Source organism: Chelonoidis abingdonii, chromosome 6, assembly GCF_003597395.2.
Source record: "Chelonoidis abingdonii isolate Lonesome George chromosome 6, CheloAbing_2.0, whole genome shotgun sequence".
NCBI lineage: Eukaryota > Metazoa > Chordata > Testudines > Testudinidae > Chelonoidis > Chelonoidis abingdonii.
Window position 1 is genome coordinate 83142984 of NC_133774.1, and position 72089 is coordinate 83215072.

The window sequence follows — 72089 nt, forward strand, 5'->3', positions numbered from 1 at the left end:
AACTGTACACATGACACTGTATAGTTTATAATTTTTCCTAATACAAGATATTTCCCCAGATATGTCCTGTCCTCTCCTCGACCAGACAAGTTTTTCTTCCCCAATATTCCCCTCTTCCAACTTTTTCCATTTTTGACAACACTCTAATAGTCACCATAACCAAGCACACAATCTCCGTGATTGTGTGTGTGGACCCCTCTCTTGCCATCTCAGCCACATGCAGAAATCCTTTCCCATAACAGTGTTGCCAGTTCGCTCAATTTAATGTGAGTAATGCAATTTTAGTCCCTACTGGAGCAGTTCTTTCTCCCTTTCCTCCAGGCGCAAGAGATGTTGATGGGTGGGGAAGGGATAGGGAAGAGGGAGCAGCCAACACCATTTTCACAAGAGGATGGAGGATGCAAAAACACCCCAGCACCCTGCAACACCAAGTCTTGGAAGGAGAGGGGGTGAAGAACCCATACAGCTGCCTCCCCGACCCAGACGTGGTTAAGAAGAGAAAAGGACCTGGCTGCAGCTGCCCCCTCAGGACTGAGATAGAGGAATTAAGTATCCGTGGAGCTGCAAGAGGAGCAGAGGTACGCTAGAAGGATGGGTTGATGGACTTGCTGATGTTCCCAGTATTCTGTATTATCCAGGGCCTGAAGAATACGGCAGGGTCCTGGTTTACAGCATTACATTTTGGCTTAGTGTTGTGTCCATGGGTTGCCTCTGCATCTCCCTGTCTATTTTTCCAATACTCTCTTCTGTCATGGAAATGCTTTTCTTAGAAATTGCCATGCTGTCCTTGGCCGCTGCTACAGTCTCCTGAGAGAGCTCTCTGACTTCTTCCTTCTCCACCTACAAAAACTGCCTCCCACCTCTTTGCCATTTTGTTTTTTCTTTGGGAAACTGTCATAAGATTTGAACATTTCATCCTGAGTTTTCTGTTTTTGGCCTTCTTGTGTTGTCCAGCCGCTTGCCCATTGATACAGGCCCTATCCTTGAGGGTCTGGCTGTTGTAGGTACCCTGACTGTGGGAGTATGAAAAAACACAAGTATCAGAGGGGTAGCCGTGTTAGTCTGGATCTGTAAAAGCAGCGCTAATATCGAACTAACCTTGTTATCTCTAGCCTGATTCTTGCTTGCATATTTATGCCTGCCTCTGGAAATTTCCAGTACATGCGTTGGAAGAAGTGGGTATTCACCCACGAAAGCTCATGCTCCAATACGTCTTTTAGTCTATAAGGTGCCACAGGACTCTTTGCTGCTTTTACAGATCCAGACTAACAGGGCTACCCCTCTGATTATTAAATAGTACACTTTTGAGGTGCTTTTTATTTACCTTCTCATTTTCTAAACTTCAGGGTGCACTTGGGTCATATTTTCAAGTTTCTCTTCACAACCAGGATGACCAGAAACTTGATTGTCACATATTCCATTTCCATTGGCTCCAAGATCTGTTGTTTTGGGGGCGGGGGAATATTATGTTGTGAGATACCTTTCCCAACAACCCAGTACTGATGGTGATTTATAGTGTATCTGGGGGGATCACTGGTTCGGGGGTTAAGATATGTGTAGCTGGGTTCTAGGATTGTGGGCTTGGGAGAGGAAGGGAGCACTAGGCTGAAGCAGATAGAGGGCCAGCACTATGACCACATGTCCCAGGAAAGAGCTAAAGCCAGAAGGTTCCTGGTAAAGTGGGACATATGGTAACACTAGTCACCGCTGTCTCACTTGAGTGAGAGCTGTAGGCAGCCTATCCCCGCTGTTCACCCCGGGTCCAGACTCCCAGTTCTACTCACTAGCTCCAGCAATGGCTTTCGCCAGGGCCAAGTAGCGTGCCCAGCTAGCCAGCACGCTCCTGAGCCGGGGGCGGAAGAGGGCGGCTCCCTTTCCTTTGTAATATACAAGAGCCGGCCCCCAGCGCTGGTCCCCGCTGAGCTGAGGGGTGGAGTGAAGCAGCAGAGGCTTTAGCTGCGACTTGTGCAAGGAGCTAGGAGCGCAGCAGGAACCGCAGCACCGAGAGTCCCCACCCCGCAAGTGCCTGTCTGACTTTAGCCCCAGACAGGAGGTCGCGCTAGTCAGTGAGTCCCGGGGGTGCTGGGAAGAAGCTTGTTCCACTCGGTGGGTCTTGGGGCCGCACTTACCTTGCTCTGCCTGGGGAACGCAGGGGACCCTCCCTAGTCTCGCTCCGCTCCCTGGGTGTCCACAGGCCGTGGGCTCATTGTGCTCGCTGGGTGCCGTAGGCGCGGCGCGGCGCGCTCCCCTCCCTTTGCTCGGAGGACAGGGGGCTTTTGCCACCTCCGCTCGCCCAGGCTTCGGAGTGCAACGCAGCGAACTTGCCTCGCTCTGCATGGAGACTGACAGGGAGTCTTGGCTCACTCCGCTCAGTGGGACCCCGGGGGCAGCGGGAGCTCTTGGCTTGCGCTGGTCAGTGGGGCCGGCTGTAGGGCTGCCCATCTTCCACCTGTTGCCTTGTTCTGAGCTTCTTTGAGGTGCTGGTGCTCGTGCGCGTCTCTTCCCGCCCCGGGTTCCCCCAGCTTGCTCTTTGCGGGACAGCTGCCAGAGCCCCCGAGTGTCCTTTCGGGCTCTGACCCTTCTCCCCAGACTCAGAGACCCCAGTATTGCTGGGTGAGGCGCTTGCAACAATTGCTATTGCTTGTTGTCCGCAGCTTGTTTGCTCCGGTTGTTCCCATGTTACCCTTTTGGGTAACGGGCGCCGCAGCTGGGATTGTCTCCCTGCATCTCATCCAGAAACTCCTCTTCCCCTACTTCTGGCACGACCTGAAATACCTGCTTAAAGTGATAAAGTATGGGCTGACCTTGGAGATCTACAGGCTGCGAGGGAAGATTTTCACGGTGCTCGACAGGTTTGTGAAACAAGCTGAAAGGCAGCCCAACAAGCCATTCATCCTATATGATGGGGATGTTCACACCTACCAGGATGTGGATAGAAGGAGTAACAGGGTAGCTCAGGTCTTCCTGCAACAGGGAGCTCTGAAAAAGGGGGATACGGTGGCCCTACTGATGAGTAATGAACCCGACTTCATCCATGTGTGGTTTGGAGTGGCCAAACTGGGCTGTGTGGTGGCTTTCCTCAACTTCAACATCCGATCCATGTCTCTTCTGCATTGTATTAGCAGCTGTGAGTCCAAGATACTCATTGTGGGAGAAGGTCAGTGTATATTTGTTTTGTATGCTTATGCTTTTAACCTCATACACTGCATTTCCCCCCCCCCCACCCCTTTCTTTGGAGACCACGTTTAGACTGATGATATATTGAAGTAGCACCAAGAGGCCTCCAAATCGTGAGCAGGTCCCTTTTGTGTGGTAGGCTGATGAAGATATTGTTTCTAACCCAAGCAGCTTGCAGTCTAAAAAAAGTTGTGGTGTTTGTGTGGCATAGAGGAGATGAGACCCCTGCAACAGACAACTAGCATTTAGGAGAGGGATATAATAATCAGGGGTAGCTCGCTTTGTGTTTCCAAATTATTTTGTTGAGTGTTCAGAGAGAGAACTCCTTTTTTGACCTGCATGTACTGTACAATGTAATTAGTAAAAGCGGCAATGTAATTAGAGTTTGAGAGAGGACCTCAAACCAAAACCACATATCCAAAATCAGAGCTTGATTGGTAAAGAGCTTCAGCATCCAAATCCAGGTGCTAATTTTGCAAATGGCTCTTTATCTTTATAAAAGAACTAAGCAAAATCTCAGACTGGAATACTCCTGATCTTTGGGGTTGGAGCATGTGTTTCAAAATTTACATTCTAAATATGCAGCTTTGTCCCATCTCTAAAATTATTATCTGCTTGCACTCTGTGCCTTGTTTCATAGGGTTTTCTACATATTGCCATGCCTTTACTAGGCGAAGACAGGGATTTTGCACCCTTTTCACCTGTTTGGTGGAATGTCCTTCTACATACTGTTTACGGTGGTGATTTTCTGTTTTTAAAAGTAATCTTAAAACTTCCACCTGATTATTTTTAGTTCCGGTGGATGTTTTGTACTACAGTTTGTATTACTGTTAGTACAAGTGTTTGAAAAATATGAGTGGAGAAAAGTGTGTACACAAGCTACTGAAATTAGAACCAGCACTGCAATGCAAATTCAGCAGGATCACAAAACCCATAATGACTACAACGGTTGGGAGATGGTTTTCCTATCCCATTCAAAACATTTCCTGTTCCTCCTCATGATGAAACTAAATCTTTTCAAAGTTTTGAGAGTGAGACCCCAGAATAGCCAAAAGCTTAGTGATTAAGATGCTCATCTGTGATGACGAAGACCCTGCAAATGAGGCCAAGTAGAAGCTTAATCTTCCACATCCCAAGTGAGGGCCGTAACCACTTATTGACTATTCTAAGGTGAGGGCTTTTTCAATCTCTCCTGTTGGGGCTGTTCCACTTTGTATAAATAACTAAGCAAGCCAGATGGGGGGAGAGAGACTGACTGCATAACCTGGTAGAAGACTCTCACCTGGAAGGTGGGAGAAAATGGGTCAGTTTCAATCAGTTAGCAGTTTCTGGCAAAGGGGGGGGAAAAAAAAAAGTTTGGTTGAAAAATTCCCAATCATCTCTAATAATGACCTATTGAGTTAACATTTTTCTCTTTCATCTATCTTATTCAAAATGTATATAATATTTCAATGTAATAGTTTAAAACAGTTAATCCTGATGGACTGAGGCTCTTTAGTGTTAGAGTGGAAGGGGGAGATTCATGTCTGTGAAACTTCTGCTCACTTACAACCAGATCCTGCCACCCTTACTACTCAGTCCATATAGTTTCAATATAGGTAACATACTACTTAAGATGAGTAAGGGCAGTGAAATCTAATCCTTAAAAGAGACAAATCATGCAGTCCTACCTAGGCTAAATGAGAATTTTTGATGAATTGTAACTGCAAATGGTATGCCTTACTGCAGAAAGCTGTACAGAAACAGTAAGTGTTAACAGCATAGGGGTAGTAGCAGAGTCACCCTAACTAACACAGGAAAGTGCACATTGAAATTTCTGGCAGCTGAACCCTTCCAAGGGTTTAACTCTTGACAGCACATGCAGTATTTCCAGCTCTGGCATTGCTTAGGCCTTTCCACTGAGAGAGAGTTGCTTTGTCAGTGGCCTCTGACAACACAGGCTGCTTAGGGGGATGTGCAGAATTATATCCCCCTAGCTGTTCTGATTATGGCCCCTCTTTGGCCAGCATTTTCCACATTTTCTCCCCGGCTTCACTGACTGCCTAGGAGCCCCCTGGCAGACAAGAAATTGCCGTTGCTTTCTGCCACTGCTGTGTGCCCCTTGTGGAAGTTCTGTTGCTGTGTATGGCTCCTGAACCTTGGTTTACACTGGCAGAAGTCAAGATAAACTAGGAATGAATTTAGATGGTATACTGTGAATGCCCTGGAGAAGGGGAGTGAATGAGATATTTTCAGGTGCTTGTGAATTCAGAACAGCTATTGTGACATACCTTAATCAGGTTTTAAAAGGGAAATTGTTTTCTTGTTAAAATAGATATTTGATAATTGACATTTAACTTGATTATTTAAACAAAATTATAAAAATAAGTATGAGACATCCAGAGCAGCACAGAGTTAAAGACATGCTGGGTGGATGCTGATGGACTGTTCCAAGATGGGATTTGGCTCCTGATTTTGCTTGCTTGCTTCTCCCTTTCCTGGAAACTCACTGGGTCCCCTATCTGAATCAGTGCCTCCTTCAGATACATCCCAGCATTTGATCAGTAATATACACTTAAGTATTTGTAGTTCCTAAACACATTCTAGAATCTTTTGCATAGTCTTAAGTGGCACTTCAAGGGAGCAATGGCAGGCAACATAGATTCTTAGTTACATCTGATGACACCTGCAAGCTTTTGTTGTAGGTTCTAGAACAATTTTTATAGTGGGGGTGCTGAAAGCTATTGAACCAAACTGTAAACCCTGTATATAATGGAAATCACTTCAAACCAGGGGGTGCTGCCCGTACCTCCAGCACCCCTAGTTCCAGCACCTCTGGCTTTTGCTGAACACAATTCATCAGGAGCAGAGAGCCTTTTTGACAGGGAACTAAATATAGGGAGGGAATGAATCTAAAAATGGGGAGTTTGGGACTGGCCTTTTATTAAAAAGATCATTGGTGGCTAGCTGGGTTGTCACAGCTTATTTAGCATAGGCATCAGAGTGCCCTTCAAATATTTTGTCAGCAGTATTTCATAAAACTTTTTGAATGAACCAAGTAAGATTTTGCTCAGTACAAGGTGATCTCATAATCTGATTTCTATCAGTTGTTACTGTGGGTTTATATCTGCCTGCCAATAAATACTTGCATTATTTCTTTGTTCGGAAAAATAAAGAGAACCTTTTGTATGGCTAGCAATGCAGGACGGTAGTTTAGAGCCAAAAGGTATTTTGTCTATTATTCTAAGGTCACAATTAACAATTATTTATGTATTCAAGTTGTTCACATCATGTCACAAACCTGCTCAATTGTTCATAGGGAAGCAGGAGAGGGAAAAACAGAGAAAAGGGCGTGGGGAGAGCTGAATTTTCCCAGGAAAGCTAAGTAGTTAATGTTTGTCTATTCAGAATGTATTATGTAAATAACATACAGGACTGCTATTTATTATAGTTAAAAGATTGGAGCTAAGAATAACTCACCGCAAAACAAATCCTAAAGTTTAATAGTACATTACTAAGAAAAAAAAATAAACAAAATAGAGATCTTAATTTCACAACCTATGGCTTGCTTTACTATCTGCTTATGTACATGTACCAGGCACCACCAGAAATGCTGTATTGCGTTTCTTCCAAGAGAGCTGTTTGTTCCAGAAACATTGGTAATACAAGTGTAAAATGAGCAGCAGGCTCTTTAAAAACATCTGGTGGAGAAATTCAGTGTGCGTTAAACAATACATCAACATTGGACATGATCTTGGACCTTTTTACATTTGTATAAGTGCTCTTTGGAAATATGTTGGTACAATGGAGAGTTTATCTTCAGCTCACATTGTTCATACATTATCCAGAATTAATCTAAGGCTTCTGGCTCTTTTAATATTAGGAAAATATTTAGCTATTTCCGATTGCCTTTTTTTCCTTTAGGAAATTGCTTATGGTTTTTGCTGTGGTGTCCTATCTAACCTGGAATCTCTTTCAAGATAACAAATGATTGCAAACTGTTCAGATACTGTTTCAAGTTGTTAATACCAGAGTGCAACTGAAGTCTTTTGTAGACTCACAGTATTAACATTCAGTAGTAGGTGAACAAACAAACAAACCTGTACACGGAAACAGAAACCTTAGATTAACTGAGTAATTTTAAAAGTGGAAGCAGTAAATCAAGGATATTTTCAGTCTGAGGCATGATCTTAATTAGAATAACATAAGGAAGATGTGTTTGAGTCTAGGAAGTGGGAACTGCTGCCTTTCTGTCATTCTTGAATCCTAAAGATAGTTTAAATTGGACTGTAACTGTGATATTTTTCCCCTTAGAAAGGATTGCCCGATTAGACAATAGAGTAATCTTATGACCACAGCCCTCTTCTTTCTTGACTTGTCTGCAATTTAAATATAATTGATATTTCTCAAATACATTAAGAACTCAGTGTAAATTTGTCTGACAACTGCACTGAAAAATAAAAGATCAGAATTATACCTGAAATTATGAGCGACCATAAAATCAGTGACTAATTTCTTAATGTTCTTTATGCTCAGTAGTCATAAACACAGGAAAAATAGTTTTCTGTAACTAAGCCAATGCTGCTTTGGCACCAGTTACATAAAATTGCAAACATTTCTAGATGTGAAACACAAGAGACAATAAATCATGATAGCTGCTCATTTTTTCACTTGTAGCCTATGTATGTTTGGATAATGGTGACATCTGTTGCTGTTTTCTGCCATGCCATTTGAAAGGGGATAATTTTCGATTAAGCAGACCACTAGAAACACTGCAGTTTCATCACTAGTGTAGACACTTACTTCAGCGACAAAAGGGATTCTTCTGTTGCTGTAGTAAATCCACCTTTCCAAGAGGCAGTAGCAGTATGGAAGATTCTTCCATAGACCTCACTATGTCTACACCAGAGCTTAGGTCTACCTAAGTCCATTGCACAGGGTGTGACATTTTTAAGTCCCGAGCAATATAGTTAAGCCAGCCTAGATTTGCAATGTAGTCCAGCCCAAGTATCCATAACTAAACTGCAGTGCATGAAAGCAGATGATCTTGCCAGAAGAAATCTGGAGAGAAACCTTAACTGCACTTCTCATCTGAAACGTGACTTGGTCATACCCAATCTTGGGTAGTTTACAGAGATGGTAGTCGTTTCTAGTGAGTTTTTTATGGAGTTCTGGCTGAATTTTAAAGCAACTGTATGCACCGTTGCTTGTCCTTTTCTACATGAAGTCCACTCCACCCCCAGGGCATCAGCACCTGATTATATTCCTTTACTTTCACAGAGGTGAATCTGTCTCCTTGTATTTTGCTAACACAACTCTAAAACATTGAAAAACTTGTTTTAAGTTTAGCTTTCTGTAAATACGTTATAAAATAGGTAACACAATGTTGTTGTTTTTAAGATATGCTTGGGACATTAGAGGAAATTCTTCCCAACCTCAAAAAAGATATTGGTGTTTGGGTAATGACAAGAGACTGCACTCTGCCACGGGTTAATACTCTTTTAGACAAACTGGAAGCTGCATCTGAAGACTGTGTACCAGTTAATCTCCGCTCTGCAAACAACCTCAAGTCCTCCGTACTCTACATTTTTACCTCAGGAACAACAGGTACAGCTCTCTTGTGTTTCCATCACTTCCTGAAACTGTGTATGAAACCATCAGTTAATTTGTCTGTATCAGACACTCTAAAAGTCTCCCCTCAGTCTTTAGGAGAAGGTATAAGGAGCTCAAGAAAGGCATTGGTCATTTCCAAGGCTGTTGGCATAGAGGATCCCTCTGACTCCGCATCCCACAAAGGTAGCACCTTTTTCCCTGCCGAGCTGAATTTCTTAAATTCTGGGGAAGGGCATTATGCCCTTTTATTAAATGTCTGCTATTATTGGTGCCTGCTAATCAACACTGCAAACATAATACTAATATTTTGTGATTCTATAACACAGCCATAGAACTAATGTGTACATCTAGAACTTTACAACATCCTTTCAAAACAAGTTACTATGCACTTATGAAATGGGTCTTCATTAAGCTGCTTTGAATGCAGGTCACCAAAGAGACAGAAAATAGGATTAAGTTACTAGCCTTTTAGTTTAGAAACAGATGGCTGGGTTCATTATCATTGCTCCAGTGGCTAAGAAGTTAAGACTTTTAAAAAAAAATTCTGATCACTGATATAAAAAGCAGCATGTTGTTAGGATAAACAGATTGATGTTTCTTATTCAACTGAAAACTAACTTGTGGTTTCAGTCATGAGATGTTTTAAAAAGTAACATGCATCTTACAACTTGTTTCTCCTGCCCAAGCATAATTATTTTATTTTATTTATTTGCCTCCATGGAACCATTCATTAAAAATAAATAGAATTTAGTTCTAAAATAAAGTAATTAAAAAAACAGAACCATTGCAAACATTATTCAGAGATCAATTATATTTGAAACGGTGGTGAAAAAATATAGCAGGGCTTGCTACTGTGGATAGAAATTTTGTTCTGAATACTCTTAGCTAAATCATGTTATAGACTGCACTAGGTAGTCTATAACATAGTTTCTACAATGTCATTTAAGGCCTCCATGCGAAGCTGAAGTGGAAAGATGCAATGCACAGAATTAATATAATATGGTTTAGTTACTTACAGAGGTAAGAAAATTTTAAGTGATTGTATGTAGACCATGCATACTGGAACTTTATCTCTTTTAAGTATAGTGTGATTGCAAAAAGAGCAGTTATTTAGCATGGAAAAAAGTTTAGAGGGAATTGAATCATTATGTTGAAAATCATTCACATGCAGTCTGATTCATCTAGGGCAGAGGTAGGCAACCTATGGCATGGGTGCCGAAGGCAGCACACGAGCTGACTTTCAGTGGCACTCACACTGCCCAGGTCCTGACCACTGGTCTGAGGGGCTCTGCATTTTAATTTAATTTTAAATGAGGCTTCTTAAACATTTTAAATGCCTTATTTACTTTACATACAACAAAAGTTTAGTTATATATTATAGACTTATAGAAAGAGACCTTCTAAAAATATCACTGTCACACAAATCCTTAAATTAAAGTGAATAAATGAAGATTTGGCACACCACTTCTGAAAGGTTGCTGATCCCTGATTTAGGGCAAACAAATCCATCCATTCTTTTCATGTTTTCCGATAATACAAGAACACATGATTGCTGATATAATTAATAGTCTAGATTTACTGGCCAAGTTAAAAGGAAATAAAATGTTGTTGTGCAGCCTTTAGTTATCTTATGGAATATAGATCCAGGGGGAATCAAAAGCAAAAACCGTGGATGGATTTTTCGAAGTGCTAGATTATTTTGTTCAATAAAATAATTTTGTGATTATGCATGCTAAAGTAAGAGTGAAGGCTGATTCCTAAAGGAAGGAATCTTTCTCTTACATAAAGCAATGCACAACTAGCTATTGGTAGGTACGATATGGTGGGACCTGAGTGCACCGGTTTGTCTTCTACTTGACATTCCAGAGGAGGCCACAGTCAGAGCCAGACAGGAGGAAATACTCAATGAACCATTGATCTGATCAGTATGGAAAGTCTTTTGTCCTGCAGTGTATAATTTATTTGTCATCCTTGGAAATGATATGCACTTAAGAGTGGCTCTCACTCCAAATTCAGCTTTATAAACTTGTTAAGCTTTCTTAATATAAACTCTTAACTGGTTTTTAATTTTGTATGTTTAAGATTATCAATTTTGCAGTCCTTGCTTATTTTTCGGAGTTTAAACAGTGACTGCTGATGGTGCTCCAATGTGAGAACTGCATTCATCCAGGAGCACAAGAAAGACAAACAAGTTCCTCTAGAACCCTTTTTCAGAAGACAAATATCTTACTGCATCCCACATCATCTTCTAAGGAGCCAGCATTTGGGATTGGAGGTGGGAAGCAGAGGCAGGGAAGCCCTTGAATCTTACTGGAGAGGGATGCCATAAAATCAGTGTCGTGATGTAGTAAAGAATCACAGATAGAGCCGATTTCTTCTAACACTGAACAAGAATTAGAAATAAGGAAAATATTGTTTTTAAAGCTTCTGCTTCACTGTAGTGCTTGTGCCTAGAACCTTCCCCAGTCTCCCTCCTGCCAGGATCCCTGGTATAATTTTAAAGAAACTGTACACATCCACACATGGGTTGCTGTGTGTGAAATAACAAAATGAAATGGAGTGAAGACATGACGGCTGTGATTTCATAAATTTCCACCACAACTTCAACCATCTGTTCATCCATGAAACTCTCTAGAGTACTACCACACCAGCATCAAATTCCTGGACACCATGATCAGCTTCAGCAGTGAAACCTATAGACAACTATACATAGGAAATCCATGGATCACCACTCTTATCTTCACACGTCACCAAGAAATCTGTTATCTACCAGGCACTCAGATATCCTAGAGAGAGTCCAGGAACAAACCATAACACACTTAAAATCACCTTCACCACACAAGGAAACTCCACCAGAAAAGTAGATCAAATCATGGAACGAGCCATCCAAATACCCTGACAGAACCTGCTTTAAAAAGGGGGGGAAAACAAACCTCCCACTATATAACCCTAGTTGTCATCTAATACCCCACACTGAAACCCATACAGGGTATCATTAAACTTGCACCCTATGCTTGATGGGAACCATATCCTGAAAAAAAATCTTTCCCAAACTCCCTATTCTGGCCTTCAAACAGCCCCCTAGCCTCGCCACGCTCATCATCAGAAGCGTGCTTCCTATACAGCAGGACATACCAACTCAAAGCAGTGCCATCCCCCCACTATAACATCAGATGCAAAACCTGCAGATATGTCTTCACTGTTATGATGATCAATACCCCCCACAACACACCTTTCAATATCCATGGGTCCTACACATGCCTATCACACCAATGTGGTTTACCTCATCCAGTGCACTAACTGCCCTAATAACTATGTGGGAGAAACCAGATAATCTACACTCTTGAAGGAACTCACACAGAAAAATAATAAAAGATAAAAACATAGGTGAACACTTTTCACAAAATGATCACTGCATATCTGACCTCTCAGTCCTCGTTCTCTAAGGAAAGGGAACTTTATTTCATAACTCTGCTAGACACCAAAAATCATGACTTAGTAAAGACACTGATCTGTTCTACCCTTTGTATTTAGCTGTGACACTCTGGGCATGTCTACACCTAAAACGCTGCATCGATGCAGCTGTGCCACTGAAGTGCTTTAATGAAGATGCTCTTAGTCAATGAAAGAGAGCTCTCTTCTTCGTTAATTCACTTCCCCGAGAGGCAGTAGCTATGTTGATGGGAGAAGTTCTCCCGCCGACCTAGTGCTGTCTACACATGGGGCTAGGTTGGTGTAACTCCATCGCTCAGGGATGTGGATTTTTCACACCACCGAGCAATGTAGTTATTCCAATATAGGTCTGTAGATAGACCAGAACTCTGGTTACCTTTCCAAGACCTGAAGCAGAGCTCTGCATAAACTTGAAAATTTGTCTCTTTCACCAACAGAAGTTGGTCCAATAAAAGATATTACCTCACCTCCTTGTCTATTTTGACTGTACATCAGGCCTGGAGTTCCTTCATATTTCTTCACATCGTGGACATCTGTTGTTCAATCAGATGACCCAGTATGCAGTGAGTTTATGCACCTATGACCTGCTTGCATATCTCTTACTTCTATAGGTAGATAAAGTGACACATTAAACTTGCAAACAAGTTCTTAGATGTCTGTTTAGTTAAGTGGCTAGCTGAAAAATTGGCTCTAGAATATAGAAAGGTATTAGTGTTATTGAAGTTCTTAACAGACTGGATACTCATGTACTCAACAAAAGTGAATTTTGACCTCTCTGTAATGTACTTTTTTTTTTTTCCCCCCACTTTAGGGCTACCAAAAGCTGCAGTCATCAGTCATCTGCAGATTCTAAAAGGAGCTGCTGGATTATGGGCATTTGGTGCTACTGCAGATGATACTGTTTATATAACTCTCCCTCTTTACCACAGTGCAGCTTCTCTCCTTGGCATCGGTGGATGTATTGAATTGGGTATGCTCACTTTATTTTATAGCATTGTTGATTGAAGAGGATTGATTTGAATTTGGAACTACATTAAAACACAGTGCAGAATCATTGCTATCAGTGGGATTAATTAAACTTGTCTTTTATCTGCCTTTCTAAGCCAAAAAAGAAATGAATCTGGAAATAATTTTAACCAGTTTTGTGACTTTAGTTGATTAGTGTTTTTGGAAACTGCAGAAAGGTCCATATTATCCACTTTTATTTTAGAAAATTGGGTAAAACTCTGTTCATTCACTTTTTTTCTTTTTTTGACATTAGGGTAACAGGGTAGCAGACCCTTAAATGAAATTGGGCTCAGTGCCCTTGTTGCAGTCCAGGTGTACCTGCGTTTAGTGTAATGAGGAGAGTGGGGCTGCCCCTGGGAATTATAAATGAGAGTTCAGAGGTTTGAGAAGGGAATTCAGAACTCAGAACACTGAGAGGAAGCTTAGAAGGAGAGTTCAGAGCCCAGAATTTAAAAGGGGAAAGTGTCTACAGTCCTGAAAGTAAAGCGCTCAGAGAGGAAGAACAGAGCTGGGCTGAGAGCTTCGGGGAGGAGATGCCCCTGAAGGATGAAACAGTGTGAGTTCCCGGTTTAAGCAGTGAACCCAGAAGATCAGGCTGGTGAAAGTTTAAGGCAGGAAGGCAGTTGAAGTCACCTACATACTTCTCCAGGCTAGAGAGCTGTAACTAGAGAGGGCTGAAGGCTGTGAGCGATGGAAAGAGATGCTGAGCTGGACAGCTGAAGCCAGAGGGCTGAAGGCTGGGGAATAAGGGAGAGGCAACCCTGCTGATATCTCTAGGCAACAGCTGGAACCCTATCTGAGAAGAAAATAGGGTAGATAAACATCCAGGCTGAGGTGAGGTGCGGTGAGAGATGCCAGAGCTGTACCTGGGAGCTGGGCTGAAGCATGATGAAGAATGTCGGAGCTACACTTAGTGTTGGACATAATCTACTGTTTGGACTGTACTGAGGGATTCTGGTTTATGATAGTGGGACTCTTGGTCTTAAAGTACCCCCTCCCCTCCCCCAGCTATTCATACATTGCAAAGGCTGTATTGAGTTTATCTGAGCAATCAAGAGGAGAAAGTGAGGCAATGGGCCACTTGCAGGGCTTCCTTGGGGCCAAGAGGAGGAGGCCACACATTTACAGGGTAACAACCCCCAAAACAGGCTTCTCTTTTTAGAGTCTTAAATTTGCTATAGGCTTAGAGTTAAGCAGACCCATAACTTTGTAGAATGGTACTATTTTCATGTGTAAAGTTAGACACGTGTTTAACTGTCTGCAGGCTGTGTAAACACACCAGCATGAGTGCTGCTGGAGCTCTGTGACTGGTATTGATTAAAAGATTTATTTTTTTTTCAGATTTAAAATATTTGAAAATTTACAGCGCTGAAAATTGTTGGACTTTATGTGACTCTGTTTGACCTAGACACAGGAAACCCATGGATCACCACACTTATCTTCACACATCTAGTAACCATCCCCAAACATACTAAGAAATCTGTTATCTACCAGGCACTCAGATATCCTAGAATGTGCTCTGAGGACAGAATCCAGGTACAAACCTTAACACACTTAAAATCAGCTTCACCACACAAGGAAAAGTAGATCACATCATGGAATGTCCACCCAAATACCCTGACAGAAACCACTTTAAATGCGGGGTGGGAGAAACAAACCTCCCACTGTACAACTCTAATTGTCACCTAATACACCACATTGAAACCCATACAGGGTATCATTAAATTAATGTGGATGGTCAGGGGAAAGATTTGCCATATGGTGAAGTGTCAAGTGTAGCTTAGAGGTAGACAGGAGATTATATTCAGTGGACTATGGATCTGATTTAGTATGGGGAATCCTTTGTTCTTTCTGCGTATAATTCTACATGTATCTTGGCGATATGATATCTTGTCCTGTTGTCTACTGATCTTCATGTTCGAAATGTTCTACCCAAAATTTCAGAACTTTGATTTGCCTTGTGCAAAATATTGCGAAGGTCGTGCATCTATTTTAGAAAACCTACATCTAATTTCATGAAATTAGAATGAATAATATTTAGCATTTGTGTGATACTATATAGTAGATATTCTAATGCCTTCCTCAACTTTATTCCTCAGTTTTCCCATTTGTTAGTTAAAGTGCACAGAGGGGATCAATGTTGAATCAGGATTAAAACTGATGAAGTTGGGTCACTGGTAATACTTGTGCTTTTGTCTTTATATATTGTTTAGGACTTCAGTGCTCGTCCAGGGCATTACTGCAGTGTGTAGATAAAAGGCAAAACGTAGTTTTTCTATAAAGCAATCTGTGTAAACAAAATTATATTCCTCTGCCTCAGAGGAAAAAGAAACATCTTTTGTTCTGGGCTTTTGTGCTCCTTAATTTTGTATTGCACTTAAATGCCATGTGTTAGGTACTTGTTTAAAAAAAAAATAAAACAAAAAAACCTGAATACTGACACATTCCACTGTAATGAACAAGTTTGATGAATTTAGACCCATCAGTAAAACACCTGAGATTGACTCATTTGTATTTGAATCAAAGTTCTTACCTTTACATGACTCTGGTATCTATACCAGCATTCTCATCAAGTTCACATCCAGTGTTTCCTGTTTTTATTTTCTTAATAAGGTGCAACTTGTGTCTTAAGAAAGAAATTTTCATCTAGTCAGTTCTGGAGTGACTGCAAAAAGTACAATGTGACTGTTATCCAGTATATTGGAGAACTTTGTCGTTATCTTTGCAATCAACCTGTGGTAAGCGGAATTAAAATACTGGTTATCCTAGCTTTTGGTTATTCGCTAAACTTTACTTGCATGCTAACTGTTCTAGCTGGTATTTACATTAAAAGGGAAATGTGAACAGTAACTTAAAAGAAAAAAATGTCCCCTCCACCCCTCTTTCTGTGCAAGGTTGCTGATGCATCCTTGGCTGCCAATAGATTGGTGCTGGGAATACTGAACTGACACCAAGGAATTTAATACCATGCTTAAAGACGTAAGGGAAAAATGTTCAGTGAGACAAAACTGAATCAGTTTTATTTTATTTTGAAAAGAAAATGTTCATGCTAACCCTTTAGCAAAGAGTAAGTCTAGAGTACCTACATTAGCATTAATGCATTTTCAAAATCTTGGTTCTTGTGATCATCTTAAATAGACACTATCAAGTTTTGTAGATCTACTTTTGGCCATATTAGCTTTATTTCGGCTTGCAGAACATGTATGCACATAGGCCATCCTTCTGCTCTGTTCTTGAAGGTTTTATAGGGGTCAATACTGTTCAAAGGCTCAAGAGAAAATTAATTTAATAGGAACTTTAAACAGTTTCTCCTCAGACTTTTCAGCCTTCTCAGTGTAGGCCAATGTATCTACCCCTTCTAGAGGTACACATAGAGGAAAGAGGGAGCCTCTCCCACCTCCTGTCCTTATGCCGCAGTTGGGCAAAATGGAAGTTCTTGATCTCCGTTACTGCAAGGTCCCTACAGGGAGGTCTTACCATCTGCACTAACCTCCACCAAAGGGAAGACCCATGAATTGGCTAGCAGAGTGAACACACCACTCCGAAGTCTTCAAGGTGGCATATCTGAGCTCCAAGTGAGGCAGAATAGTGACTGTCCACGATCCAGACCTGTATCTTTAGCACATTGGTCACTAACCAAAACTTCCAGCTGTGTAGAAACTGAAAACCTTTGCATAATTAAGTCCTCAGCTGTGTCTCCACTATAAGGAATATATAAATATTATGTCCAAAAATTCAAGTACACTCGACATAATATAGGAAACAATTTATCATCCACTAGAGATATTAGGTTTGCGCTCTATTGTGTACATAACTCCTATTAGCTCTCATGAATTACATATGTAGGTTAAAAGCTGATGTAGCATTTTAGCTGGAAGCCACATTCAGTGGTTGTATTAAAACCAGGGCATTACATTAGGCATGTCTAAAAAGAACTTGCTTATTTGCTTAAACAGAGAGCAAAAGAAGGAAGAACTAAACATTTAAAATAAAAATGCATATTCAAGTCATGCATTTTGACTGAGATGTACACAAAAGTGCATGTGTACTCCTGAAAATATGGGCCTGCGTCTTTAATTCAGTGTGTAAAAGCAATTTGAGCAATAATTGAAAAATTTTGCTACATAGGGAGTTGGGACAGCTCTGGTGTAAGTGGTCTCAAGCATTTCGTGGGATTGCACTGGTTGTAAAGCAGCCCAGAATCTGACCCTTTACTTTAAAGAATAGAGCCTATGTTTTAGGTTTTTATAAAATTGTATCTAGCATATGACATAGTTGAGAGTTCTGTAAATACACATCTATATAATAGATCTGGGTTCATTATTTGATGTCTAGATAATAAAGTTGGGGATGGATTATTTCTTCTTTGTACCTGTAAAATACTATCTCAGCATAACAGCAGTATTTTATATTCATTTACACCTGTGGAAAGAGGATATATAAGGTGTCTGGCAATGGGGGCAGGGGAGGTGAAAGAGCTTCAGGGTACCCTACAGAGAGGAATTCCCAAGTGCTCCTTCCTGGATCCAAAAGGGCTTTTTTGCATTTGGATGGTGGCAGCATTTACCAAGCCAAGGTCAGAGAAAAACTGTAACCTTGAGAGTTTAATGCAAGCCTGGAGTGGCAAGTATTAATTTTTAAAATCCTTGCTGGCCCCCACCTTCAGCATTGAAACTGACAGAGTGGGGATTCAGCCTTGACAGCCTTTTGTGCCCTTGAAAATCTCCTCCTTGTCATGCAAGAGTTATTTTAATTGTTCTTGAGACTCCAAAAATATATATACAATTAGTAAATTTCCTGTCACTTTGTGGATTTTGTTTAGCAACTTAAATTTTAAGAAAATATGGTGAGATATTTATTAATAGTAACTCCTCCAAACTGACATGAAAACTCCTTTCTAACCCAATCATCTGTCAGTGCTCTTCCAAACTAATCAGCACTGACTTCAACAGTGGTTTCTGTTAACAGGAGAAGAATGTGAGCCAAGATTATTTTTCAGCACTATTAACAATTTTCTTTTAGAACTCAATCCAGTGCCCACTGAAGTTACTGGAAAGACTCTCCTTTACTTCAATGGGCATTGGATCAGACACTTTAGTTTTCACTTAGCTTTGCTACAATCAGTAGTAAAGGCTATAGTAACTCTCAAAATAGAAACCTTTGGGGTCTGATGTAACCTCTGAATAGTACAGGAGTGTTGGCCTATAAATTGATGTTGTTGTTTCACTTTGGAAAGTCAAAATCTGAAGAAATGTCTACACTGTGTTTTGAAAACCTGTGGTAGCAAGTCTGAGAGCCTGGTTCTACAGACTCAGGCTTGTGCTGTGGTGCTAAAAACAGCTGTGTAGACATTCAGTCTTGGGCTCTGAAGCCCAGGGAGGGGGCTGGTCTTCAGAGCCCAAGCCACAATGTTTACACTAATGTTGTTAGCACCTGTAGACTCGTCTCTGACACTTGCGGCCCAAGGTTTTAAAATGCAATGTGCACATACTATGAGAGCCAGATTTTGGTTCATGCTCTGACTTCACTTCAGTGGTGCAAAGCATCCCTAAAGCTAGTGGAGCCAACCTCCTGAAAATTCCCCCTTGCACATGTGAATCTTTGAGTGGTGTAGATTATATTGGAATTGGAAAAAGTTCAGAAAAGGGCAACAAAAATGATTAGGGGTATGGAATGGCTGCCATATGAGGAGAGATTAATAAGGGTGGGACTCTTCATCTTGGAAAAGTTATGTGGGGATATGATACAGGTCTATAAAATCATGACTGGTGTGGAGAAAGTAAATAAGTGTTGTTTATTCTTTCTCATGACACAAGAGCTAGGAGTCACCCAATGAAATTAATTGGCAGTAGGTTTAAAACAAAAGGAAGTAGTTTTTTTCACACAATGCACAGTCAGCCTGTGGAACTCCTTGCCAGAGGATGTTGTGAAGGCCAAGACTATAAAAAGGTTCAAAACAGAACTAAATAAGTCCATGCAGGATAGGTCCATCAGTGGCTATTAGCCAGGATGGGCAGGGATGGTGTCCCTGGCCTCTGTTGGATCACTTGATGATTATCTGTTCTGTTCATTCCCTTTGGGGCACCTGGCATTGGCTGCTCTTTGGAAGACAGGATACTGGGCTAGATTAGACCTTTGGTTTGACCCAGTATGGCCATTCTTATGTTAGAACCACTGTTTCAGCTCCTACTCCACTCCTCCCTCCTGTATGCCAGCACAGAGAATGTTCCTGAGGAAAAGGCAGCATGGTCTGGGAGTCCTCTGGCCAGCACTTCCCCAGCCGCCAGAATGGTATCAGATGGAAATGGTAGTGTCTTGTATCCACTTCATACAAATGCAAATGATTACACAGGATGCAGTATGCTGGACAATTGGCCACAAGACTATACTGGAAGTCAAACCTACCAAGAAGATCACCATGTATAAGCTGGTTCCTCTTTACTGCATGCTCTTCTGTTTCTCCCTCACCCCCCTCCTTACTTGGTTTACAAGTTCAGCAACTATTCTCTCAGCCAGTTAAGTTTCCCTCTCTCCATCCCTCAGTTGCTTGACTTTGCTGAAGAGTGCTGCTTGATTTTATTTCATTCTACTTTACATCTCCTGTGTCATAAATAGACAGTGGTAGATTTATTTTCATAGACGAAAACAGGCACAGCCAAGTCTTTTCTTATTCTGTAAATCATCTATGCTCATTACAAGCTCCATGGATCCTTAGTTTTTTAAAATTAATTTTAATTGTAAAGTTTCTTTCCTCGTGTGGAATTTGACACCACAAAATAACTACACTGAGGAGAGACTACACCTTCTAGGACTGCATTTCCTCTCTCTGAATCAATATGAACTCACACTTCCATTAAATAGCTCCTACCAACATATGGGCATACATGTCTAATTCCTTGGCACTGGCACATCCTAAACTTTTTCTTACCAATGTACTTAATTTGTAGGTCAGATAAAGAAAATCCTAACACTTATCTTCAAAGAGTTAACCTTATAAACTGAATCAGTTCTAAAGTTTATTAGACTGTAGTTGGAAGAAAACCTGTAACAGTTTACCATGTTAGAACTGGAGGAGAAACATGTTCATACAAATAAATAGTATGAGTAAAAACCTGTTACTCCATGTAGAGATACGTTCATTAATATTTTCCAAGTAAGTGAAATTGTTTACCGTGTCATCTGAGTTTCACTAACAAGTACTATTTTTTTAAAAAAAATCTTAGCAATGATAGAAATCTGGCTTGAATAAGGAAAAAATTCTGTGCTGGTATCATGTGGGTTAAAGGAACAAGGTTGTCATGTCTGTACATGAAAGACCTCCTAATTAACATCTATCACATCTGGTAGTACAGTATTCTTTAAAAGCAATACTAAATTAAAAATAACCACAGCGGGGTGAAAATCTTTGAAATTTACAGTTACAGGAGATGGCCTATAGGCACCAATGGGACCCGTAGTAAACTAGGAGCTTTTCCTCTTCACTTGCTCATAGGTATAACCTGGAAGCCCAAGAATCCAATCTTGAGGACTCACTGTCTGTCCTGTCTTCTGAGGCTGCTGAAAGCATTTTGGTTTGAGTACTGGTAGGGACCCCTGTGACTGAGATGTGAACAGGCAGGACTCCTTGATGATCTCCATCCTGTGAAGCTGTTATGCTGTTTTTCACTAAATATTTGAAGAATTTTTTCTTGGTGTCTCTTCTCAGCTCCAACCTTTTGACTTGCTACCACCTTCTCACACATCTGCAACATCTCTTGCGGTGAGAGCTTTCCTGTGCCCTAGTCTGCATGCAGTGCTTTAGCAACCTGCAGACCTGTGCAAGGCCACCTGTTACCAGAATGCCTCAGTCACTAGCGCTGTCTTCTCCACTCAAGGGAGCTTGAAATGTGCAGCTTTTCCTAGAGTTCCTAATCAGTTATTGTCTACACCACTGTGTTGTTCCAAGCTCCCCTCTCAGCCTCTTCATCTCCTCAGTAGAAGTGTACTTTACTAAATGCAGAAGAGAGTGGTATCCATATTAGTACATTAATACAGATATTTTAATGAAAAAGGTCAGTCATAAAACTAAGAAGTGTTCTTCCTGTCAGACTCCACTGAAAGCCTCTTTGTTGAAAGGGCTAAGTGCTTTGACACGTCTCAGAAGGGAGTATGGTATAGGTCAGCTACTGCCTCCCATTTCCCCTGTAGGTTCTGAGATTACTTTTACAGACTATGTTGATATTCCTTCCCTAGAGAATTCTCCCCATTCCCGAGGCTTAAAGAGTATGCAAAGCTTATATAACGAATGTTCAGGTTTTTTCTCAGCCTTGATGTTATGAGTTATTTAAATGATATACTGACTTGTGGTGCTCTTGTACTGTTGGTAGGTAAAAGAGGTCATTCCATTATCCACTGGCACTTCTCCTGGGTTAAATCCCTACCTTACAAGAAATCTAAATTAATAAATGTTGGGTTTTAAGTATTTTCAGTACTTAACCAATATCTACAGGTCTCATTTTTAAGTTTTCATCTAGATCTCTACTTCACAACAATCTGACTAGAAGAAATGTATGGCTAATGACTCTGGACACTGACAGTATGTCTACATGTCTAACAGCAGTGAGTCTTGGAGCCTGGATCTACAGAGTTGGGCTTGCACTACAGTGCAGATGTTCAGTCTCTAGCTGAAATTTGGGCTCTGAAGCTTGGAGTGTTTCAGAGCCTGAGCTTGAGCCCACACCCAAATGTCTACACAGTGATTTTTAGCATTTTAGGTCAAGTCTGAGCTGTAGACCCAGCCTCTGAGATTTGGTGCTCTAGGTGTTGCTTTTTTTTTTTTTTTTTTTCTTTTCTTTCTGTGTAGACATATCCGGGCTGGACTTTAAGATCCAGTTTGACCCAGGCTCCTTTCAATGGGATTAAATTCTTTCTAATCCTTTTAGAAAAGATGCTCAAGGATTAATTTTTTATAAGGATTAAAACTATTCTGGTTCAGAACAATGAGTCAGAAGGGAAAGGCAAGTAAGTTAATGCTGACAGGATCAGCATTCATTTCCCTGCTGAAAATCCAAATGTTGAAGTAGAGAAGAACATAAAGTGGATAGACATCTTTAAGCTAACGCTCCTTGTCACGGCATGGAGACTGATCCCCATAAAAGAGCGGAGCTTCACAGACTCATAAGAAGAAAGAATGAATGGGTAGACAGCGCTTCCTCATTCTGTGCAAATCCACTTGCTATGAAGGTGTGACAGGGACCTATGTTAGACAAGGTAATAACACAAGAACAGGAATGAACGTGTCACTTTCATCCAGTAGTGTTGGAACAGTTTTTATAGTGAGGGTGCTCAAGGTGGAAACCATGTATCTGGGTTAGTAATTTAAGTTAGGGGGTGCAATAGCACCCCTACTTCCAGTACCTATGCTCTAACCTGCAAATTTAGTAGAGGTTTGGCAAGTATCTTGCAGTTAAAAGTTTTGAGGGTTGTTGTGTTTTATACATAAAATGTGTGTGATTATAACATAGCATGGCCTTGAACATAGGCGAGTATCACACAAGGCTTGCTGCATCTCTTACCTTTCTGGTCTCTGTGTACACTCCCTCAGATCATAGGTAAAGGCAGGAGGCCTATCTCAGGGGTCTTTTACAATCTGTTTTCAACACTCAAGATGACTTTCCTATTTTTATCCCTCTGTGTGTGTGACTCTAAATACAAAGCCCTTTTTAGTGGGATATAGACAACCCTTGCAGATATCTCCTTGTGGCTCCCTGGCTCTGTTCTCTCCCACCTGAAACCCAGCAGAAGAGGTGGGAATGGGAGTGGTTGATTATAGATGACAGTCTCGTTTATCAGTTACCTATCCGCTTACTTAGAATTAAAAAGACATCATCATAGAAAGAATGTCTGAGGAAGATTCCAGTTGTCTGGGTATCTAGCAATAATAAAACAGATGTAGACTTGTTAACTAATTACTACAAAAATGTAACAAATATTCATAAAGGAGAAACATGTTTCCAGAATTTCAGTTACATTAAATACCAGCAAATATCATATGACTAAAGGAACTTTGCCAAAGGCTCTAAAGAAACATCCAGCTATTTGGTATATATGCATGCTTTCTTGTGTATTGCTACTTTAAAAAAATAGATTAAGGCCAGAATGGACCATTATGATCTAGTCTGCGGTCCTGTATAACACAGGCCATAGAACTCATTTGTTGCATTTTTGCCTTGAATTACATTGTAGGCTTTCTGCTGCAAGGACTACATCTATTTGTGTCTTTATTAGAGGCCACAGTCTGGATCTAGGTGCTGCCCATAATACTATTAATTTAATAACTTTAGGAATTCAGCCTCACACAATACCCTATGAAATGAGTAATATTACCACATTTTATAGGTGAAGAAATAGAGGTATGGACTGGTACAAAATACCTTGTCCTATGGTCAAAAGTCAATGGCTGACCCAGGAACAGAAGCCAGAACACTCAACTTCTAGTTCTGTTCTTTTACCTCTAGAGTATACCCCCTCTAACAATTTAATTTGAACAGAATATATAATTTGAACAGGTACTTGTGTACTAATTGTAGTTCTGTATCTTTGTATCATAGTGAAGAGTAAATGATTATAGATTAAAGTCTTTTTAGAAGGAATACAAATATTAAAAGTAACTTTACAGATTGCTGGGAGATAATTTTCCAAACCATGGGCCCATTTCTACAAGCCTTACTCATCAGAAGAGGCCTATTAAAGCCAGGCTTGAGACTGAGTTTTAAGTTACTATGGAAAAATATCAGATTTAAGAGCACAGTTGGAGAACAAAATCTTTTAAGGCAATAGCTCTATACATCGAATATACTCAGCAGACAGTAACATCTGGTGGTGTAGCACAGAATTTAAAACATTAACACATATTGTGTGGATATGCATGATTTCTGTAAAGCTATCTTGTAAATACAAGAATGTAAATCTCATGTGATCTATCCTTCACATTTTAGGATTCACTTACATCCTTTTTTTAGCAAGTACAAGGGATGATGATTAACTCCTGACCCTATTAGTGATGCTACCATTAATCAAATGGTGGTAGTTTACAACGTTTTTGACCTAAATGACTTGTCATGAAAGCAAAAGTGATCAACTTGCATTAACTCTCCTTTTGAGTTAAACTAACAAAAAACTTCCCCATATTTTAATTGAAAATATTTGGATGAAATTGAAGAGGCCAAATAAACTGATTTATTGCATTTGAAGATCCGGATTGACTTCAGTCTAGATTTTTGGAACTATGATAGTTTACACCAGTTGAAGATTAGTCCCAGGGGTTGGTGTATGTTTCTGTATGTGGTGGAATTCTGGAAACTCCCATAAAATTCTGGAAACCTGTACATGAGTTCAGGGGCAGATTTAGGGTCAGGCAACCCAGGTCACTGCCTGGGGTACCAGGTTCAGGGTATTGTAAGGTATTCAGAAGTTTAACAAATGGAGGAGGTGCTATTTAGTCTGGCCCTCCATGGGTTGATGAAAGAGAGGTGGAAAGAAAAACACTCTTGTGCTGGAGCATATTGTGGGATTGTAGCACAAACCATCTGTGGCCAGCTATTTCCTTCTGCAAACAGGACTAATACCTTTTGCACCTCCACTCTCTCTGATCAGGAGCTCCCACCCATTGGATCTGTGAGTGTGGATTCAGTGGCCTATGCCTACCCCAATCCAGCATTTCCTGCTACACTGGCCCATTCAGTGCTGACATGAAGTCAACTTGTTAGCTTGCAGGAGTGCTCCAGTTGCTCCACCTGCATTCCATGCCCACAGAATGTCTCCAGGAAGCTTTTGTGGCATAGAGAGTCCTCCCTTAATGGGTTATTGTCACCATCATGCACTTGACTAAATTACAAGCCTTGTAACTTCAACAATGAAATCTAATTGAAGTGTGTGGAGCTAGACTGCAGGGATGGTTGAATGGATTGCTTTTAGGAAAGGTCATTGTCCAGCACTGGGCTTTGGTACTTCATGTGACTCCTTTGTGCCTTTGCAGAAATTGCTAGATACGACAGAAAAACATTTCCTGAAATCTAGTAGCCTTGTCTTGTACTATTGATGGTATTAAAGTTGCAGCCACAACGGGCTGGTCTACACTACTGCGGTAAATCGATTTAACTTATGCAACTTCAGTTATGTGAATAATGTAACTGAAGTTGACGTCATTAGATCCACTTACCGTGGTGGCTACGCTGTGCTGTGTCAATGGGAGAGCATCTCCCATCAACTTCCTTCATGATTCTCAGGGAGATGGAGTAAACAAATTGATGGGAGAGTGCTCTCCCATCAATTTAGCGTGTCAGACCTGCTAAATCAATACTCATTGCAGCAGTGCCAGTCTACTGGTAAGTGTAGACTTGGCCAAAGAGACATTGGACCAGATCCCCAGCAGCATCTGTGTTTCTTCTCCTTCTGAGAATCTGCCTGTACAGGAGAGATCCTCTGGGGCCTAGATGCACTGAGTTTACGGCTACTTCATATTGGAGCAATGCAGAGCAGCCATAATGAGGCTGAGGATCGAGACCACTGATTCTATTACTGATACTGGATTTGCCTAGTGGAAATAAGAACAGAGCCTGCTCCCTTGTGTGGAATTGTTCTTCAGCATACCATCAACAAATTTGTCTTTCCATTTATACTTTTCAGGGACAAACAGTTACCTGTATGTAACTTGATCTCTAAAGAGCTTCAATTTCCCTTGGCTTATGAATGAGCCATTCAATCTATGTATACTTTTTTTTTTCTCTCTCTCTCTCTTCTGTTCATTGTTGAAAATGATCTCAGTGAAAGGAGTTCTTTGTTTTTTCAGTGGGGTGTTACCAGAATTCTTTACATTGGAATGACAGAAATCAATGACCTCAGCAAGGGGTAACTGTAGTTCAGCAACTGACACATTAATTTCAGTGTATAAATGATACTGAAAGAAAAATAACTAATTCTAAAATAGTTGCTATTTTAAATCAAATTGACTTGTCTACTTCAATTTTATAGCATTCAGAGGGTGAATAGTTTTCTAGAAGCAAAATTAATCACAAAGCTTTTCTACTGAAGTTCAAGATGGCATTTAAACACTTTTCCCCCCAAGGTATATTGGTAGTCACAAGCTCTTCAGTATTTGGTAAATTTAAAATGCATGTAAAACCTCATTGCATCTCTAAAATGTATGAAAGTCTATGCTATGTGATATGACATCCAAATTTGACAAAGTTAGGCACTCATTGCATCACTGCTGTATTTAGACACTGTTGTTGCAGGTAACACCCTCCATCAGCGCCATCTTGCTCAATAATGCATCACATGTTGAAACAAGATCACAGAGCTGCAGGGGTATGAAAAGAGCAAAGTTGTATCTGACTTTATAGAAATGGTGGTTACATAATTCTTACAGCAACGAGGTCACAGAGCAGTAGGGGAAAGTAAAAACATGGATGCGGTAAAACCAAACTAAAACAGATTAATGGAACAGGGATTGTAACAGGATGATGGATGCTTTAGATACTTGCATGGTAAGAGATGGCAACGTACAAAATGTGGATTCATTTCTGGTTCATTGAAGTGGGGTTCCCAAAACTAATGAAACATTGCTCTTCCTTCATAGTGAGTTATCCATTCTTAAGGGGGGGGCAGGGAAGAGAAGAAAAATGTGCACTTTTGACACACATAGTGGAATATAATTTGCACAGTTCAAAAAGGAATTCAGAGTTTACTTGAAATGTGTACTGAAATACTCATTTTCTCCACCAAAGTGTTCTGAGGTCTAACAATGGAACTCCATATAACATGCATGGCAAGAGCTTGAAATTGCCTCCCTGTTTCCTAAAGCAGTCAAGGTTAGTAGCGTTGTCAGACCCCAGTTCATCACTTATTGAGAAATGCAGCAATGCGTTAGATTTTGATTTATTTGTCTATAAATTGTATTAGAGGTGAGGCTGGTATGATTAAGGCGATCTTACGCTTCCCATTATAAGATCTTATTTTCAATTGCTTATAACATGGCCAAACTTCAACAGTGTGGGCTGAAATTTTACATGCCATATGTCTGCCTCAGCCTGACTTTAATTTCAGCCAAAATACTCCAGCCATTTTCAAGATCAAGCTTGGGAGGGAATACATTGTTTGATCCATGTTTTAAAAAAAAAATTCTAGTCACCTTTTCTTTGAACAGTGGTAGGGTTCTCATGCTTTGAAGCAATGAGTTGAAATTTAGGTGGAGTCTGACCTTTTGCTCTACCCATGAAAATGTGCCTAAATTTGATGAATTTATAAGTCTTTGGAAAAAAACCTGCAGTTTGCACATGCTTAGAGACTACTTTGGTTTAGCAGTTAAAATCTAAGAACATGCTCAAGCCTCTTACAGCTTCTAGTGCTGACCAGACTCCCTTGCTGGCACCCAGCAGTGTGGATGAGGGATTTGCTGCTTCCAAAAAAAAAAAAAATACATCACAGTTTACTAGATCTACCAGGATCTACCAGGGATCACTGCTCCATGTAACATAGAGCACTTAGATATGTTTATAGTGAAATCAAGTAAAAGTTTGTTTAATGATAAACAAAGAGGAGAGGGTCCCAAAGCCCAGGCTCCAGCCCAAGCCTGAATGTCTACGCAGCAGGATTTAGCTCTGTAGCCTGAGCTCCCAACCCTGAGACAGCTGACCCAAGCCAGTCACAGCCATGCCACAGGTCTTTTATTCCAGGGTAGATATACCCCAAGTCTCCAATACATTCTTTGTATGACTATAATTGTTGCAATTTCACTCTAGACTTATTAGCAGATACAGTACTATGTATTTGATAGCTGTCTTTCATAAAATCCTATATTTAATTCATGCTCTCACCTCACTTATGAAGATTCAGTATTGCCAAGCCCAAGCATTCTGAAAATAAGTTCAGCTTTAAAATTATGAGATTTTCAAAAATAAAACAAGTTGGGTTCTTTTTTTAATTGCCTTCTATTGTTGTGCCTTTGGAATACAGTTGGATTACATTTCCTAGCTTTTCCCTGCAACCATAATCACTTGAAATTTTTTTTCTAAGGGAAATCTGAGATTCTCATGTAATCAGCTGAATCCAGGATCTGGTGCTTTAGAGAAATGCCTATTAGTGTGATTTTTCAGGATAAAATCACAAGAGCTAGCAGTACTAGAGATTGTAGTGAACAAGGAGGCTAAAGTAATCCAAGTAACATTGAACAAAATGTTGAGATTTAAAAAATAAAAAAAGGTTGCAAGCAGGGCTGTCAAACAATTAAAAAAAATCATGATTAATTGTGTGATTAAACAATAATAGAATACTATTTAAATATTTTTTGATGCCTTCTACACTTTCAAATATATTGATTTCAGTTACAACACAATACAAAGTGTACAGTGCTCTATTTATTTTTTATTTGTATTTTTTACTTGCACTGTAAAAAAAAAAAAAAAAAAAAAAACTCCCAAAAGAAATAGTATTTATCAATTCACCTAATACAAGTAATGTAGTGCACTGTCTTTATCGTGAAAGTTGAACTTACAAATGTAGAATTATGTACAAAAATCCCTGCATTCAAAACTAAAACACTCTAAAATTTTAGAGCCTGCAAGTCCACTTCTTCCTACTTCTTGTTCAGTAAATCAATCAGACAAACAAGTTTGTTTAACTTACTGGAGATAATGCTGCCCGCTTCTTGTTTACAGTGTCACCTGAAAATGAGAACAGGCATTTGTATGGCACTGTTGTAGCCAGACTTGCAAGATATTTACATGCCCGATGTAGTAAACATTCATGTTCCTTTATGCTTCAACCACTATTCCAGAGGACATGCATCCCTGCTGATGATGGGTTCTGCTTGATAACAGTCCAAAGCAGTGTAGACTATGCATGTTCATTTTCATTATCTGAGTCAGATGCCACCACCAGAAGGTTGATTTTCTCTTTTGGTAGTTTGGGTTCTGTATTTTCCACATTGGAGTGTTGCTCTTTAAGACTTCCGAAAGCATGTTCCATACCTTGTCCCTCTCAGATTTTGAAAGGCACTTCAGATTCTTAAACCTTGGGTTGAGTGCTGTAGCTATCCTTAGAAATCTCATATTGGTACCTTCTTTGTGTGTTGTGAAATCTTCAGTGAAAACATTCTTAAAATGAACAACCTGGTGGGTTATCATCCAAGATTGCTATAACATGAAATATATGGCATAATGTGGGTAAAACAGAACAGTGGACAATTCTCTCCCAAGGAGTTAAGTCACAAATTTAATTAATGCATTCTTTTTTTAATGAGCATCATCAGCATGGAAGCATGTCTTCTGGTATGGTGGCTGAAGCATGAAGTGGATTATGGATGATTAGCACATCTGGCATGTAAATACCTGGCAATGTCAGCTACAAAAGTGGAAAGCAAATGCCTGTTCTCACTTTCAGGTGACATTGTAAATAAGAAAAGGGCAGCATTATTTCCTGTAAATGTAAACAAACTTGTTTTCTTAGTGATTAGCTGAACAAGAAGTAGGACTCAGTGTACTTGAAGAACATAAGAATGGCCATACTGGGTCAGACCCAAAGGTCCATCTGGCCCAGTATCATGTCTTCCAACAGTGGCCAATGCTAGGTGCCCCAGAGGGAATGAACAGAACAGGTAATCATCAAGTGATCCATTCCCTGTCGCCCATTCCCAGCTTCTGGCAAAAAGAGGCTAGGGACATCACCCCTGCCCATCCTGGCTAATAGCCTAGGCGCTGAAGTTTTAAATTATTATGTTTTTGAGTGCAGTTATGTAACAAAATAAAATCTACATTTGTAAGTTGCACGTTCTTGGCAAAGATTGCACTACAGTACTTGTATGAGGTGAATTGAAAAACATTATTTTTTGTTTATCATTTTTACAGTGTGAATATTTGTAATCAAATAATATACACTGATTTCAGTTACAACACAATACAATATATATGAAAATGTAGAAAAACATTCAAAATATTTAATACATTTCAATTGGTATTCTATTGTTGAACAGTGTGATTAAACTGCGATTAATCACGATTCATTTCTTTTAGTTAATTGTGTGAGTTAACTGCGAATAATCAACAGCCCTACTTGCAAGTCTTAATATTGATGGTACTATAGGAGATGGATCAGATGCTCTAATCAGGATAGGAATGCTCATAATTTGTACAGTAACTCCTCACTTAAAGTCGTCCCTGTTACCATTATTTCGTCGTTACGTTGCTGATCAATTAGGGAACATGCTTGTTTAAAGTTGTGCAGTGCTCCCTTCTAATAGTGTTTGGCAGCTGCCTGCTTTGTTCACTGCTTGCAGGAAGAGCAGCCCGTTGAAGCTACCTGGTGGGGGCTTGGAACCAGGGTGGACCAACAGCACCCCCTATCAGCTGCCTGCTCCGCTAAGTGCCCTGTGCAGCAGCTACCCAGCAGGCTAGCAATTGCAGCTGTCCCTCCCCTCCTGCCATGTGCTGCTCCTGCCCTCTGCCTTGGAGCTGCTCCAGGAGACTCCTGCTTATTGTGTGGGTCGGGGGAGGATGAAGCGGGGGGCTAATATCAGGATGTCCCCTTCCTCCCTGCTCCTGCATCCTGCTTACCCTATCTTCTATAGAGCAGGGGGGACACACGACAGGGTTTTGCTGGCAGCAGTTGTGGCCTCAGCAAGCTGATCTAATTAACAAGGCAATGTACTTAAAGGGGAAATGCACATCTCTTTCTCTCTCTTCCCTCCCTCCATTCCTGCTGCTTTGTAGACTGTGAGAGTTAACCCTTGAGGGCTCAGCCAATTGCTAGTTCATTTAGAAGTAAGGCATTCCCTGGGAAATATCCCACCTTCTGACTCCTCCACCTCAACCAAGCTTCACAATCATCATCACTATGTACAAGTATTAAATTGTTTGTTTAAAACTTGTGTGTGTGTGTGTGTGTGTATCTATCTATTTATCTATATGTATTTAAAAAATATAGTCTTTCGTCTGGTGAAAAAAAAAATTCCCTGGAACTGAACCCCCTCATTTACATTAATTCTTATGGGGAAATTGGATTCGCTTAACATTGTTTTGCTTAAAGTCACATTTTTCAGGAACATAACTACAATGTTAAGTGAAGAGTTACTGTAATTGCTTGAGATGCAAGCAAGACTTCATGAAAGTTATAGTGCATTTGAAAGGACCAGGAGGTAACTGATAACCTCTCCTGAGATAAATCTGTTACAGAAACAATTCCAGCTTTTCCTTATTCATTTTACTAACCTCTCCCCAACATCAATTTTTAATTTAAAGTTATTCTAGAGAGAAGAATGATAGGTTAATTTTTCTAAAACCTGCATATATTCATATTCTCTAACCCAAGCATCCTTTCTTTAATATTCATTTAAGCAACATTTTAACTGTTGCTATCAATTTACGTGCATATATTTATAACACTGGTTCAGTGTTTGCTGAACTACAGCCATAGCTTAGATACAGTTCATAACATTAGAAATGCACTGTAATTTACTTTAACTTCTTATTAGTTTCTCTTGTGCTTTCTGTTGGATGTCTGTAAGCTTGTACATTTTTTCTGTAGTATCTGCTACAGTCAAACACACCCATTACAATATTTTATTCTTTAAAATGTTCTTTAATTTCTCTTTTAATAGAAGGAAGGAGAAAAAGATCACCAAGTTCGCTTGGCAGTTGGAAATGGAGTAAGGAGTGATGTATGGAGAGAATTTTTAGGCCGATTTGGTGACATAAAGATGTGTGAGTTTTATGGGGCTACTGAAGGAAACATTTGTTTCATGAACCATACCGGGAAAATTGGATCTGTGGGACGTACTAATTTCTTTTATAAGGTAAGTATTCAATATTTTATTTGGGAAGGAGCACTGGGGATAAATGTGATTCTTAATTCAGTAACTAGATCAGAAGAAGTGAGGCCTAAAATCAGTGGGAGTTGAGGATGCAGAATCAAGTTCTAAGTCTTTTGATCTAGTTACTGCAGGTTTAACTGACAGTGTTCAATGCTGCCAAAATCATCTGTATATAGTGCTCCCACCTGTGCTAATGGCAGCGCCAGTGGGATTTTTTCCCCTTAATATTTCCTAGAATAGAAAAGATCTAAATGAGTGAAACTCCACCATCCTGAAAGTTTCAAGAAAGTTCTGTTCAGTTCTGCATTCCAAATCTTTGTTACTAGGCAAGAGACTAGATTAGAATTATTTAATGTGTCACTGATTTATAAGCAGAAATATATGTTATAAGATCAGGGGTTGGGGGGCTGATTTAATGATAAATATATATTACAGGCTTCTTGCCTTTTTTAAGGATTTGGTTTAAAAAACTAGACTCTAGGAAATGAGCAGGGGAGCAAATCAGAGCAGATGACCTCAAAACTGAGAAATGGGGAACCACTGGCTTTCCTGCATGTTCTTTCTGCTCATCAGGAGTCTGTAGACACTCGTATGCCTCTAGTCCATCTACTTCCCAGTCTTCAAACTTTTGTTTTCTGGGGCAGAGCTGGAGATCAAGTACTCACCACTCCATGTTATCCTCTCTAGACCTAGGGATATTCTGCCAGGAACTCCTTTCTGCTGTATCCCACTGTATGGCTTCAACTACTCAAAAACAGAAGAACAATATCTGTGGGCAGCATGGCTTCCTGGGGGTGCCTGCAGTACTGCCAACCCCAAGCTTTCAAAAATCATGAGATTAGCTTAAAAATCCAGAGATTATTTTTAAAAACAATACATTTCTATTTTCTGAGACTTTACGATACACTTGCTTCATGTTTTTGAAGCTTTCCACAACCATGAGGACTCAACTTTTTTTGTAATGAAAGCTGGAATTTTCATGCAATCTGATTCTAACACGTGGGGCACTACGAAAAACACTGAAGATCATCAGACTTGATAAAATCATAAAAGATGGCAACACTGGATCAGGGCCGCCCAGAGGATTCCGGGGACCTGGGGTCTTCGGCGGTGGGGAGCCTCCGCTTCCGTGGTAAGTCAGTGGCGGAGGGTCTTTCCACTCCGGGACCCGCCACTGAAGTGCCCCAAAAACCCGCGATGGGGGCTCTCTTCCGCCGAATTACCGCTGAAGAGGACCCACCGCCGAGGAGCAGCCCGGTCTTTGGCGGTAATTCGGCTGCTGCAGGTCTTCGGGGCACTTTGGCGGCGGGTCCCGGAACGGAAGGGCCCCCCACCACTGAATTACTGCCGAAGACCCGGCTGCACTTTGGCGACGGGTCCTGCTTCTGCGGTAATTAGGCGGCGGGGGGTCCTTCTGCCAGGAGCAGAAGAAGCTCTGGGAGCCTGGGCCCCACGAGAGTTTTCCGGGGACCCCGGAGCGAGTGAAGGACCCCGCTCCAGGGATCCCGAAACACTCTCCGCTGCCCCACTTGCTTCCCCCTCCCCCCCCCGGGCGGCCCTGCACTGGAATAGTCCATAGGAAGAAGCCCTTGGTTTAGAGACTGCACGATTAAGAGTACAGTTCTCCATGGAGTTAGTAGGATAGTAATGTTCAGGGCTAGGGTTTCAAAGAATACACTTATCATACGCTAATGTGCAAATATTCATCTTAAAATAATAAATCAGAGTAATAATAAAGATTAACTACTATATCATCTAAAATATATTGATTATGGGTAACGTGATAGTGCAATGAAATTTTCAGTAATGCATGACTAAATCAGTGTGACCATTTTACGTCGTTTGTTTTCCATACTTCTAAATTTAAAAGATAAAAAGGACACTACTATACTAGCTTGACTGGAACAAGGGTATGATATACAGCAGGGGTAGCAATCTATGGCACACATTCCAAAGGTGCCATATGAGTTGATTTTCAGTGGTACTCACGCTACCCGGGTCCTGGCCACCAGTCCGGGGGGGCCTGCATTTTAATTTAATTTTAAATGATGCTTCTTAAACATTTTAAAAACCGTATTTACTTTACATACAATAATAGTTTAGTTTATATATTACAGACCTATAGAAAGGGACCTTCTAAAAATATTAAAATGTATTACTGGCATGCGAAACCTTAAATTAGAGTGAATAAATGAAGACTCTGCACACCACTTCTGAAAGGTTGCCCACTCCGATATATAGGAATGCTAAGAAATATTTCCTGCCCCCAGTCACATGACCAAGTCAAAGTTACGAAAATTTAATACCCCATCACATGGCAAAGGTCAAAATCCACTGAGTCTGTAACATTTATTTTGTTACTTTAGGTTAAAACTGGAAAGATAAATCTAATTGACTTTTTTCACTGTTTACTGCATGGTACATGTGTTGGCATTTCATTCAGCTTAGATAGTAAAATGTGTGGTTGGGACGAAGGAGGGTCACTCACGTCACCTGTATCATCCCTTCCCCACAAAATAGGAGGTGAGAAGGAGCTATGGAAGTAGGTGGAGAGTGCCTTTACAGTAGTATGCTGAGGTCAGTGTAGAACTTGATCATCCAAGCCCACACACAGGGCTTCCCAACCCCATTTTAAAAGGACCCTGAAAACTTCAGTTTCGGTGGATCTCTTGAACTCTACACTATGTTCACAGGCCTAGTGGCACACAGCCATTCTGTACTAAGCTTAGCATTGTTAAAACCAGTGGAGCTTAACCAGGCTTGGTGATGGTGGGATATTTTGATAAAAACATCTCTAGTATAGGCAGGCCTGGAAGGTGAACTTCTGGGTGACTTTTATAGAAGAACCTAAAACTGCTTCTGCAGAAGGATATTGCAACAAAGGTGAGATGGCAGAATTCATTAGGCTTTAAAGATTTGTTAAAATCCATGGGCCATAAGGTAATGGCCCAGTGCAACAAATTTTCTACACACTGTATGTAATCAATAGCTATGGTATATGGAGAGAAACTGCCAAAAAAAGTTATCCATGTAAATAGTTCAGATAATTTTTTAAAAAGAGTTCATCTAAGTGAATGGATGAAACTATTATGAATTTGTTTGGAACCTAAGTGTAGCTCCTGAGACAGTCTGCTGCTGATCATGTTGGTAGCACATTAAACGTTTTGGCTGACCTGGGCTCCTGGAGTACTATCAGCGTGATTCTGAGGGTACGTCTACACTACAGGACAACTCCGATTTTACATAAACCAGTTTTGTAAAACAGATTGTATAAAGTCGAGTGCACGCGGCCACACTAAGCACATTAATTCGGTGGCGTGCGTCCATGATCCGAGGCTAGCGTCGATTTCTGGAGCGTTGCACTGTGGGTAGCTATTCCATAGCTATCCCATAGTTCCTGCAGTCTCCCCGGCCCCTTGGAATTCTGGGTTGAGATCCCAGTGCCTGATGGGGCAAAAATCATTGTCGCGGGTGGTTCTGGGTAAATGTCGTCACTCATTCCTTCCTCCGAGAAAGCAACAGCAGACAATCATTTCGCGCCCTTTTTCCCTGGATTGCCCTGGCAGACACCATAGCATGGCAACCATGGAGCCCGTTTTGCTTTTTTTTTTTTTTTTTTGTCACCGTATGTGTACTGGATGCCGCTGACAGAGGCGATACTGCAGCGCTACACAGCAGCATTCATTTGCCTTTGCATGATAGCAGAGACGGTTATCAGTCGTTCTGTACCGTCTGCTGCCCATTGTAAATTGCATGAGATGACGGTTATCTGTCGTTCTGTACTGTCTGCTGCTGTCATGGGTGCCCCTGGCTGAGGTCGGCCGGGGGGCAAAGACAAAAATGGGAATGACTCCCCGAGTCATTCCCTCCTTTATGGTATCTAAAAATAGAGTCAGTCCTGCCTAGAATATGGGGCAAGTGTACTAGAGAACCAGTGTATCAGAGAGAACCAGAGAGCACAGCCGCTCCGTGTCAGATCCCACAGAAATGATGAGCTGCATGCCATTCTAGGGGGTGCCCCTGCAACAACCCCACCCGTTGCTTCCCTCCTCCCCAAACCTTCCTGGGCTACCGTGGCAGTGTCCCCCCCATTTGTGTGATGAAAGTAATAAAGAATGCAGGAATAAGAAACACTGACTTGTTACTGAGATAAAATGAGGGGAGGCAGCCTCCAGCTGCTATGATAGTCCAGGCAGGACATTAAGCGGTGCGGGGAGAGAGAGCCCAGCATCCCGCTGCTATGATAGTCCAGGCAGTACAGAATCTTTTCTTTACACATGAAAGGGAGGGGGCTGATGGAGCTCAGCCCCCAGTTGCTATGATGAGGACGGTTACCAGCCGTTCTGTACCATCTACTGGGAATGACCGGGATCATTCCTATTTTTACCCAGGCGCCCCCGGCCAGCCTCACCTGAGGCCAGCCAGGAGCACTCACGGGCTGATGATGACGAGGGGCTAGCAGTCATATTGTACCATCTGCCACCGGGAGGGGAGAGGGAGAGGATACTGCTCTTCACTGCCGCAGCATCGCGTCTACCAGCAGCATTCAGTAGACATAGGGTGACATTGAAAAAAGTCAAGAAACGATTTTTTCCCCTTTTCTTTCACGGGGGGGGGGGGGGTAAATTGACGAGCTATACCCTGACCACCCCGGACAATGTGTTTGACCCTACAGGCATTGGAGCTCAGCCAAGAATGCAAATACTTTTCGGAGACTGCTGGGGACTGTGGTGTTTACCTGGCCAGTGCATCCGAGTTCGGATTGCTGTCCAGAGCGGTCACAATGGTGTACTGTGGGATACCACCCGGAGGCCAATACCGTCGACTTGCGGCCACACTAACCCTAATCTGATATGGTAAATACCGATTTTAGTGCTACTCCTCTCGTTGGGGAGGAGTACAGAAACTGATTTACAGAGCCCTTTATATCGATATAAAGGGCTTCGTTGTGTGGACGGGTACAGTGTTAAATCGGTTTAATGCTGCTAAAATCGGTTTAAACACATAGTGTAGACCAGGCCTTACGCATTTTACTTTCAATGAATGGGAACAGACCCCACACGAGTGTTTTTGTGTGGTGACAAGCAGTGAAGTTATAAAAGAGTGTAGTCATCTCAGTTTGAAAGTTGTATGCAAACAGCTTAACAAGTGTCTTTTGTGAGGCTAAGTGACATTTGAGAGAGCTTCTGAATCTGGACAGACCTGTTTATTGCTATTACTACCTCTTTAAAGTCTGAATAAATTCATCTGAAGCTAAGGTCAACTGAGTGAAGTTGTATCAATTACACTGTAATTTACACCGTGGCTGTAATTTAATATTTAATATTTAACTTTTTGATTGTTAAAGTCAATACATTTTAAAGCAGACTTGAGTAATGAAAACAAGTAAAAACTGCAAGATGTGTACTGAAGGGTTAGTCTTCCTGTTTCCCTTTATTCACTGTTAGGACTTTTGTATAGAGATGAAACCCATAGGATTTTATACAATTTACTTTAAACCCCTACAGATTTTAATAGAAAATGAGATCATTTGTATCTAGTTTTTTTTAACCATCCTGGATAGATATTCTATAGAAGGGATAAAATGTTCTGTTAAATTCCATCGCTAAATAACTCTACAGAAAGATTGTCCTTTTTATAATAAATTCCGTTAGACTTTCCCATACGGTTCAGTAGGGGAAAAGTGGAGCGGTTCTTTTTTTATATTGCATGAGGGATTCTTCCACTCTCATTGAGTTCTTGTTTTTAGTTTTAGGTTTTGTAAACCCCTTCCTTCACCATCCCTTAAGACCTAGTGTCACAACAGCCATCTTAGAGTTAGAAAACTATAGTAGATGGATCTTCCTGTGGATCCTATTAACACCATTCCTTTAAATGGCTGGAGAGGTTTGTCTCTAAGAAACGTGCATCCAAGGGTTTAGATAATTAAGTAATAGGTGTCTTCTTCAGAATTTCTACCTCACTAGACAGCCAATTTAACCTTGTGCTATTATTGAGGCCCAATCCTGCTGTTCTTGAAATCAAGAGCAGCACACCCATAGTATGGGATTTTAAAAAGCAACTAAATATTTAGCAGCATAAATCCCATTGATTTAGAATGAGATTTGTGTTCCTAAGTCACTTTGGTGCATTTAAAAATTCCATCTATAATCTTTGGTAGGTTCAGGATCAGGCCCAGAGTTGTTATATCTCCCTCTGTGGCCTTCCACCCCGCCTTCCCCCTATGTCTTTAAACCATGGAAGGTGTGGAATGTTGTTTTATTTTAAATGGTACTGTTTATATACCCAGAAAGGAAGATTGATACTTTTTTCATTAATATAAAATAAAGGTGCTATTTGTTCTCCTCCGTGGTTTAGTCATATGACTTGAGTTAGCAACTGTAGACTAGAAGTTTTAAAAATTCTTTTAATTTGATTTATTTATTTTTGTAACTGGATAGTGAAGGTCTACAGACATTTCTGCTGTAAATTCTAACCAGTTAGCATTACTGTGCCCTATCAAAATACCAATCTCATTTGATAACATAACTGTGAAATCTTCTTCCCTCACCGTTCCCCAAAAATGAATATGTAAAGAATATAAGACCTCTCATGAACAGGAAATGGCCACTCTGCAATTAGTCTAAATTAGTTTATAATGTCTTTTTAAAATACTGCTCCAGCTCTTTCTTCTCCAGAAAATAAACCTGCATTAAGGGCTAGATTCACAAAGAAACGTGGGTGTGGTGAGACTGAATGTTGATGGATAAATAATTAAAAAAATTCAAAGTACAACAGCTTCAACAGGAGAAAATGAGGGAGCCCCACATCAGAATATCCCATAGCCTGGTGGCTAGGGCATTCACCTGAAAGGTGGCAGATCCCTATTCAACCCTTGCATCTTCTTCTGATGCAGCTGGTACTGGCCAACATCAGGCAGTATACAGAACTACTGTATAGGGTTCACCAGTCTGATTCAGTATGGCAGTTCCTATATTTGTACATTGAGGTTACGAGTGTGGAACAGAATCTAAAGATACTAAAGCTGATAAGACTGGTTCAGGCTCCGAAGATGAAAGCAATTTTTTTGTCACTAACTGCCGTCTCCTAAAGCAAGGAGCCAAAGACTAATGTGTGATTGATGTTCCATTTGCCAAATTATAGGTAATGTGACAGATACAATGCCAGGAACCAGAAAATGATCTTCTGTCAGCCAAATTGTACTTTATTATATTTTCAGTTGTGTGAAGAAAAAGGAGAATGCTGTAGTAGTGTGCCATGCATCCGAAGAGCCACTGAATGTGAGATGCTAACTGGAAATTGGTGCTCATGTCTAGGAATAATTTAGTTTATTTGCACTGTGTAATCTCTAGGTACAATGGATCCTGTTGACATGTTTGAAGGTACAGTTACTCAGTCCATCTGCATGAACAGCTTTTTCAAAAAACAAGATGTCTATATGCCTCATGTGAATAGAATTAATGCAATAGAAAATGGGAGCCTACATCTGCTAAGGAAACAAAATTTGCAGAGGCCTCTGAACAGGAATGCACAGAGCAGCTTCAGACCTTTTATGCATATATTATTTGTGTGATGCATAAGAAGTTAGGCATGAGACTCCCATTAATACTGATCAAAGATGCATGGAAAAGACACTCCATATTACCCTTAAAATATACCCTGTGCTACAAGAGAGAAAATGCAACAGGAGTGTGGGGAAAGGGAACTCATATGTTGCAAAAAGTGGTAACGGAGTACAAATTACTACCTACTTAAAAATCAGCTTCTAAAAACTTGTATTCAGAACTTTGCATGTAACATTTTTTGCCAGTATTTTAGTTAAAAAAAAAAATAAAAAATTGTAAGGGCCTGAATCTTTCTCCAGTACTCATGCTGTGTAATACCTTGTTCTGTTGTTCTGTAGAAATCAGTGGAACTTTGACTCTACATAAGAATGGATGACAGAATCAGGTGCTATTTTAACCTTTTTATCTGATGGAAAGCTTGACTGTGGCAATCAATCAAAAACATTTTAGCATTTTTGTTGAGGTTTATTACCTTTCTTTCACAGAACAAAGAATCTCAGGACTGACCCAGTTCTAGAGGAGTTTGGTTTTTGTTCGTAATCTTAAATTTTAAAATAACAGAACAGGTACTTTTTAACATGAAAACGAAACTTCATGTAAAGTTTTAGCTAAAGCAGATATAAGCTTCTGGAAATTAAGAATTTGTGTGTTAATATTAATGTGTTTATCAACAGTGTTACTAGCAACTCCTATATTTTTGCCTGTTCAGCAAAGATTAAAACATGTCTGAAAATTAATAACACTGCTACTCTTTTGATAATGAGGTTATTCACATAGCTTTTGACAAGCATGCTCTAATACTGCCACTATATTCCAAGATAGTTTACTGTACCAGTATTTTCTGGGGTTAGTACCAGCTGTTTTTTTGCAAGGCTCTTTTTTTTTTTTTTTTTTTTTTTTAAATAGTTGGTCCTGTTACTGGCTAGCCAAATTATGAAGGGAAACAATTTAGCCAAAACAGGGTTAAATAGTGTCCAAACTCTGTTTTCATACATGGTTCAGAGTTCATCATAGGTAAGACCTTGTACTTATGAAACATAGTTAATGTATGAAGCTGTTGTGCTAGGAAAGGAAATTATTTAAGTCTTTGAATTTGTTTGGATGGTAGATCCTGAATCTTAGGGCTTGTATACAAGGAAAGCTATTGCAAAATAAAATTAGGGTGTGAATTAAAAATACAATAGCTATTCTGCACTAGTTCCTCATGTGGACACACTTACTCCACACAAAGAGGGTCTTTCTGCAGATTAGCTCAATCTACTTCCAAAGTGGATTAACCTAAACCACATGAAAGCACAATTTCGACTATGTCTACACTGTGAGATAGAGGTGTGATTCTCAACTTATGTACACACATTCATCAAGCTAGCATCTATATAAATAATAGTCGAGCCATGGTAGCACAGGCAGCAATGGTACAGTTTCAGGTGAGACTGTACTTGGCATGGCTAAACTGTGCCTCTGGTGATGCTCCCTATGCTATCGTGGCTACAAGTACTATTTATATTCGCACTAACTCTCATCGACCTAGCACGAGTATGTGTAAGTGAGCTGGGAATCACACCCCTAGCTCATGGTGGTGATGCAGCCTTACGGAGGAACAAGTGTTCACACTGGGAACTTGTGTGGAATAGCTATTCTTGTCTATTTTCCTGTGTAGACAAGTGTATACATGTATCAGTTTGTTTTATAAACATCTGTCATTCAGCAGTAGATTACCTGTAAAATTTCCGGCTGACAGCATCAGGCAGTGATGTACATCTTTTTACAGGTCCATTGTGAGTTTAAAATATAATAATTTTAAAACAATTTTTAAAACATATTTGAATTGAAATATTGTATTTGAAAAGAGCCGCGGTGTGACACTATGATGATACTGTTCGCTAGAAAAAAAGATGGTCCTGTAGTTAAGGTATTAGCACAGCACCTAGAAGACCCAGGTTCAATTTCTTGCTCAGCCCCAGGCTGTCTGTGTGACTGTGGGACAGTCACTTGGCGTCTCTGTGCCTCAGATCACCATTTTATAGATGGGGATAATAGCACTTCTCTACCTCACAGGAGCATTGTGAAGATAAATGCATTAAAGATTGTGAGGTGCTCAGATACTATAGTAATTTGGCCATTTAAGTACTTTTAAGTAGATAAATAACATTAGAGCAACATAATCACAGGGCAGTGGTGATACAGAGTATGGTCAGATTGCAATTTAGCTGGTTGAAAGGTTCATGTGTTGTATAATTGTTTATTTATCCAGTAAAAAAGTTAAAATTAGATGAACGATCCACTGCATTACACTGTGTAGAATAATACAGTGATGTTTGTCTACATCTCTTCCTTCCCCATAATTTGGAATAGTCAAGATGAAACAGATTTAGGTCTGTAACTGCAGCAGTATGATGCAACACCACCTGCTATGCCAAGGTGATTCCAATTCACAAACTTTAATGCAGAAGGAAAGCAGCTTGCACGTAGACAGATTTATGGTATTACAGATGCTGATAAGTAGGTTTAGTAAATCTCAGTTCACGTGTCCAGTCTTTAGATCATTGGACTGATACACAGCAGTGTACTATTAGAGGTACTCTTTGTTAGACCAGGTGTTTAAACAAAGGTTCTTTTGCTTCATGCTCTGGGTCGCAGTGAGATCCAAAGATGCATCTTTGGTCAGGGAAATCAGGTAATCTCAACATTTCCTCTGTCAATGAAACAGATTATGCAAATAAGGTTGTACTTGAGTGCCTAATGACAATTGAATTATCATATGCAGTCAGTTGCTTTGCTACCAAAATCTAGCCTTTACATTATAAAGCATTTTCAATATATCTAATACAAAAAGTACTGTTTATAACTGTTACAGTATCATTCAATTTCATGTTACAAAAGGTGTGCACAGTGTGCAGCTGCATTCACTAATCCAGCATCCAACCACCACAGACTTGATTCTTTCTAAATTGTCCCCTGTGCTAATTAGTGGTTGCTATAAAAATTCAGGCATCAGTGACAGCAAAATGAATAGTGGTGTGATCAGGTTAATGGACGAACCAATTAGAAATACATTATACTATTCAGCCAAATTAATTGAAGGCAAATAAGCATTTTATGTTTTAGCATCTTATCCATTACATGAGACATTTTCCTAATCCCAGTCCCTAATTACATTGTATTTCTTGCTGGTGAAAAAAGGTGCTGTGTGATTAAAATATATATTTATAATTGTTTTCTCCCACACTGGTCCTGTCAATACTTCTCCTGCAAAGATTTCCAGAAATCGTTTTAGTCCTACTTTTACAAGAACTACTGGTGCACTTCTTTAGGAGAAAGAAGATGAGAAGAGTCAGGAAGCAGGCTAGCTGAATGCACAGAAGGATAAGTGAATATCTGATAAGAAGTGCACCCTGCCCATACGATGACAAAGACTCTGGTTCTAGTTATCATTTACATGAAAACTGCTTTACACCACTTGCAAAGGGCTCTTAGGCCAGGTCTAGACAACAGATCTATATTGGTATATCTGTTGTTCAGGGGTATGAAAAATTCACGCCCCTGAGTGACATAGCTATACCAATCTAACTCCCCATGTAGACAGTGCTGTACTGATGAGAGAGCTTCTCCTGCCGACTTAGTTACAGCCTTTGGGGAGGTGGATTAATCATCGGCAAAGGAGCATCTTTACTAAAGTGCTACACTGGTGCAGTCATAGCATAATATGTGAAAACAAGCCCTTAGTGTAAATGAGAATCAGGTCCTGAGTATTCAGTGAGAAAAAGTACCTGGCTTTTTAATGTTTTAATGGGGCCCAGTCCTGCAGCCAGGGCCAGATTCTGTCTAGTCCTATGCAAGAGGGTGCAAGAAGCCTTTCAGCCTAGCTTCAACTCTGGTGTGCAGCCGCTATAGGAGTCAGTCGGAATAGCAATGTCTGTGACTGGGGGAGTATAGAAACTTCTGTCCCTATGCTCTCAGCAGTGAACAGTACCCAAAAGGAGGACGTGAGGCCCACTGAGCAGGACTGGTACCCAGCAGGGAGAAGTCTGCAGTCCAAAAAAAAGTGTAGTAGTGGGAATGCTCCCCTGCTTGTTGTTTAGGGAAGTAGAATGCGCCCAGTCTTCTTGTTCAGGTAGTGCAGCTGTACAGCTTTACCAAAATGCGGCTTTTCCTAAGAGCCATACTGTAGTGCTGAGTGAGCGTGAAAGTTGTTAGCATCCCAAGGAGTGCTGCTTTTGGTTCATCTACAGTCCTTTTCTGACAGTTTAATCTGCTCTTCACGATACTTCCACAATCTACAACTTCAAGCATTCTCACTAGTAAGCAATGCTAAAAACTGTGGGCCAGATCCTCATCTGGAATAAATTGGCATAACTCTATTGAAATAAATGGAGCTACACTGATTTACACCAGTTAAGGATCTGGTCCCAAGAGTAGTTTTTGTAGCAGGCTCTCCTAACAAATACTATAGCTAAAGTTGCAGATCTGATTCTATTATTATGACATCCTGGTGCAGATTCTGGTACACTGCTCCAATGGTATATACGGGCCACAGTTTTGCCACAAGGTGCTGTATGAAAACGTGAGATTACATATGTGTCCAGAGATATTTTTAATGTTACAGGGTTATTAAAATCAGATGTTGCTTTTCTTCAGTGAATAGTATAAGTTTATCTTGTGCATTTTGTATTTACATAAAACTAGATTCTACATGTAGGTAAAAAAGATTTGAATGCTGTACATAAAATTGTTTCGTTGCTTGCTTTTGCTGCCACCAGATGTCGCTGTGTTTATAAATAACTGATGGTCCATCTGTTCTCTTCTCCTTTCAGCTTTTTTCCCCTTTTGACTTAATCAAGTATGATTTTAAAAAAGATGAACCAATTAGAAATAGGCATGGTTGGTGTGAGAAGGTTAAGAAAGGTAAGCATTCATTATAACAGGATACATCCAGCCTATAAAAAACTTAAAGGTTTTTTTTAAAAAATGAACTGTTATTGTGTTAGAAGTGATAAAGCGCCAACATCAGCTAATAATAACGTGTAACAATGTGTGCCTACAAAATCAGTAGGTTTAATGACATTTTTAAGCATGTAAGGCTTTAGAAGCACAATCTTTTAATGGTAGACTGCCTAAGGACAAAAACACAAATAGAGAAAAGATAGACTTTCTTTTCTGCTTGAAATTTCAAAATTTATCAGAATGAAAACCTTTCTAAGTGTCAGAGTTTTTCAGACAATGAAATTCTGAGTTTTGACAAGTTCTAACTGTATCCTTGAAAGTAGTAGCTCTGAGAAGATTTTTAGATTCACTGTGGACAAGCAACTCCATGTGAGCTCTCAGTGCGATGCTGTGGCAAAAATGGCTAATGCAATCCTTGGCTATATAAATAGGGGAGCAGTGAGTAGGATTAGGGACATGATTTTACCTCTGTATAAGTGATTGATAAGACATACTGTATACAGTTCAGGTTTCCATATTTTAAAAAGCATATTGTAAAATTGGAGAAGGTACAAAAAATAATTAGAGGGCTGGGAAAAAATGCCTTACTGTGAAAAACTAAAAGAGCTCATTCTGTTTAGCTTATCAGAAAGATTGAGAGACTACGTGGTACATGTATTAGGAGAATGCTTTCTGGATGTTATGCATTAACCAAACAAAAGTTATAGGACTCAATACAGGGGTAACTGGGTAAAATTAATGGTCTATGATATAAAAGAGGTTAGACTAAATGTTCTAGTAGTCCCTTCTGACCTTAAACTTTATGAATCTAAGAAAAGCAGGGCAAAACCCTGTTATATAGTCTTTTTATGCCTTCTCCAGGATTTGGCCCTAAACTCCTTGTAATGCTTGCCATCCCCTTTTGTGTACATTTTTTATTGGAGTACTTTTCTCTGCTAGAACAATGTAACCCTCTAGTTTTACTGTTCAGAAAATGCTTAAATAAAGCATAAATGAGACCCTACAATTAAAGCTTGTGTGGGGGGGTAACCCCAGAATGCTCGGAGACACAAGCAACTATTCCAAGAATGCGCTGTATACTTTGTGTTTTGAACTAGTAGTCCATAGAAGTATTCCACCCATGCATTCTATGCGCAACAAGCAGACTTATTTCCTCCTCTCCTAACTTGTTTGGTATTTTTGAAAATAGATTTGGTTAACTTTCATAAGTTAACTGGCAAGGAAAGAAAACTGATTCTGTATAAATATAATCCATTTTACTATTCTGGCTTCAGTGAAAACTGCTGGAGAGCTCAGTACTCTTCAAAATCAGGCTATTTAAATATGGATTTAATACCTAGCTTTAGACACACACTTTTTTCAAATCTTGGGTATTTTATTTTGAGTATTAAAAGGAAACTAATGCTGACAATTACAATTCACTAAGATATGTGAAGTCTAATCTTTCTTGGCGGGTGCACTGTGGTAAGTGATATCCCTAAAAAAGAGCAGAGCCTGATCCTCCACTGCTTTGCATCTTGTGTAGTGGTATTCATCCTGTAAACAGTTAATTGGGATACGAGGGAAGGTCCTCGCCTGGATCAGTAACTCATTAAAATATACAAAACAAAGGGTAGGAATAAATGGTCAGTTTTCAGAATGGACAGAGGTAAATAGTGGTGTCCCCTAGGGAGCTGTACTGGTGCCAGTGCTGTTCAACATATCCATAAATGATCTGGAAAAGGGGGCAAACAGTGAGGTGGCAAAATTCGCAGATGATAGAAAACTACTCAAGATAGTTAAGTCCAAAGCACACTGCGAAGAGTTACAAATGGATCTCACAAAACTGTGATTCAGCAACAAAATGGCAAATTAAATTAAATGTTGATAAATGCAGAGTAATGCATATTGGAAAACATAATCCCAACTATAGATATTAAATGATGGGGTATAAATTAACTGTTATCACTCAAGAAAGAAATCTTGGAGTCATTGTGGATAGTTCTCTGAAAACATCCACTCTGTGTCCAGCAGCAGTCAGAAAAGCAAACAGAACTTGGGGAATCATTAGGAAAGGGGATAACGATAACAGAAAATATGATATTGCCTCTATATAAATCCATGGCTTGCCCATACCTTGAATTCTGTGCGCAGATCTGGTTGCCCCATGTCAAAAAAGATATATTGGAATTGGAAAAGGTACAGAGAAAAATGATTAGGGCTGTGGAAAAGCTTCTGAATGAGGAGAGAGAAAGAAGATGGGACTTTTCAGCTTGGAAAAGAGATGACTAGAGGTCTATAAAAAAAATAATAATATATGGAGATATACCTATCTCATAGAACTGGAAGGGACCTGGAAAGGTCATTGAGTCCAGCCCCTGCCTTCACTAGCAGGACCAAGTACTGATTTTGCCCCAGATCCCTAAGTGACCCCCTCAAGGATTGAACTTACAAGCTGGGGTTTAGCAGGCCAATGCTCAAACCACTGAGCTATCCCTCCCCCCAAAATCATGATTGCTGTGGAGAAAGTAAAAAAAGGAAGTATTATTTACTTCTCCTTATAACACAAGATCTAGAGGTGGTCACCAAATGTAGTTAACAGGAAGAAGGTTTAAAATGAACAAAAGGAAGTATTTCTTCCACAGGTTGACTGTGCGTTGTGTGAACTCTACATCAGAGGATGTTGTGAAGGCCAAAACTATAAAAGGGTTCAAAAAAGAACTAGATAAGTCCGTGGAGGATAGTTCTATCAATGGCTATTATCCAGGATGGACAGTGGGGCAAAATCATGCTCGGAACTGTACCTAGCCTCTGTTTGCCAGAAGCTGGGAATGGACAACAGGGGATGGATCACCTGGTTGTCTGTTCTATTCATTCCCTCTAAAGCACCTGGCATTGGCCACTGTTGGAAGGATACTGGGCTAGATGGACCATTGTTCTGATCCAGTATTGCCATTCTTATGATCTTATGTAATGTAAAACACTCTCTTTCCTATTTGGCAGCAGTTTATACATACTTTGGACAACTGCAAAGGACTACAGAAGGTGCAAGGCAGTAGAGCATAAGACACACTATTGTTTGTTGGTCTCATAGACCAATTCCACCATGTTGAATTGGGTATATAATATCTTAATATTGTAAGTGGAGGATATGTAGTCAATTAACATTAATGTAAACATTAACTATCCTGTGATATCTTACATCACTGTTCACCTTAACTTTTCTCTGTAGGTGAGGCTGGTCTTCTCATTTCCAAAGTGAATGCAAAGAATCCCTTCTTTGGCTATGCTGGGAGTAAGAAACATACGGAAAAGAAGTTACTCTGCGAGGTGTTTAAGAAGGGAGACATTTATTTTAATACAGGGGATCTGATGGTTCAAGACCAAGATAATTTTCTTTACTTTTGGGACAGGATCGGGGATACTTACAGGTATTATCACTATGTCCTTGGTGCATGGTATAGGATAATATTGCTTGACCTATTTTCCTCCTCTCCTCTCTCCCAAGAGTCTCTAGTTCATATCCATTCTTGAAGTATATAGCAGTACTAGTGTTTAATTTTGTGAGCAGCATGCAACCATACCTAACTTCATTTTGTGGCAGGTTTTCATTCAAAGTCCCTCGTGATCCTTCTCAGGAGCATTCTAGCAAATGGTGTCTTTGATGCAGGGCAAGGAGACTTGGCACACTGAAGTGGAGAAATGTATCAAACACAGTAGATGTCTATATTTGGTAGATTTCGCTGAATATATATTCTGAAAACACTTTATTTCAGATTAGGATAGGATTTATTTGTTTTCATTTATTTATTTTTAAATGCAGCTGTTTTTACAAAGCTTACTCTTATGGTGATCAGAGCATCACACTAACTGGACATGCTAGAACAAATGTAGGGTATATTTAATCCAATGTACTCATAATTCCTATTAAAGATAATATTACTATTATTAATTTGTATTATTATAGTGTCTAGGAGCCCCAGTCTTGGATCATGACCCCATTGTGCTAGGTCCTGTACAAACACAATGGAGTCAAGGCCCATGACTGGGGCTCCTAGGCACAATAAAAAGACAAATTATTAATTATTATTATTATTTTATTATTAATAATAACGTTACCTTCCCCCAAAGAGCTTACATCATCCATCAGGAGTACAATATGCCCATATGTTTTCATTTGGGTACAGTGTGTTTTCTCCACTCCCTACTCCATTTAGATGGAAAGGAGAGAATGTTGCAACCACTGAAGTTTCTGATGTCATTGGTATGTTGGACTTCATACAGGAAGCCAATGTATATGGTGTTCCTGTGCCAGGTAAGAACCTTTTATCTCTGGAGGTTTTTCCGTAAAGTCATGCTGCTGTTCCTCATAACTCTTATATTTTGCTTTAAAAGTTATATAATCACTTTTAATTAACTTGGCTATTTAATATTCAGCTCTCTAAAAAGCTCTTAAGAATAGCTGAGATAACAAAAGATTGTGGATTAGCCATTTAACCCTGTACTTTGATGTATGTAAAATATGAGAGAGACAATATGATGTATTGTTATAAAGGTTATTTTGCCATAAATTTGGGACTACTGCATAACTTGCCAAATTAATGATGCTCAGAGGATTAATTCATCTGGGAAACCCAAACATCTGTATGGAAAAACAGAAACATTTCAGCAGAGTAAGGAAGCAAAAAACATTTAACCACTTAAATTAAAATATATATATTTTACAGCGACTGGATAGCATAGTGGTTAAGAGCACCGCCCTTTGATACGGGAGACCGCCCTTTGATACGAGAGACTGGGGTTCAAATCCCGGTTGGTACCCAATTTTCCAGTAGGGGTCCTTGGGCAAAAGACCCCCTAACGCTTCACCTGCCTACCTCAAATATGAGAGTGACACGAACTAGGAGAGTCATGCCCGCTCGGACGTCGCCCGGATTAACAAGGTCCGCGCCAGATGTGAGGAACCAGGACAATCTGACGATAAGTGGGCTACTGGAACAAACCATTCATGGACGAGACAAGAGAACCTGGAATTGATGGAATGCTACTACAACGATAGACCTAATGAGAGGGGATATATGAAACGTATGAGGGGACTGTGGATGAACAAAAGACCTACACATCACACTTACTGAGAGAACACGCTTACCCAACGCTTCACATAGTAAGAGAGCTGCTTTCACAGCTTGAGATAGAACCACTCCACATTACATCCCAGATCCAGAAGACCTGGAAGAACAAATGGATGTGCAGCCCACACCTGAAGCTGAAACTTCACTCCACCCTCCATTGCAGAGCACAGCAGCTGATATGAGGCATAAGATCATGGAGAAACTAGCTACAGTCAATCCTCGAGACTGATTACCAGGCTCAGTGGAGAAGTACCATCAGATAGTATGTTAGAAGATGCCAATAGAGCCCTCATGACAATCCCTACTACCACCATACTCAAACCAATGAACTGGTATACGCTACAGCCTCTGTAATCCTGGAGATGCTTGGCCTCACGATCAAGAACAACAACAGTATGTACCCACCCTGGAAAATGAGGTTGGAGGATAAGATCAAGGCGACTCGGAGAGAAGTTAGTCAGCTGGTGGAACTACAGAAGGGTGTAGAGATTAAGGATGACTCGGCTATTGAAAAAATACAAGGACCTGACTCCATCTGAAGCCCTAGAGACTGCTAAAACAAAGGCTCACAGAGACTAGCTACCAGGCTAGGAGAAACACTAAGAAAGCAGAGGCCAAAAGTAAATGCCTGTTCTCCAAAGAACCATCCAAGGTGTACCCAACTGCAGTGCAACACAACAATAAGCAGAGAGCACAAGCAGCAGAAACTGAACAGTACTGGAAGACAATTGGAGAAAGAGAAGACTCATCACCAGTGCAAAGTGGCTGCAGGACGCTAGAAAACAGAGTACAGCAATCTCCCAGAACAGAAACCAGTCACATCACAGTAGAAGACATCCAGCAGCGGGTCAAGAACATGAAGAGCTGGACAGCACCTGGCTGGACATGATCCACACCTACTGGCTAAAGAAACTAACAGCAGTGCATGAACGCCTAGCAGACAGATAACCAGCTGCTAGCAGCAGGCTCCCACCCAAACTGCACACAAGGAAGGAGCAGTGTGATCATGAAAGACCCTGCAAGGGGACAGACCGTCCAACTACCAGCAATAATCTGCCCCCCACAACTGGAAAGTCCTATCAGGCATCATAGCTGCCAAGCTACAGGACCACGTGGGCCAGTACATGGGCACAGCTCAGGGCTATGGAACAACACCAGAGGCTCACAAACACCAGTTGCTCATAGATAGAGCAGTCGCCCAAGACTCAAGGTCTAGACAGACCATCTGAGCACAGCCTGGATTGACTACAGGAAAGCCTACGACTCAATGCCGCACACGTGATCTGTGAATGTCTGGCGCTATACAAAGTCAACAGGACACTAAGACCTTCCTCAAGAACTCAATGGGACTATGGAAGATAACACTAGAAGTCAACTCAAGGCAGCTTCCACAAGTGGCCATCAAGTGCGGCATATATCAAGGTGATGCACTGGCCCCGCTGCTGTTCTGCATAGGCTTAAACCCCTCAGCCAGATAATCACAAGGACTGGATACGGGTAAAGGTTCAGGAACTACCATCAGCCACCTCCTCTACATGGATGACATCAAGCTGTATGCTAAGAAATGAACGAGACATCGACTCGCTAATCCACCTGACGCGTCTACAGTGAGGATATCGGGATGTCATTCGGACTGGAGAAGTGTGGCCGGATGGTAGTGAAGAGAGGGAAGGTAGTCAAGACTGATGGGATGGAACTACAGCGGGCCACATAGCAGACATACAGACGAGCTACAAGTACCTTGGCGTCCCACAGTCACATGGAAACCATGATGAGGAGGCAAGGAAGACAGCAACATCCAAGTATCACCAAAGGATAAAGACATCCAAGTATCACCAAGGTCCTGAAGAGCCAGCTCAGTGGGAAGAACAAGATCCACGCCATCAATGGATACGCCCTGCCAGTCATCAGATACCCTGCCGTATAGTGAGCTGGCCAAAGGAGGACATGAGGCTGCCGATGGTGAAAACCCGGAAGCTCCTCACAATGCACGGAGGTTTCCACCCCAAGTCCAACACCCAGAGACTGTATACCAGCCGGAAAGAAGGCGGGCGGCTGTGGTGAGCGTCAAAGCCACTGTCCTGGATGAAACCCGGAACATCCAGAGTACATCAGTAAGATGGCCCCCAAAGATGAGCTGCTGAGAGAATGCCTGAGGCAGCAGCAGACATGAGAGGAAGATCAAGCAGAAGAAGTGCCATGGCAAGACAAGACCCTTCATGGGATGTACCATCAACAGATAGCTGAGGTGGCTGACATGGGAAATCCTACCAGTGGCTGGAAGGGCTGGACTCAAAGACAGCACTGAGGCACTGATCATAGCAGCACAGGAACAGGCACTGAGCACCAGATCCATTGAAGCAGGTCTACCACACTAGAGAGGACCAAGGTGCAGACTGTGCAGAGAGGCCTCAGAGACGTGCCAACACATAGTGGCAGGATGTAAGATGCAGGCAGGAACAGCATACGCTGACAGCACAACCAAGTGGCTGGCATTGTGTACAGGAACATCTGCACAGCGTATGGGCTAGACCCTCCCAAGACCAGATGGAGATTCCACAGAAGGTTGTGGAGAATAGCAGGGCTAAGATTCTGTGGGACCTCACGATCCAGACGGACAGGCAGGTACTGGCCAATCAACCAGACACATCGTGGTAATAGACAAGGACCAGAAGACAGCGGTGGTAATAGATATAGCAGTGCCAAGTGACAGCAACATCAGGAAGAAGGAATATGAGAAGCTGGAGAAGTACCTGAAAAGGAACTGAAAGAGGAAGAGAGGATGTGGCCTGAAAAGGAACTAGAGAGGATGTGGAAGGAACTGAAAGAGGAACAGAGAGGATGTGGAAAGTGAAGGCCAAAGTGGTCCCAGTGGTGGTAGGAGCACTCGGGCGTGTGACTCCTAAGCTGGGTGAATGGCTCCAACAGATCCCAGAACAACATCAGAGCTCTCTGTCAGAAGAGTGCAGTGCTAGGAACAGCTAAGATACTGCCGCAGAACCCTCAAACTTCCAGGCCTCTGTAGAGGACCCGAGGTTAGGAAGACACATACACCCATAGGGGTGAGAGGGGAATATTTTTTTTTAAATATATTCATATTAAACTAAGCATTTAAGCTAGTTTGATTTCATCTTTTAACACAGTCCAGTAAACTAGCTCTGAGGGAGAATTCCTCGGGAACCTAAAAGAAATGAATGAAATATGTAAAACAGCATGATAATAAGAAACAAAAATAAAAGTTTGCCAATAACAGTCTGGGCCTGATTTCCATTTATGCTAAAGCCTCTTTACAGCTCACTGGAGGATAAAGAGGTTTGAAAGTAGGTGCAAGTTTAATTTACTTGCACTTAAAGCCCCTTTACCCTGAAAGGTAAAGGAGCCTTACTATAACTGAGAATCAGGACTACTGTGTCTAGAGTGATCTCCGTTATATTTCAGCATTGGCCAACAAATAGCACAACTTTTACCTAAATTTAAAAAGGAATAATTGCATATCTCACATGCCACTGTGGGCAACTTTTGGCAAATACTGAATTTTTAATGGCAGCCATCCTCTGAATATTAAAAGTAAGAAACTACATAATTGCAGGTGATATAAAAGGGTTTATTGTTGACTTTAGGGTGCTGCTTACTCCAGAGTGCAGAGGCACTCATCTGGAATAGCTTGCATAAACTGTGAGTGGCTATAAGTAAGGTTAAATTTTTTTTACAGATATTTTTAGTAAGTCATGGACAGGTCACGGACAAAAAAGAAAAATTCATGGAAGCCGTGACTTATCCCTGACTTTTACTAAAAATATCTGGGACAAAATGGGGATCTCCGGGTCCCAGCACGCCTGAAGCAGGGCAGCTGTTCAAGGCTAAGAGCCGCTTGCAGCAGGTGAGGGTGATGGGGGGGTGGGGGGGTGGGGTATCCCTGCTGCCTGTAGCTCTGGGTTCCCCACTGCCTGTGGTGGCTGGGAGCTGTGGGGCACCCTGCTTCCATGGCAGCAGGGAACTGCTGGTACCCTGCTGCCTGGGTGACATATTCAGGACCTGGGGTTCCCCACCACTGGCAGCAGCCAGGAGCTCGGGGCCCGCCAGAGGCAGCAGAGATATCCTGCAGCTCCATGCCCCCCACAGGCGGCGGACTGAAATCACAGAGGGTCACTGGAAGTCATGGATTCCGTGACTAAATCGTAGCCCACTAAGTAATGCAATCATCCTAAATAGAAAACTATTCCAAAAAGTTCTAGAACCTAAGCTGTATAGTTATAACTTTTCTTTCCTCCAGACTTGACAGTTATTCTGACATTCCTATAATAATTTCCCCCATAAAATTTGTGACAAAATGTATAATATGGTATGAGAGTATAAGGAATTCATTTGAGATTGCCTGCATAACTCACTTATGTTTTGGTACATAAGACTAATGCAGTAATTCCACATTTATTCCAGTTAGGCTTTTATGTCATTGTGTGTATATTTTATGGTTTGATTGAAACAAAAATAATACTACATTCTTATTTGGACAATTTTCAGAGGGAGGGATAGCTCAGTGGTTTGAGCATTGCCTGTTAAACCCAGGTCCTGAGTTCTTGAGGGGCTATTTAGGGATCTCTGGCAAAAATCTGTCAGGGACAATACTTGTTCCTGCTGTGAAGACAGGGGGACTGGACTCAATGACCTTTTAAGGTCCCCTCCAGTTCTATGAGATAGATATACCTCCATATTAAAAAATAAACATATGGTTTTAAAGTCAGGGTATACTAAAATTGGAAATTTCCAAATTATGTAGCATGTTCCTAATTTTCAACTTTTTTTCACAGATCACGAAGGAAAAGCAGGATGGTCTCTGTTATTTTGAAGCCCAATAAATCATTAGATTTGGAACAAAGTATGAACAGTTGTGAATGTCTCACTTGGGCAGCTCACTTAACGGCAGTGTATTGAATGACTGGCAGTGGCGAGGCAGAAGGGCGTGGATCTGTCTTTCCACTGAGCTGGCTTTCAGGACTTGGTGGAACTTGGATGTCCTATCTGTGAAACTGGATTTGCTGTCCCTTTGCCTCCCATCATGCATTGACTGTGACGCCAAGGTACTCATGTATCGTCCTGTATTCTGCTATTAAGCCGTTCGCTGGTATCTCCACCCCATCAGTCTTGACTACCTTCCTCTCTTCACTACATCCGGCCACACTTCTCCAGTCCGAATGACATCCCGATATCCGCACTGTTACGATGAGCCGCTGCTTCGTGTGTATTAGTCGAGTCTGATGTCTCGTTCATCCTCTATGCATATCAGCCCTCGAGTCACACCATGTAGAGGAGGTGAGCTGAGTCAGTTCCTGAACCCCTTTACCCGTATCCATCGTGATCGATTACTGGCTGAGGGGGTTAGCTATGCAGACAGCAGCGGGGACAGTGCATCACCGCACTTGATAGATGCCGCACTTGATGCCACTTGTTGAAGCTGCCTTGAGGTCAAGACCGTCCAAACTACCAGCCAATAATCTGCCTCCCCACAACATGGAACAGTCCTATCAGGGCATCATAGCTGCCAAGCTAACAGAGAACCACGTGGGCCGTCATGCACAACGCTCAGACAGAAGAGAGCACTGGAACACAACCACCAAGCAAAACACCTTAGTGTGGCTCAAAATACCGATAGAGCAGTCGCCAAGACTCAAGGTTCTAGACATGTAGACTCGGAATCGAGCACTAGCCCTGGAGATGGACATACATTGGGGAAAAGTAACATGGATGCTAACCTACAGACCAATGCCTTGCAGGCACGTGGATCTGTGAATGTCGGCGCTATACAAAGTCAACACGGAAACGAAGGACCTTCCTCAAGAACTCAATGGGACATAGGACGATAACACTAAAGTCACTCAAGCACTTCCACAAGTGCCATCAATGTGCCGGGCATAATCACCAGGTGATGCAACTGTCCCCAAGCTGCTGTTCTGCATAGGCTAAACCCCCTCAGCCAATAATCACAAGCGACTGGAATACGGGAAAGGTCGACTACCAACGCCCACCTACTCTACATGGATCGACCTTTAGCTTTGTATGCTAAAGGAATGACGAGAACATCGAAATCGCTATCCAACCTGAGCGCGGATCTACAGTGAGGATATCGGAGATGTCATCGGACTGAGAGTGTGGCCGATTGTATGAAGAGGGAAGGTAGTTCAAGACTATGGATGGACTACCAGCGGGCCACATAGACAGACATACAGACGAGCTACAAGTACCTTGGCGTCCCACAGTCACATGAAACCAATGGATGACAGGAGGCAAGGAAGACAGCAAACATCCAGTATCTCACCAAAGATAAGACATCCACAGTAATCACCAAGGTCCTGAAGAGCCAGCTCAGTGGGAAGAACAATGACCACGCCATCAATGGATACGCCCTGCCAGTCATCAGATACCTGCCGGTAAGTGAGCTGGCCAAAGGAGGACACTGGAGGCTGCCGATGTGAAACTCCGGAAGCTCCTCACAATGCACCGAGGTTCCACCCAAGTCCAACACCCAGAGACGTATACCGACGGAAGAAGGCGGGCGGTGCTTTGGGTGAGCGCAAAGCCACTGGTCCTGGATGAAAACCCGGAACCATCCAGGAAGACATCAGTAAGATGCCCCAGAGATGAGCTTGCTGAGAGAATCCGAGGCAGCAGCAGACATGAGAGGAAGATCAAGCAGAAGAAGTGCCATGGCAGACAAGACCCCTTCATGGGAGTACCATCAACAGAAGCTGAGTGGCTGACATTGGGAAATCCTACCAGTGGCTGGAAAGGGCCTGGACTCAAAAGAAGCACGAGGCACTGATCATATCAAGCACAAGGAACAGGCACTGAGGCACCAGACCATTGAAGCAGGGGTCTACCACACTAAGAGAGGACCAAGGTGCAGACTGTGCAGAGAGGCCTCAGAGACAGTCAACACATAGTGGCAGGAAGTAAGAATGCAGGCAGGAACAGCATACGCTGAACAGCACAACCAAGTGGCTGGCATTGTGTACAGGACATCTGCACAGCGATGGGCTAGCCTCCAAAGACCAATGGAGATTCCACGAAAGGTTGTGGGAGAATAGCAGGGCTAAGAACTGTGGGACCTCCAGAATCCAGAACGAACAGGCAGGTACTGCCAATCAAAACCAACACATCGTGGTAAAGACAAGACCAGAAGAACAGCGGTGGAATAGATATAGCAGTGCCAAGTACAGCAACATCAGGAAGAAGGAATATGAGAGCTGGAAGAAGTACCTGACAGAGGAACGAAAGAGGAACTAGAGAAGGATGTGCATGAAAAGGAACTAAGAGATTGAAGGAACTGAAAGGGAAACCTAGAGAGGAGTGGAAAGTGAAGGCCAAGTGGTTCCCAGTGTGGTAGGAGCACCGGGGCTGTGAACTCCTAAGCTTGGTGAATGGGCTCAACAGATCCCAGGAAACAAACATCAGAGCTCTCTGTCCAGAAGAGTGGCAGTGCAGGAACAGCTAAGATACTGCGCAGAACCCTCAAACTTCCAGGCCTCTGGTAGAGGACCCGAGGTTGAGGAAGACACATACCACCCATAGGGGTGAGAGGGGAATATTTTTTTTTATATATATATTCATATTAAACTAAGCATTTAAGCTAGTTTGATTTCATCTTTTAACACAGTCCAGTAAACTAGCTCTGAGGGAGAATTTCCTCGGGAACCTAAAAAGAAATGAATGAAATATGTAAAACAGCATGATAATAAGAAACAAAAATAAAAGTTTGCCAATAACAGTCTGGGCCTGATTTCCATTTATGCTAAAGCCTCTTTACAGCTCACTGGGAGGATAAAGAGGTTTGAAAGTAGGTGCAAGTTTAATTTACTTGCACTTAAAGCCCCTTTACCCTGAAAGGTAAAGGAGCCTTACTATAACTGAGAATCAGGACTACTGTGTCTAGAGTGATCTCCGTTATATATTCAGCATTGGCCAACAAATAGCACAACTTTTACCTAAATTTAAAAAAGGAATAATTGCAATATCTCACATGCCACTGTGGGGCAACTTTTGGCAAATACTGAATTTTTAATGGCAGCCATCCTCTGAATATTAAAAGTAAGAAACTACATAATTGCAGGGTGATATAAAAGGGTTTATTGTTATGACTTTAGGGTGGCTGCTTTACTCCAGAGTGGCAGAGGCACTCATCTGGAATAGCTTGCATAACCTGTGAGTGGCTAATAAGTAAGGTTAAATTTTTTTTACAGATATTTTTAGTAAGTCATGGACAGGTCACGGACAAAAAAGAAAAATTCATGGAAGCCGTGACTTATCCCTGACTTTTACTAAAAATATCTGGGACAAAATGGGGATCTCCGGGTCCCAGCACTGCCTGAAGCAGGGCAGCTGTTCAGGGGCTAAGAGCCGCTTGCAGCAGGTGAGGGTGATGGGGGCGGGTGGGGGTATCCCTGCTGCCTGTAGCTCTGGGTTCCCCCACTGCCTGTGGTGGCTGGGAGCTGTGGGGCACCCCTGCTTCCCATGGCAGCAGGGAACTGCTGGGTACCCCTGCTGCCTGGGCTGACATATCCAGGACCTGGGGGTTCCCCCACCACTGGCAGCAGCCAGGAGCTCGGGGGCCCGCCAGAGGCAGCAGAGATATCCTGCAGCTCCATGCCCCCCACAGGCGGCGGACTGAAATCACAGAGGTCACTGGAAGTCATGGATTCCGTGACTAAATCGTAGCCCTACTAAGTAATGCAATCATCCTAAATAGAAAACTATTCCAAAAAGTTCTAGAAACCTAAGCTGTATAGTTATAACTTTTCTTTTCCTCCAGACTTGACAGTTATTCTGACATTCCTATAATAATTTCCCCCATAAAATTTGTGACAAAATGTATAATATGGTGATGAAGTATAAGGAATTCATTTGAGATTGCCTGCATAACTCACTTATGGTTTTGGTACATAAGACTAATGCAGTAATTCCACATTTATTCCAGTTAGGCTTTTATGTCATTTTGTGTGTATATTTTATGGTTTGATTGAAACATAAATAATACTACATTCTTATTTGGACAAATTTTCAGAGGGGAGGGATAGCTCAGTGGTTTGAGCATTGGCCTGTTAAACCCAGGGTCCTGAGTTCTTGAGGGGGCTATTTAGGGATCTCTGGCAAAAATCTGTCAGGGACAATACTTGTTCCTGCTGTGAAGACAGGGGGACTGGACTCAATGACCTTTTAAGGTCCCCTCCAGTTCTATGAGATAGATATACCTCCATATTAAAAAAATAACATATGGTTTTTAAAGTCAGGTTATACTAAAATTGGAAATTTCCAAATTATGTAGCATGTTCCTAATTTTCAACTTTTTTTCACAGATCACGAAGGAAAAGCAGGAATGGTCTCTGTTATTTTGAAGCCCAATAAATCATTAGATTTGGAACAAATGTATGAACAAGTTGTGACATATCTACCAGGTTATGCTTGCCCGCTATTTTTAAGACTTCAGGTAATTTACATTTATTGTGCAGTATACTTAAATATCCCCATGTGAACAGAACACTGACAAAGATCATAAAAGGCAATATGGTGGGTTGAAGGGAAGGTATCTGATGGTGTATTGCACAGATTAATGATATGACCAGTCCTATTTACCATCTGCACTTATGATCTAAAAGGGGGAATTACACAGCATAGTAATGGAATTTGCACATTATGCTAAACTGGGAGGAGTCATGTGCAGCTGTGAGGACAGAGATAATAACAAAGAGATTTAGAAGGATTAGAAACATGGACAGAGAATAACAATTATATTCAGATTAGTAAATAGTACCTAATTCATCTGAGGAAAGTAAACTGAAATCTATATAGTTAATGAGAGAGAGAGAGCTGGGAAGAAGTAATGCTGAAAGAGAAGGGGTGATAGTGGACAGTGAACTAGACATGCATTTGCAATGTGACATAGCCACAAAAATGCCAAGGTATAATGTATTGGAGCAGAGTTAACAGACCTTCTCTATGTGGCTCTGATGCTCCTGTACCCAGAATAGTGTATTTAATTCTGAGCACATATTACCAGAGAGATTTTGACAAATTGAAGGGAGTTGAGGAGAATGTCTGTCTAATATATAAATATCTCCTGTCTGTGTGTTCCATTCTGTGTATCCGAAGAAGTGAGCTGTAGCTCACAAAAGCTCATGCTGAAATAAATTTGTTAGTCTCTAAGGTGCCACAAGTACTCTTGTTCTTTTTGCGGATACAGACTAACACGGTTGCTACTCTGAAACCTAATTTATATATGTTTGTGTGTAGAAGAATATTTAATAGAGGGACAAGGAAACTTGAAATGTGGCCCAACCTAGACAACAATAAAAGGGCTAAGACCCAGATTGAATAGGAGGGAGGGTTAATTGTTGTCACCATGGAGTTGTCAGTCAGCAAGAAACACTTCTGTTCTGCTCCATGTGGTTCTGGAACATAAGCAGGAAATTTCATGCTAATCTTGATTGGGCCTCAGTTACTTAAGGGATGGGCTGCAAATTTGGCATCACAGGGTAAGCCAAACTTACACTTCAGACAAATAGGTAGGTGTCCATGCAGACAAGAGAAAAAGCATTAAATATTTCCACTTAACCTTAAATAATTTTTTTCTCCCCTAGGAAACAATGGAAGTGACAGGAACTTTCAAACAACAAAAATTTCGGTTGGTGAGAGAAGGGTTTAATCCATCTGCAATCACTGATCCACTTTATTTTTTATACAGTTCTAAAAAATCTTATGTTCCATTAACCAAAGAACTTCATGACAAGATCTTATCTGGGCAGCTGAAACTTTAATTAGCATTAAATTATTAACAGATTTGTTAACTACTTTGTAAGAAGCAACCAGTGCACTAAGTAATATTTCTACGTAGTTTGTATTCTTGATATTTTGCAGCCATACCTTTTTGGATTCAGAAGTTTTACTACACCTTTCATTTTTCACCATCACTGAACACTAATCATTTTCTACTTCCTGAAACACCAATAGGTATATTACTTATAAAACATGTTTAAAATACATCATCTTTGTGATATAGAATCACAGAATATCAGGGTTGGAAGGAACCTCCGGAGGTCATCTAATCCAACCCCCTGCTCAAAGCAGGACCAATCCCCAGACAGTTTTTGCCCCAGATCCCTAAATGGCACCCTGAAGGATTGAAGTCACAACACTGGGTTTAGTAGGCCAATGCTCAAACCACTGAGCTATCCCTCTCCTATGTCTTGAACCTTTTTTCTATATCAGACATGAATGAATGATATTTACAGAAAAATAATATACACAGAAATAAATTGTATTGGAAAAATATACTACTGTTAGTACTGTTGCTTGATACTAACATCTATTTTACTGTAGTTAATAGTTTTCCTGTACATTTCACAAAGCCTAATGATTATTTATAAAATGTTAAAATTAAAAAGGAACTAAAGAAAGGTAGGGAGAGAAACACAACAAACTATAATTTTCCTGCTCTATGAAAACATTGACTTAAGCTGCTTAGGTTCAATACATGAAAAGCATACAGTGTACATTGTTTTTATCTCCTTCCTTCATGGCATCTGGATCTTGGTTCTATCCTCATCTGATTCCTAATCCACTTACATTCTGCATCATATTTAAATTCCTTGTCCACACCCGAGATGCAAGTTTACTGCTCTAAGGGCAGGGGCGGCTCTAGACATTTCGCCGCCCCAAGCACGGTGGCATGCCACAGGGGGCGCTCTGCCGGTCGCCGGTCCTGCGGCTCCAGTGGACCTCCCGCAGCCGTGCGCGAGGTCCACCGGAGCCGTGGGACCAGCGGACCCTCCACAGGCATGCCACTGAAGGCACCCTGCCTGCCGCCCTCCTGGCGACTGGCAGAGCGCCCCCCACAGCATGCTGCCCCAAGCACACGCTTGGCGTGCTGCGGCCTGGAGCCGCCCCTATCTAAGGGCCCAGTCCAAAGCCGTTGAAGGCAATGGTGATCACTCTGGCTTTTTCCATTCACTTCTGTGCATGGGGGAACCAGCCCCCTTCCTGACCTTGTTTTCCGTAATCCAATCTTAAATGCACACATTCCTAGAGGCCTACAAATCATAACGTTCCCTTCAAAGCAACATCAACAATATAAATAAGAAGAGAGATGGACACCAAAACACGCTCTTAACAAAATATGGAACTAATGAAATGTGTGGCAGCATCACTGCTCAACAGCATGTCTTTTTGTTGCAATCTCGTTCCATTCCTTCATTTGTACCTTTTCTCTTTAGATTGTAAGCTCCCGCGGGAAGGGTATACTGTCTTGTAAACCAACTAGCACATTTTTGGCATTGGATAAAAAATATTCATGCATTGATGTGCATAGTCCTGGTCTGTTGGGTAGTGTCGCTCAGATGTAGTTAGGACAAATGGTTTGGAAGTCATTGTCAGCTAATGGCAAACATTGTTCTTAAGACAAGAATATTAGCTCTTCAAAAGATTCATTTTAATTAACCAGCGGGTGCCTTGTTTTCTTAATGACTGATTGTGATTATTATTTATAGGTATTTTAAAATTCTAAACATACATGCTAAAACACTGTTCTTAAGAGTTTTAAAATAAAGTGTAAAAGTTAAAATAAGCTGTATTTGTGTCAGTCTGATTTGGGATTAATGACAAAGTTTTGTTCTGGGATTGGTTGCATTATGCTCCTCATAGAGGACAGATGGCTGGTTTAAAAAATATATTAGGTTAGATTGCTCCTCTCCTGAACCATCCTCTTATGCCAAATTTCTCCAGTTAGTCCCCCAATCAGATGTAATATTTACAGACTTCTATAGATATTGAGTATTCTACTCTCATTGTTCAAAATATAGTGATGCTGCTGCTGCTATTCAGCACTGGACACATCATCTCTTTATTCAGTATGATTATAGCACAAAGACCACCTGAAAGTAGTAGTCTAAAATGTATTACTTACAATTTACATCTTCTACTTCTATTTTTAAAAATTGACTTTAGAAGTCTATTGAAGTCGTGTTATTAATGTTTATACTAGAATATACAGTACAAATACTGATCAGGATGTTCACTGCTATTGATCTTTAAATGTTGGTTTAATCTTTGCCCTTTTGCAGTCTTTTTTCAGATTGCAAATTTGATTTGGATCTTTAAAAAAAAAAAAGTCCTACCGTTGAGCTATTTGAACGTACACTACCTTGCGTGCTCCAGCAACTGTAAGGGCTGATTTATTCTTGACATAAAGAAGGCTGCTTTAACTTAGGCTGGCTAGCAACAGCCTTCAAGGGGCTGTCTGTTAGCTGTGATCCCCAGAGAACAACAGAATTTCAGCAAAAATCATGCATTACATGAATCAATTTGTCATGTAGAAGATCTTACTGGCTCAACAAAGGTCTAGATTGTGGTTCTGGCTACTCAGCCAGCCAGAAGAGTGGCTGACTTAACACTGCCTGGAGAGTAACTCCAGGCAGACATGGTAGGGCATGTTCTGGGTGCGCTATATTACTCTTTGCCCCCAACAAAACAAATGGGCAGGGATTGTGCACAGCTATGGTGGAGCAGGTTGGGTACAAGAAAAGAGGGCTACAGCAAAGTATTTCTGACCCTACCCTACAGCAAGAGGCCTCTCTGAGATGCAATACCACCCTGAGTTTCTCCTAAGATGGTGCAATTTACATATCTCCCTTACTCTTCTTTACACAAGAAACTTTTATCAGGATAATATCGGTTAGAGGCATGATTCTTTAAAACATTTTTATAACTGCAAGAGCTTTTGTGTAAATGCATTTATACTGTCAAAAATGTCCTTTTACCGATTTATTTTGTTTGGGAAACAGTTATTTTGCCATGATGAACTATGTCTCCACTGGGGAGTGGGGGTGCTGATATAGCTGTCTCAGTATAGCTATAGTGGGAAAGCCATTCTAGTGTAGACCTCCTGTCTAGGCTCAGCCTAGTGACTTAATCTGAGCCAAAAGGGGGAACAAAATCTTAAATTCAGTGTTGAGTTCAGACAATATTTTAAGCACATTTTGAAAATAGGTGATTGAATGCCTTGATGCATATTATCTGAATTCTAACATTGAAAGAGTTCTGATTAATTATGCTCTTTAATTCAAAATGACCTGTTTGTGTGCAGATACCCACAGTTTTCTAATAGGTCAGTGATCCTTCAAACACAACTTTAAGAGTTTACTGTATTCAAGAAAATTAGTTTGTTTTTAAAGTGTTAAAAAAAATGGCTTTGCTAAGCTTTCCATTTGATATATGGCCAGATAATACATTTTAGTATACACCTGTATTTCATAATGGAACTTGTGCATTTGTGACAGGCTAATGAGATTACTATGTGTATAATAGAAATGTAAGTGGCCAAATAATTTGTATTGTATTTGTATTGGCTGTATTGGTTTCCAGATCAGACACCCTTTGATTAATTTCACTGATTGGAGGAGATGTTTATAATCAGTTGCAAACTCTGACTATGCTGACATTTTTTATGTTTACATCAGTCAAGTAAATAGTTTACACGAAGTATACATTCAAAACACAGATCTGAGTATTGAAAGTGGAGCATTTCATGTCCTATTAAATGAACAGATGACAGATGTTTAAGAAAAATACATTTTTCTGATTGCAGTTACTCAGCCTAAGTAAACATATTTGTTAGTGATGATGAGGATATTTTTGTATAGTTTTGGGTTTGCATTCCAACTGGTGGGTGATGGATACGTGAGGCTACAATTGGCCATTTTTTGAGTTGGGTACAAGATTCTACTTTTGCATTAAAGGGCCTTTTACGCACAGTGGTGAGCATTTATTCAGGTAAGTAGTCCCACTGAAATCAGTGGGACTGCTTGTGTGAATAACTGCTCACCAGCATAAGTAAATGGGTCATAATTTTACCTTTTAAGAAAAAGGTAGCACCCATTTGGACCTATGCACAAGACAAATTCTAGCTAAATAAACAGGCCTTGAACTGATCCTTGAAGATTTAAAAAATTCATAATAACAGGGTCACAAGAACTGCAAAACTTCAAAATTGCTGTTCCACAAGGTTTCCAACACTCAGAACCATTAATTTGAGCTCTCTGGCTGACCTCAATCATCATGAAGATATAGGGGAGGAGAGGTTGTCTATAAAGTACTCTGGATTGAGGCCAGATAGAGATTTATACAATATATTAAAAACAGCATGTGCAACAATCAAGAAACTAGTATAGTGTAATATGTTTGGGGTATCTAGCACTACTGAGCATTGTACAGAAGTCATCAAGAAAAGTCACAGTGTGGAACATATCCACACTGTGGAACAATCCAACCTTGAAGATACAAAGCCAAGCACCATCACTGTGAGGTCCACATCTGAAATAAAGAGTCATACACAGCATACAAGAGTAGGAAATGGTTTTCCTAACCTGCAGAAATTTGAGATTTTGAAAATTTTTCCCATCCCAACTTGGGGAAAAAAAAAACAAAATTTCAAAAATTTTCATGAACTGAAAATGAGTGGAATAAAAAAATATGAATTTTTAACTATAAATTAAATTAAAATAACTTCTAAATGTCGTTTTGACCCAGAAGAGAAAACTTTTTGGTTTTGTAAGTGTAAAAAGTCTCATTATGACAATTTAAACAGAAAATTAACCAAAACCACCCCTTTCCCATGGATGGCTACCTTTCTCCCCCACACACATACCCCCCCCCAACAAAACCAAAAACAAACCCCTCTTTCTCACCCCCCAAAACCCCACACAATTTTAATAGAATCATAGAAAATAGAGCTGGAAGCAATCTTGAAACCTTGTGAAGTCCAGCCTCCTATGTTGAGGATGGAACAAGTAAATCTAGACCATCTCTGACAAGTGATTGTACAACCTGTACTTGAAAAGCCTTCAATGCTGGGGATTCCACTGCCTCAGAGGGTATGTCTAGACTACCTGCCGTATCGGTGTGTAGCAATCGATTTCTCGGGGATCGATATCGCATCGCATCTAGACGCGATATATTGATCCCCGAACGCACTCCCGTCGACTCCGGAACTCCACCAGCTCGAACAGCGGTAGGGGAGTCAACGGGGAGCCGCGGACGTCGATTGCGCGCCGTGAGGATGAGAGGTAACTCGATCTAAGATACTTCAACTTCAGCTATGTTATTCACATAGCTGAAGTTGCGTATCTTAGATCGATTCCACCCTCCCTCAGTGTAGACCAGCCCTCAGGGTAACTATTGCAGTGCTTAACTACCCTTAGAGTAGAAAGTTTTTCCTAATATCTAACCTATATCTCCCTTACTTCTTAGTCTACTTTCAGTGGGCCTGGAGAACAATTGATCACCATCTTCTTCATAACAGTCCTTAACATACTTGAAGACTTATTATCAGGTCCCCCCTCTATTTTCTTTTTCTCAGGATAAACATGCCCTTTAACCTTTCCTCCTAAGTTAGATCTTATCATTTTTGTTGCTTTCCTCCAGACTCTTTTCAATTTGTTCACATCTTTCCTAAAGTGCCCAGAATTGAACACAATACTTCTGCTGAGGCCTCACCACTGCCAAAGGAGAGATGGACAGTTATCTCCTGGGTCTGACATACAACTCTTCTCTGAATATGCCCATAATGATATTAGTCAATTTTGCAACTGTATTGCATTGATGACTCGTATTCAATTTGTGATCTACTATAGTCCCCAAATTCTTTTCAGCAGTGCTACTACCACTTAGTCTCCATTTGGTAGCTGTGCATTTAATTTTTCCTTCCTAAGTGAAGTACTTTGCACTTGTCTTTATTGAATTTCATCTTATTGGTTTCAGACCAATTCTCTAATTTGTTATGGTCATTTTATATTCTAATCCTGTCCTCCAAAGTGCTTACAACCCCTCGTAGCTTGTTATCATCTCCAAATTTTACAAGCATACTCTCTGCTCTATTATCCAAGACATTAATGAAAATGTTGAATGGTATTGGACTATGGACTGCTTCCTGTGTGTTCCCACTAGATACACCCTGCCAGTTTGATGACAAACTCGTTGAGAACAGTTTTTCAAACAATTGTGCCCCTACCTTATAGTAATTTCACCTAGACCCCATTTCCCTAGTTCACTTATGTGAATGTTGTATGGGATTGTGTCAAAAGCCTTATTAAAATCAAGATACAGCATGTCTACTGTTTCTGTTCTATCTACTATGATGGTAACCCAATCAAAGAAGGAAATTACGGTGGTTTGGCATGATTTGTTCTTCATAAATCCATGCTGGCTATTCCTTAAAACCTTATTATTTTCTAGGTGGCATCCAGAACTGGGGACAGTACTCCAGCTGAGGCCTTACCTGCGCCAAATAGAGCAGAACAATTATGTCCCACGTCTTACATACCATGCTCCTGTTAAATTACCCTCAAAAGACATTAGCCTTTTTTGCAACTGCATCACATTTGCAGTTGACTCATATTCAATTTGTGATCCACTATAATCCCCAGATCCTTTTCAGCACTATTACTGCCTAGCCCCATTTTTGTAGTTGTGCATTTAATTTTTCCTTCCTAGGCATAGTATTTCATACATACATTACTAAATTTCATCTTGTTGATTTCAGCCCAATTCACCGATTGGTCAAGACCATTTGGAATTCTAATCCAGTCCTCCACAGTGCTTGCCACCTCTCCCAGCTTGGTGTCATCCAGTTTTTATAAGCATACTTTCCACTCAGTTTTCCATGTCATTAATGAACAGATTGACTACATCATCTCATTTGACAGCAAACCATTGATAACCACTTTCTGAGAATGGTCTTTCAACCACTTATGTACCCATTTCATAGTCATTTCATCTAGACCACGTTTGTTTGCTTATGATGGTAGATTGTGCATGACATTTCTAATCTGAAAATAAACAGAGAGTATTGTTTTATAAAACTATTTGTAATCCTACATTTTGCCAGCAAGAAAGCCAGTGGTATAAATTTAGCTGATTCTTTTTCCATTAGAGTAATAATCAAGGCTAGGAGATAATCTGATAGATGTCCTGTTTGTACATGAAAGCACTGTAATAATGTTTTGTTTCTGGGATCATGTACATCTAGAAAGTCATATTTTATCATAAAATAAAAAAAAACCTCACCCTTTTTAAATGTAGCGCCTATGCCCCTATTTCTATTGTGCAAGGCATATCCAATTTGTCTGAAGAGAAGGTTTCACGTCATATGAAAATATCTGTAATCTGTCATTAATGGAATGTTTTTGTTGGGATATTCATGTTCAAGATAATAGGACTGACTCACCACTGCTTCACTGCCATTTTACACGAGCACAACTGCATTAGAGTGGAGAATCAGGCCCTGTTACGCTATTCAGGTACAAACTTGAAAGAGTCGGAGTCTGGGGATTGTAGCCATTCTAGTTCTTGTGTATTTGTTATTTCAAAAACCTTTCTGTTTCTTGTATGATATTTAAAAATGAAATTAGGAGAATTTTAATCTTTTTGGTTTTATCATTTGTATGTAAATCAAAGTATTACAGATATAAGCACGGAACAGTATGGGGCTCATTAGGATATACTATTTCATTAAATGAAAGCTCTCTTTTAAGTCATTAATCAGAAGATTGAATTTTCCTGATTGTTTTAGAACAATCAGAAAAGCATTAATCATAAGGAACATAATAAAACACCCAATTTATTCACAGTGTGAGGTGTTTCAGAGTTTTGCTTTCTTCTCTAAATTCCAAATAATGTATTTTACTATTCCACTTGAATTAATTTCTGAGGATTATTGGACACAAGAAGGATTTTAGCCGGTCATCACCCAGAAAAGTCAAATGGACAGTACTGAAGTTTTTATTGACACAGCTGTTCTCACTCAGTTGAATTCAATGGAAATCAGATGAACACGTGCAGATCTGCTGTGGAAAAAGGCCCTGACTGAGAATTACACCAGGAATGGTTTTGGCCCTACATAGCCTGTCACATCTCTCCATATTCACAACAATTCAATTCAATTATTTACTTTTTAGATTTGGCCTCATTTTATAACCTATCCTTGAACAATTTAGTCATGCAACCCTTGCCCCCCAAATAGCGGCATCACTGAAAAGGCCAAGAAAGCCACAGCACAAAACTTTCAGAAAGGCAAGAAACAGTTTTATTTCTTGAGGTGTGTTGATTCTTCTTTTGCCTTGAAATTAAGAAACAGTGTTCACTGCACTGGAGCATACTCACAATAAATAACTTTTGTAGTTTATCAAATGCTTCAGTTGCACTTAGGTGCATAATTGCAAAAGGAGATGGCTGCCACTCAGACCTCGCTACCATGAATATAATCCGTTACTTACACAGGTGTTCCAGACCTGGATGGAATATAAGGCCACACATTCTGTTCTCTCAGGGTGACCAACTCCTACAATTTCAAATTTTCTCTGTGCTAGGCATCTTAACTCCTCTGCATTCTGTTTCTCTATTAAAAATAAAAGTAAATCCTATGGAAGAATCAGGCATGGAGTAAATCTTAATTTAATGCACACTCACTCATGGATCAAGGATTTCAGGAATTAAATCTATCAGTTTCAGGAGTAATGGAAACCTAAATCTTTGAATAGCTGCTAATGCAGATATTTGTCAGGCAGATGTTCCAAGTAAGAGAAATCAAGTTAAAAAACCTTTAAAGGAGCAGTTGAGTTTGTAAATTACATCTGCAGGATAAAATATTAAAAACTGGCAAATTAAGAAATATAGAGTATTTGTCTTTAATTTTAAAAATAGATTAAAATGAGAATGGTCCCTGAGAATGGAGGAGCAGAAAGGAGAAATCTCTTCTTCTGAGCTCCATTTTTAATTTCCATAGTTTCTACAATGTTAATATATGTTGATATTCATTATCCTCCATGACATATCAATTACAGCTGGAATGACTCTTTTTGATTTAGTTACTGTATGCCAAAAGGAAAAACAAAGGGACAAATTCTGATACTACTATGATGACCATGGTATACAAACAACAGAATAGTGCAAAATTCCCTTTGACAACAATGGGAGTTTTGGTTGATTGAGGGCTACAAAATTTGATTCAAAGTGACTTTGATAATAAAAAGGTTAAAAGCCAATTTGTTGAGACTTATCAAATCTGCTATGCTAGGCTTCATATGTCATTTCCCCTTGTAGTTCCAGACAAGTCTGCTTTTTTGAAGTCCATTATTCTGCTGCTCTCACTCCTATCTTTCCTTAGAATCATGAAGTCTTATCACTTCATGATCAGTTTCACCTAAATTGTCTTCCACCTTCAGATTAGCTAGAATCAAATCTAAAATGGCTGTTCCCCCGGGGTTACTTCCTCCACTTACTGAAACAGAAAGTTGCCTCCAGCACATTCCAAGAATTTGTTGGAAATGTTGTGTTTTGCTGTATTACTTTTTCAACAGATGTCTGTGTAGCTAAAGTTCCCAATTGCTACCGGGTGTTGTGTTTTGAATATTTCTGTTATTTGTTCTAAAAATGCCACCGCCTCCTCTTCCTGATTTGATAGCCTATAGTAGACCCCTATTCTGATGTCACCTATATTTTCCAACTTTTATCTTTCCCCAGAGACTTTCAACTGGTCTTTCTCTGACCTTCTTCTGGACCTAAGAACAAGTTATATATTCTTAATGTATAATGCAACAGCTCCTCCCTTTCTTCCATGCCTGTTCTTCCTCAACAAGCTGTACTTCTCTATACCAATATTCCAGTCATGCGATTTATCCCAACAAGTCTCTGTGATCCCAATTAAATCATAATTCAGTTTATGTACTAATACATCAGGTTCATTTCCCATACTCCTTGCATTTGTGTGTAGACATCTAAGATGCTAAACAGATTCCTCCACTGATTTTCCTACTGTTGTTCCTAGGATCTTACTGTAATTTTGCATGCTTCCCCCCTGCCACCCCACAACATCTAACCCTCTGTTAAGGTTGCCTTTCTTATGCTTACCTGGTGGCAATTGTCGCTGCAATTTTAAACTTTGTTTAAAGCTCTACTCACCAGGTTGGCAGGTCGATGCACAAATATGTTCTTCCTCTTCTTGGTCAGATGGATCCTATCTCTGTCCAGCAGTCCTCAGAACAATGTGTTCAGTTCCTAGGGTGATCAGGGATAATCTAAAGGTACAGACTGGAGACCGAGGAGACTGTTCTTTCTTCCTACACTGGGACAGGAATGAAAGACAATTGGGTGGAAGTGATGTTCTTAGCCACTGCTTCCTACATTCTAGCACAGTCTGGAGCCTGCCTAGCCCGTGATGTAAGTAGCTCTCAGTCTCAGTACAGTGCCTCTGGCTAAGACCAGACCCTTCCCCGACCTGCCTCTTTCCTCCCAATATGCAGGGACTTGGAGCATGGTTGGCCTTACAGGCCTTTTGCCAGCTCTACATCAATGGGTAAGGGCTCATGCTCACAGGATATTCTCAGGGAGCAACTCCTGTCCCCTTTAACACCCATTTGTACTGCCAGAGTGACACAAAGGGGCTTTAGTGTAACTGTAAATTGGGCCCCAGGCATGGATAAAATAGGCCTATGACACAAGTTAGGTCTAATTTGGGCATAATTCTCTCTTCCTTTGCATGGTAAAGGCAGTGAAAGTGATCACATTGGCAATCAACTATTATACACATTTCAGATAGACAAACCTTCCACTTGAAAATCACCTTGCTATATATCAGATTTACTCATTTCCTTCCCATCCTTTAACTGGCCTCAAACATGATATTTGTAAGCTCATCATACGCCAAATGCTTTAAAAAGCAATGCTCTCCAAGTACTTTCTGCCAGTATATTGTATGTAATCACAGCAATATGCATTTCATGATGGTACAGATATTACATACATATCTAGAAATTCATAAAAAACTATCAGAATACCCAAGTATTTTTCTGGGGCCAAATCCCCATTCTCCCAAGACTGACTCTGAACAGTGGGTTCAGATTACCCCATTAACAGGAGGGAATTCACTCAGGGTTCTGTACAGGCATCTGCCACATGATGTTCATTGAAGGTTCAGGACCTTTTTCCACAGCAGAACTGCACTTGTTCATCTGATTTACAGCCCACAGGAGGAAGCAACATTTGGTTCTCACACCTTAAAGAACTATAATGTAAATACATCACTCACAGCATTAGGAGAGACAAGGTTCTGCTGGGAAAATGGAAGGATATGATAATCCCACTTTCCCCATGCAGTTAAGTATTCAATATCTGAATAAGAAGTCAGCACCAGCTGAGAATTCAGACATAAATTGATTATAAAAAGGTTTATAATTTTATAAGCAATAAATAACAAATGTAATCTAATGACTACTTTCTATATAATAAATATCCACTTCCGGATTCTAGCTTTAGGGCTGGAATATGAGCGCCTCAATTTAATGCTGGCAGCAGTATATT

The 72089-nt window shown here is 40.7% G+C and overlaps 1 protein-coding gene across 1 annotated transcript; it reads left to right on the forward strand.

The window, feature by feature from the left end:
* The first annotated feature begins 2060 nt into the window (after positions 1-2060).
* SLC27A6 (solute carrier family 27 member 6) lies at positions 2061-60683 on the forward strand. The gene is made up of 11 exons (XM_032795445.2): positions 2061-2066; positions 2655-3157; positions 8557-8763; positions 13034-13192; positions 15844-15968; positions 31862-32056; positions 44454-44544; positions 47795-47993; positions 48780-48877; positions 59042-59172; positions 60323-60683. The coding sequence occupies exons 2-11, from the start codon at positions 2677-2679 to the stop codon at positions 60497-60499; spliced, it is 1863 nt and encodes a 620-aa protein (XP_032651336.1). The 5' UTR covers positions 2061-2066; positions 2655-2676; the 3' UTR covers positions 60500-60683.
* Positions 60684-72089: the final 11406 nt, after the last annotated feature.

Bases quoted from the DNA above. Each gene is read 5' to 3' on its own strand.
- SLC27A6 (XM_032795445.2), top strand. From the start codon at position 2,677: ATGTTACCCTTTTGGGTAACGGGCGCCGCAGCTGGGATTGTCTCCCTG. The intron at 8,764-13,033 runs GTACAGCTCTCT...CCCCCACTTTAG, and splicing joins TTTTACCTCAGGAACAACAG to GGCTACCAAAAGCTGCAGTC. The intron at 44,545-47,794 runs GTAAGCATTCAT...TTTTCTCTGTAG, and splicing joins GTGTGAGAAGGTTAAGAAAG to GTGAGGCTGGTCTTCTCATT.